General features: G+C 44.9%; 1 protein-coding gene and 1 non-coding gene across 2 annotated transcripts; both read right to left on the minus strand.

Annotated features, from left to right (window-relative positions):
• Positions 1–14,481: 14,481 nt before the first annotated feature.
• Positions 14,482–14,642, minus strand: LOC125094422 (U1 spliceosomal RNA). The gene has a single exon (XR_007125501.1). It is a non-coding gene; the product is annotated as a U1 spliceosomal RNA (small nuclear RNA).
• A 909-nt stretch (positions 14,643–15,551) lies between these two features.
• On the minus strand, positions 15,552–49,055 carry PPEF2 (protein phosphatase with EF-hand domain 2). The gene is made up of 17 exons (XM_047719556.1): positions 48,875–49,055; positions 44,628–44,765; positions 39,780–39,907; positions 39,585–39,642; positions 38,580–38,755; positions 37,163–37,277; positions 36,238–36,284; positions 34,410–34,576; positions 33,931–33,967; positions 33,691–33,840; positions 28,852–29,190; positions 25,916–26,101; positions 24,254–24,396; positions 20,912–21,018; positions 19,631–19,794; positions 18,786–18,873; positions 15,552–16,315 (listed from the first exon to the last, which is right to left on the minus strand). The coding sequence occupies exons 2-17, from the start codon at positions 44,680–44,682 to the stop codon at positions 16,062–16,064; spliced, it is 2,214 nt and encodes a 737-aa protein (XP_047575512.1). The 5' UTR covers positions 44,683–44,765; positions 48,875–49,055; the 3' UTR covers positions 15,552–16,061.
• Between the last annotated feature and the right edge of the window lie 6,887 nt (positions 49,056–55,942).

Below are 55,942 nucleotides of genomic sequence, written 5' to 3' on the forward strand. Positions count from 1 at the left end.
AAGGGGGTGTTGTTCCTCTGGACCAGAGCTGACTCAGGCCCACGGGAGATGACCCCAGCTGGCAGGGACTGCCTCCAGACAGCCCACTCCTAGCTACGCCAAGCAGGCTCTTTCCTGTGCTCTCCGCCTAAGGTTTTCAGTGTTTACCTTGGATAAAAATCTTATAATCATACTTTAAGTTCCCCAAAATGTTACTTCTTCAAAATGTCCATTATTTTCTCCCTATATCATAACTTTCTGGAGATAGCAAACATTCTTAATTTATATTAAAATAAAAAACAATTACCTTCAAGCATAATAAAGGATGATAGGGCCTTGCAGAATGAAGTTCTCGTATCTGTGAAAATTAAGAGGCAGAGTTGGAGACTGAGGACATAGTTACGATACGAGCAGCAACAAGTCAGGCAGTTTGGACCCTGAGTTCCTTGAAGGCGCTCGGGTCTTCTGATTGCTCAATCCCGGCACCTGGCGTGGTCACCTGCTCTCCTGGACGGTCAGGAAAATTTTGTTTCCAGAATGAGTGAATGGACCTTGCACGTGTTCACGTCATGAAACATTTTTAATACCAGGAATATTGTCTTAGAGAACTCTCTCATCCTGCTCCCTTCTTTGTTTGCAGTGATAGGAGCTGTAGTCTTGCTTAACCAGCTCCCGATGGCGTCCTTCTATTGGGGTCTCTCTGGAGCAACCACTGTTGAACCTGCTCTCACGGCCTCTCCCTTGGGTGCTGCTTCCCAGCCTTGCCAGCCCCATGGCATAATCGTCCAAGACGTTTATCATAATCCTCATGCCTGCTTCATGCCCCCTGCCAATGAAGTCAGATGGTTGGGGGGGGGGGCACGTATAAGGACTTTTTAAAGATTCCCGAGCAATTCCAAAGTGCAGCCAAGACTGAGAATCATTGTCCTCCTTCCTCCTTCGGGGTCAGGAGAGCCTGCCCACGGTGCTTGACCCAAGTCTCTCGCTTTTCTAACAGGATCTTTTAAAGTCGGTTGAAAGACCTGATTTCAGCTCCAGAGAGACTTGAAATGGAAATTATAGTTTTGACCCCAATAATAGCTTTTTTGGGGGGTGGGGGGATGAGTATAGCTAAAAGTTTGGAATGCCTAAACCAAGGCTGATTGGCAGAAGAGACATTAAAAAGTTACTTACTGGTGTGCAGTGGGCTGTGACCAAAAGGAAAGTGATCAGAATCACCACCTTCATCTTTCAGCTCTACCTACAAGTAAAACAAGAGTATTATTTCTTAACTTAGAAAATAGGAAGCCCTTTTCTGCTCAGGTTGCATGACCGCAGATCAGGCTTGTTACTAAGGAGCTTGGCTATGGATCGTTCGGTTGGAAAACAAAGGATGTGTAGATGAGAGGTCCTGGAGAACATTAAGCAGTTGGAATATAGATCATGATTTGAATATGCTAAGAATGGCATGTACCCTAATTTAAGATCTACATCATACACACACCCCCCCGACACCCATGCATGCAAGTACATTATAAAACATTTAATGCTTGGTAGGAATATTTTCCTAGTAATTTAAAAATAACACTGTTCTATTCTATTAACTGCTTATAAAAATACAGTTTTTAGGGACGCCTAGCGAGTTAAGTATCTGCCTTTGGCTCAGGTCGGGGATGAAGCCCCACATCCTCTGGCTCCCCACTCAGCAGGAGATCTGCTTCTCCCTCCCTCTGCCTCTCCCTCTGGCTCATGCTCTCTCACTCTCTCTCTCTCAGATAAATAAATAAAATCTTTTTTAAAATGTATTTTAAAATGTTTATCATTTCATTTGATTCTTACAATGAATCTAATAGGTAGATATCATTAGTATAATATCAGTTTAGAAGTGGGTATTTGCCCTGTCTACACCCCTGTATTATAATGTAGATATTTTACTTGATGCATTAGTAAATTTCCATCAATACAAGGTTTTTCTGTTTTCTACTGTATCATGGCAACTTTCATTTCAATCATTTTCATTTTCTATGAAAGCAAGAAAATTTTTAAAGTGTTAATAATATGCCTTTAAAATAATATACAAAATATCTCTTTGTATTGTTTCGAGGGAAGAGAAGAGAGATCAGGCTTTCTGAAGATAAATGTAGTTGCTATATTTCTCATTAAGCAGAATACTCTAATTGTCATCAAGAATATATAAACTGATTCATTTTTGTGAGTAAGAAATGTCATTCTTAGTGTTTATTACAAAAATTCTACATTTGAAATACTTTTCACAAAGAAGGCTATAAATGTAATTTTAAAACAAATCAAGACAGAAAATAACAACATATACCAATCAGTCTTAGATCTGCAAAATACCAGAAGAGAGTACACCCTCAGGAAAACTGCCAACAGCTGATAAAAAATCCATCTTCAAACATTAAACATTTGAAATGGGGAGAGCCTTCAAGAAGATGATATGAAGACCCAAGTTTATGTAGATACTATTGCCTACTAGGAAGGCTTACATCCTTCATGGTCACCTCATTTTCCTTATATACCTTGCTAAAAATATCGAGGAGGGCAAGAAAAATGTGCATTTGAAAAATAACCTTAAAAGTTCACTTATGTAGAATTTTTGTCGTTGTTATTTTTCTATAATTTGTTTTCAGTCATTATTTTAAAGTCCTACTATATCCCAGAACAAACGTCAGAATAACATATTTAAAGTATGTATACATGTGACTATATGGGACCATATTTACAGAATCCAGTAAAAACATATGCCATGACTAAAAAAGTGAATTAAAATGTTATGATCAATAAATTAAATAGAGTTCTTTAATTCTCAGCCTCTCCAGTCATCCATATCTTTTATAAGAAAATATAATTGATAATTAAAATGGTATTACCTTGTTCACCAGGAAAAATGAAATGTCCAATATCACTATGCTTACCCTGAAGCCTCGTTTTTCACATGATCTGGGTAATCAAAAGATATTTATATACGCAGATACTAATGACGTATAATATCCGCACATTAAAGACATGAGTTCTGATGATTTTCATTTACGTAGGGCTGGGATTTCCCTTGTAGGCCCATATCTCCTTCTTTGTGGGGCTAAGACCCTTGTCTGTGCTCACAATACATTTTTGTGGTTATTCTAGAGGCATGAATAATTCTTTCAGGAGACTCTAGGGTTTTGTTAATGAACAAGGAGGAAGAATAATTGCAACAACTAGAAAAGTACCATGATGTATTAGTCTGGTTAGGAGATAAACCTTGAGGATTTCTACTTAATAGATTTAAAATAAATCCATTGAAATTTGCATGAATCATGCATTTGCAGAAGATGTCTTGTTCTGCCATCTCATTCAGTGGGGAGGCAGAGACATCTGACCTGGGTAGATGGAGGGATCACTAGCCTGAGAGTCAGGCGCCTGGTGTCCAGTCCACATTCAGCCCCTATTTTGTCTCTACCCACTCAACATCAGTTCAGTTCCTACAAAGAAAATCAGATTTTCTTTATCTCAGAGTCCAGGCCTAGCTAACTCAATTCCAGAAGAAGAAGAAAATTCTTCCCTCCTTCAAAAAAAATCCATTCATCTCCTGCTGTAGTACGTCTGATAGGATAAAAATCTATTTCCTTTCAGAGAAGTTCTATACTTTCCACATCTGTAGGTTTTCCTTCCGTGTTCCAGACAGAACAATTCAGTGTCTGCGGCATTTTTACCAAAGTCTGGGTTATTCAGTCTGAAGTAACATCCCCTGTGGGACACCAAGAGCTCAGCGAAAGCATCCCTCTGCCAAGCCTTATGTATGTCCTTGTGTGATTCTGTTCTCAGGATCCTCTGAGCCAATCTCCCTCCTCCCCATTTATAAGATAAACTTCCTATTACAACTCACACAGCTATAAAAAAGCATAAAGATTACTTCTATAGAGTACCATGAAGTGATCATCAAAATATAATCTTAAGTGAAAAAAAAAAAGATGGGGAAAAGTACATACAGTGCTTTTTTCCAGTTTTATTGAGATGTAATTGAAATTATAACATTGAGTAAGTTTGAGGTGTACCTCTGTAATAACTTGACTTTCATATATTGTGAAATAATTACACAATAAGTTGAGTTAGTATCCATCATCTCATATAGATACAAAAATTTCTTGTGTTGAGAACTCCTAGGATCCATTCTCTTAACAAATTTCGAACGTAGCACACAATGGTGTTCACTATAGTCATCATGTTGTACATTACATCCCAGTACTAATTTCTCTTGTGGCTAGGAGTTTGTGCCTTTTGACCACCTTAATCCAATTCCTCCACCTCCCAATATTTTATTATGGAAAATTTGAAACATAAGGCCGATTTGGAAAAAATACAGTGGACATCCACATACACACACCTACTGTATTCTATTGTTAATGATGAACTCTATTTGCCCTATCACACGTCTATATGTCAAACGATATTTCTGTCAGTGTATTTGATGCTCATTTTAAGAACTGTGTAACATATATTTTCCTTAACCATTTATGGAAATTTTTATCTGTCACATGTTGCAGTGGTCTTTGCATGTGTCTTTTGATTTTTTTTTTATGGAACCTCATTGCTTCTAAGCCAGTGTGCCAAGAATCATGTTCCAGTAGAACATCGTATAGTTAGGGGGCATTTGAGCAAACAGTGTCCCTTAGCTGATTAGAGGACACCAAGACTTATATAGTTAAGTGGGAAGACAGGTTTGAGCACAAGAGAAAATGTCTGGGGCCAACCCTTAGCAGTATGCAAACAGACTAAAGCAGGGACTGAGAATGGGGGTTCTAACTAATTATCTGGGACAACTCAATCATGAGAAGATTTTCTACCCACTCAGAAAAGCAGGCATGATATATCAGTGTAATTTAGAATGATCTTGGATGATTGAAGTTTTGTTCTGCCACCACTTGAGAAATCCAGTGGGAGGTACAGAACACTTGGGTCACTGATGTGTTTTCTGGTGGTTTTAGACAAGTGTTATAAACCACTGGGTGCTAACTTGCCAAGGCTGGCACAAAGGTAGGTTTTCCTGAGCTTAGTAGGTATGACTAAGTCAGGAAGCCACTTCATAAAAAACTTAATAGAAGAAGAAGGAGGAGGCATTGTAGAAGTAGGAGGGGGAGGTGAAGCTGTTTTAGATTGTTAATCTATGTTCTCAAAATGAAAAGATAAGGGCACACTTAATTTTTCAAACAAAAATTATTTCCTCTCATAAAACCAACATAGGCCCCTCAGAAAATTTGGACTATATAGAAAAGCACACCACTTCAGCAATTTCACTCCTCTGTATATTCAAGAGAATTAAAAATTATGTATCTACATAAAAACTGGTAAACAGATGTTCATAGCAGCATTATTCATGATAACCAAAAAGTGGAAACAACCCAAATGCCTGTCAACTGATGAACAGGTAAAGAATTTGTGGTATAGCCACAATATGAAATATTATTTGGTAATAAAAAGGAATGGTACAATACAGTCAAAGAGCTCAAAGAAAAAAGTTCCAACCAAGAATACTCTACCCAGCAAAGTTCAGAATTGAAGGAGAGGTTGAGAGGTTTCCAGACAAGCAAAAGCTAAAGGAGTTCATTGCCACTAAACTAGCCTTGCAAGAACCATTTATTCCAAAGTGAGAAGAATTTGCTGGGTAATACTCAGGGGACCACATTAGGGTAGAGATCATTCTAATGCTGATATTCTAAGGATGACACTGGATCACGAGATCTCTCTTTTCTCTCCAATTCCAAGGTGAATGATGTCAAACTACTACATTTTCTGCCCTTTGATTCCAGCTCTCTAATTGCTTCATCTGTATCTTTATAAGAAATCTTCCCCCCTCACCAGCTTATGTGAATGGACAAGAGTTAGTTCTTTTCAACCAAAAGATGTCAGGTAAAAAGGATATATATTTTTTTAATTTGAAAATTCAACTTAAATTCTTAAATATATGGACTACTGATAAATTTTCTGACAGAAACTACAAGGACTATTGTATTATATTAACTAATCCCCAACTGAATTCTATCTAAAGAGACATTTATTGATTAGTAAGGGCTCAGAACTAAATTGTTCTCTAAGTAAAATGGGGAAAGTGAATCAGAGATAAGACTATTTGTGAGAGAATAAATTAAAATCACCTGATGGTCTTGCTCTCCACTGAGATGGAGGGTGGAGGCAGGAGTGACAATGCATTTGGGGCAGAACCATGAGAATCTCAGCAAAAGGAGATCGAGGCTGGGACAGAGAGCTGTGGCGTGGAGAGAGTCTGACTCCAGTAGTTGTTCCCAAGTGACAGTCCACAGACGGGCTGCCTCAGATTAATCTGGGGAGCTTTAACCACCTGTGGGAGTGGGGGGAAGAATTATGGCCCTCCACAAAGATGTCCAGACATGAATCCCTTGAACCTGTGAACGTGTTACTTTATGTTGTAAAGGGGAGTTTGCAGGTGTGATTAAGTTAAGGACCCTGAGATGTTGAGCTAACCCTGCATTACCCAGATGGGCTCTACGTAATCACAAAGGCCTTCAAACATGGAGGAGCACAGGAGGGAGGCAAAAGGGATCAGAGCAAAGTGGTAGGGGGAGACCTTGTTCTGCCCTTGCTGGCTGCAGGGGGAAGGGGCCATGAGCCAAGGAATGAGGGTAGCCTCGAGAACTGGAAAAGACAGGGAAACGAGTTCTCCCCCAGAGCCTCCAGAAAGGAAGGAAGCCAGGCCAAGACCTTGAATTTCACTCAGCAATACTCAGATGGGATTTCTGGCCTATGGAACTGGTAGACAATTATTTGTGCTGCTGTAAGCCACTGACTATGGTAATTTGCTACAGTGGCAAGAGGAAGTAAGCACGCTGTCTACAAGTTCTGAGGCCCCATCCTTGGTGATTCTGATTCAGCATATTTTACAAGGCTGATATTTGTCCAGGTTTGGAGAATCCTGCTTCTAAGCTTTAAATATGGTTTTAAATCAATTTAGTAGCTGGTGCCTGGGTGGCTCAGTCGGTTACATGTCTGCTTTGGCCCAGGTTATGATCCCAGGATCCCGGGACTGAGCCCACAGTTGAGCTCCCTGCACAGCAGGGAGTCCGTTTCTGCCCCTCTCTCTGCCCCTCCCCCCTGCTCTTCTCTCTCTCTCTCAAAGTGAAAAAATTTAAAAAAAAAAGATTTTTTAAAATCCACTCAGGAGAATAGATTTAGGGAATGTAAGCCGTGTGGTTTTACCTTTTTCTTTGGGGATCTCATTTTTCTAAAGCATGTCCAAAAAGTCTTCCTGATGGAGGAGAGTGTGAGCGCAGAAAAAGGTACAGAAAATCCAGAAATCAAGTCTTAGGCAAATTCATTTTAAGTGAATTTGGTAAATGCATTATCGCATCACAGAGTTCTGCTATATTGGCCAAATACTTCATTGTACAGTTAATTCCCAACTGATCTCTCAGGAAAAGAGACTTAAGTTTTGAAATCTCTTTTATAGTTAAAATGCTTTTTATTTCAAAATTCAGTGTGTCAGCCAGTATTTGGTAACCACTTCCTTGAGTGAGGCTCACCGGGCCCTCCTTCCCTCCAGGGCCTCCCCTCAGCGACAGGTCAGTAATCCAGGGGTCACCAGGTGGCAGGTGGCCCTTAATTCGAACTCTTACCTGGGAGCAAATCATCCCCTCTCTGGGGGCAAACACACCTGCAACATCACTGCCATGGTTCAAACTGCTGCTTAGCTCAGCACAAGGGCTCCTGTTTTGTCATTAAAAAACCTTGGTGGGGGCACCTGGGTGGCTCAGTGGGTTAAAGCCTCTGCCTTTGGCTCAGGTCATGATCTCAGGGTCCTGGGATCAAGCCCCGCATTGGGCTCTCTGCTCAGTGAGGAGCCTGTTTCCTCCTCTCTCTCTGCCTGCCTTTCTGCCTGCTTGTGATCTCTCTCTGTCACATAAATAAATAAAATCCTTAAAAAAAGAACAAAAACCTTGGCATCTTATGTTTTGATGATCATGGTTCCAGCCTCTTTGTCTTCGACAACCATTTTTGCTCTGAGCAAGGTAAAAATAAGACGAAACAAAGCAGAAATTCTCTGAGGGAGAGGTTTTCAACATGACCACACATTAGACTGGCTTTTTAAAATAATTGATGATGCCCAATTTCCAGACATTCTGGTTCAATTGATCTGGGATGGGGCTCAGGCCTCATATTTTTTTAAAACAATTGCCCTCCCAGACGATTTTAAAGTGAAGAGCCTCTGTTCTAAGGGACCTGAATCCGGAAGTGCCTATCCTGCCTCTTTTCTTTTAAGATTTGAAACCCCTGAGAATTCCTGCTGCTGCTGGTTGCTATGGTACCTACTATGGGCAGGGGGGTGGGCAGCAGCAGGCACTTTAGCCTCCACAATAGTACTGTTCCTTCTAGTACTGGGAGAGCAGACAGGACAACTTACTCTTGAGTCGATTTGAGGATTGCCCAGGGATCACGTACTTATTCCCAGTGGCTCCGGAAATGGTTACATTACTGCAGATTACTCTGAGGAAAGATGTACAATAATGACAGACCCAAATCTAAATTTGCATGAATGTCTGGTACAGAAAACAGCTGTTAGCCAATGCACTAATTAGGGCCCTATTTGTAGCTCTCTGGAGAAGACACTCTAGCCAGCTTAAGTAGGATACGCTTGGAGAACTGATGTTTTGGGGGCGTCATTGATTGTGCGGCTCGCACAGGGTAGTGGGGAGATCCCAGCTCTGTTTTCACTTGCAGATCTGTAGCAGTGACAAACAGAATGTTTAGTTGTCTAGACAACCAGACAAGTTGTCTAGACAACTAGACAAGAATTTCAGCAAATGCTGTCATGCCCAACGCTCAAGAGATATGACACAGCACTTTTCCATGTGTCCTATCAGTAAAAGGGTAAATACAAAGAAAATGTTTGAAATGCTTCCTACCGGACTGGGAGGAAGGCAAGTACCCAAGGGGTGAAGCCAATGTTCTTCCGTCTGTCCGTCCTTCCTTCCTGTCTAGACTTTTATTTATTTATTTGTTAGAGAGAGAGAGCGCACAAGCAGGGGGAGCAGCAGGCAGAGAGAGAAGCAGGCTCCCTGCTGAGCAAGTTGCCTGATGCAGGACTCGATCCCAGGACCCTGCAATCATGACCTGAGCAGAAGGCAGAGGCTTAACCGGCTGAGCCACCCAGGCAACCCAAATATTCCCTATTTGGGCCACAGGGCCCATCTGTAGTCTGAAGCACAAACATAAATGGTGAAGAAAAGCCCTAAATTGATGTAGGAAGCATTTTCATGGGAGACTTGGCCTAAAAAATGCAGCAAAACAGTAAAAAGTGGAGAGTCTCCCAAGATCCTGTCTGTCCATACAAAGAAGCAGCCCTGATTTTATATTAAGCCCTACTACCAAGATCAAGGTGTTGTCTGCAGGTGAGGAAGAATTACATTTGCTGTAGCTACTGTTGCATGTGCTGTTACTGTGGCGGTCACAGAGACCAGAGATATAGAAATGCCTTATGTGAACCGTAAAGTGCGGCGTGAATGGGATGGTAGGGCTTCATTATTTAGAGGACCTTGCTGCCCAAAGTGTGGTCTTCAAACCAGATCGTCAGCCTGGGAGCTCACTAGAAATGCTACTGGATGTGTGGTTTGTTTACTTTTTTAAGTTTTTAATATATTGTAAATGTACATAAAGTTTGCCATCTTACCCATTTTTAAATGTACAGTTCAGGGGCACGAAGTACATTCACATTGTGGTGCAACCTCACACCCCATTCCAGAATTTTTCCATCTTCCCAAACTAGAACTCTGTGCCCCGAATATGCTTCTAACAAGGTCTCCAGGTGACTCATACGCACAAAGAAGTATAAGAAACAATGGCCTAGGGGACTTCCAGCAGTAGATCCTCTGAAAAACTTAATTATAGTTTATTATTCAGTGGACATTGTGCTGAGCATTCATTACGTCATCAAATCGCATTCAAGTTTTATCTTCTTTAATCTTCCAGCAACCTTATTAAGTGGGTCCTATCACGAACCCTACTTTACAGATAGGAAAACATTTGAGCATTTTATTCAAGGCCGCACAGCAGGTAAGGGTCAGAGCTGGGATTTCACTTAGCATCTGTGATTTCACAGCGTGAGCTTTTTTCCCCTTCGGCTTCCTCTGTGCCCAGAAAGATCCTTCTAGGTGCTTGCATTTGAACCTGTGTGTTGAGGGAGAAAGGTGCCTGGACGTGTAAAGAGAAGTCCAGTAAGACGCCACTGCAAGTCAATCTTTATTTCCATGGTTTTCTATAACTCCTACCTCTACTACAGAGATTGGAGAGTTAGGAACTCTGCTCTCCCAACATTATTTTATCTTGTCTCTCCAGAAGTTTTACTTTTTAACCAAGATTTTCTTTCCTTTCTTAGGCATTTCCATTGATCCTGCTTCTCTCCTTTCAGAGCCTTCTGAACAAACAGGAAGACGGAACAGGAAGTTGCTGCCGGGGAATTCTGTGCTGGGTCGGATGGTGCGGCCAGGCTCACTGCTGTCCTACCTCCAGTCCCGTGGTTTCAGTGTTCAGCATGACTCAGGGGTGCAAACTCTGGAAGGTCTGACCTGGCATGTGACTCAGGAATTCTGACCCGTCTCTCTTGCTCACGCCTGAAACTGGGAAGTTTACAAAACCCAAAAGCTTTTATAATCAGAGAAGATAAATTCCCTATAAGGAAGAAAAACCCAACATTAGATCCCATGGAAAATATCCAAAATTATCTTACTCCTGTGTCAAATCAGGAGGTCAGATGTGGCCAGAGGACAGCACAGCTCTAGAGCTGGACAAAGCCTGTCCTTCCAGGAAGTGAACACCTAGAGGATGCCTCCATTCATTAAAAGTCTGAGAACCACATAAACCAACACCCTATCTTCGCAACGACTGCTCATTGCCCTTCCTTGATCAAAGATCAAGCAGACAAAGTGTTCTTAACCTGGATGCACAGTAGAATCAATCACCTGTGAAACTTAAAAAATTTAAAAATCCCTATGCCAGGACCCATACTTAGAGATTCTGATTCAATTGTTCTGGGGTGATGCCCAGCCATTGGGATCCTTAGTGCACATCCAGGGTTGAGAAACACTGAATTAGATAAAGCAGAGCTAGCAACCTGTCATCTTTGTATTTGTGGTGCCTAACACAGCCTCTGGCATCCCATAAACATTTACAGAAAACGGGTGTGAATAAATGAGCTAGGGTTATCACATAAACGACTATTAGTACCTGGGTAGTACTTTACTGAGTTTCAGTTCTTTTTTTTTTTATTTTTTCAGTGTTCCAAGATTCATTGTTTATGCACCACACCCAGTGCTCCATGCAATATGTGCCCTCCTTAATACCCACCACAAGGCTCACCAATCCCTCCACCCCCCTCCCCTCCAAAACCCTCGTTTGTTTCTCAGAGTCTACAGTCTCTCATGGTTCATCTCCCCCTCCAATTTCCCCCAACTCCCTTCTCCTCTCCATCTCCCAAGGTCCTCCGTGTTCAGAATACTCTTTCATATCCTTCTCTCATTTCCTCCCCTGGAAAATACTGTTGTACGATGCCCATCTTATAGATGAGGAAACTGAGGCTGAATGAGATGTGGCGATTCCCCTCCCCCCACTCCCACAAAATGAATAAACGATGTTTATTCAACTCCTGTCCACTCAGAAGCTCCATGACTCTGATGGTTCTCCTCTAGTTCCAGCTGTGCCCTAGAGATCTCGTTTGGTTGTTTGCTTTGGCCAGTGTGGAACCTGCTCCCTCTACCTGAACACTGATGTCTAATTTCAAATTTATTACAGAAAAATTCAAACAAAGAACATAAAGAGGACAGTATAATTAACTTTCATGTAATCATCAACCAGCCTCAATAATGATCAACTCAGGGCCAGTGTGACTTCATCTATAGTCTCATCCACTGCTTCCTATTTGGGAACAAATCCCAGTAAATATTTCAGTACATTTCTCTAAGGACTTGAAAGCAAAATAATCTCAAAATCATTATCATACCTAAAAATGAATAATAATCCCCTCATATCATCACACACCTGGTCAGTATTCACACATCTCTGATTTTTTTTTTTTTTTTTTTTACAATGTCTTTGATCAGGGATCCAAGTAGATCGGATCAGTACAAGTACATTGCAACTGCTTGATATGGCCCTTGATCCCCTTTTAATCTGAGGGCTGCCCTTTCCTCTCTTTTTGTTTTGTCTCCCCGTAATTTATTTTTGAAGAAACCACGTCGTTTGTCCGGTGCGGTCCCCATCTTGGATTTTGCTGGACTACACAGTAACTCCTGCTGTCCTTTGGCACCCTCCTCTGGGCCTCGTAGCTCCTGTAATTTAGTAGGTGCCGGAAATTTGGTCAGATTCTGGTCAGACTCCGCCTGGATTTTCTGCCTCTTCCAAAACTCCTTGCTGGGTGCTGGAAGGTCTTGCCTGAAGGCAGCCATTTTGGAGATAAGACCAGAGGTCACAGCGGCCCACACGCACAGAGATTACGGCCAACGCGACGAGGAGCTGCGGGCGGTGGCCGGCGAGTGAGCACCCCTTTCCCAGCTCCGGCCAGGCCTCCCCGACTTCCTGGCTTCACCAGTCACCCCTGTCTCCCCTTCCGGACGCAGCCGCTGGGCGCCCCGGCGCCGGGAGCTCTACCGGGTCGTTTCCGGAAGTCCGCCTTCCCAGAGACCCGCCTTCCCAGAGACCCGACCCGGCGCGGTTTCCGTCGGAAGGACCAGGAGACACAGCACGTTCTGGCCAGGGCGTTGGAGACTCAGGGCATTTGCTCAGAGTGACGCCTGGTGGCGTGAAAAGTACGACTTACTGAGGCGCAGAGGCCCCTTTTTAGTTTTTAGACGTGTATTTTTATTGTATTTTTTTCAATTCCGAAACTGTCCCATAAGGATTAGAAAACCTCAGAGGACACTGAGTGATAGCGGCCTTGGCGATAAGAGTGATCGCAGGATGTCGCTCACGACGTTCCTGGGCCACTGCACGAGTGAGGTCCCCGGACCCGCCGGGGACCCACCGCCAGAGCGGGACAGGGAACGTTATAGCAGAGTATTCTCTTCAGTGCTGCGCTGGGTTCTGTAGGTGGAGGGGTTGCGCAGAACCTGTCTGTCCCCTCCCTCACTGACAGACTCCGGTGTAGATGGGAGGTTTGCTGTGTGTGTCTGTTACAAGCGATGCTGCCATGTGCCTCTCTCGGGCAGGGTCTATAGGACCGAGTGTTTCTGGAGGTCGTCATCCACAAGTGGGATGACGAGTCCAGAGGAACGAGCATTTCTTCTGGAGGGCACACCTTCCCCAACAATGTTGGAGGGTGCCTGTTAGGGTCCGTAATCAAAGGAGCAAGACTGATACAAAGCGAAGGTCAAGCAAATCTTTATTTCACGCCAAGCATCGAGGATCAAACCAACCGGTGGGGGCCGTCTGTTACAAAGAGACGACCCCTCCCAGCCTCACAGACTAACTTTTATAGAGGTGGTTGAGCCCAGCTATACACAGGTGGCCAATGAGATTGCAATACACAGAGAAAACTGCACAGTCATGGTAGGTTATACTTGGGTAGCCAATTGAATTTCAATTTACCCTAGTAGATAATGCGTGCCCCACTGATTGGATGTCTCCACCTGGCCTGACCCGCCCTTGTATCTGGGCTTTGCAAGTAAGTTCCTCTGGGAGGGGCGGGTCAATCTAAGTTCACTGAATAAACACAAAATGACTCCCTCAGGCTAAGCAGGCCCTTACATTGCCCGTGTCCCTGTGTGCTCACGACACCACCAGATCATCACCTAAGTAAAAATCTTTCTGTAGCTGTTTTTTAATCTTTCTGGTTTGTTTTTTTAAAGGAATTTTTGTTGCCATAACTAGGTTGACTTCAGTATGATTCTTTTCTTTTTTTTCTGACCATGAATCTTACAGAGATACTTCATGCTGAATTTGTAAGCTGGTAGTGGATTCCAGTTCAGAAACAAGGATATTTTTGGCCTTTATTAATGTTCACTAAATGAGATGATATTTATGGAGGGCATAGTGCGTGCCTGGCCAGTTGCCAGCGACGTTCGGCAAATAGGACATGACACCTGCCCTGTGCTCCTAAGGAGGTAGTGGAGGCTGGACGGAAGCCAGTCACTGCTGTGAGGGTGTGATTCCGGCTCCACCGGAAGGAACCCAAGGTGAGCAACTGAGGAGGGGACGGGTCACTAGAAGGCTTCACAGAGGAGAAGGCATTTGAGCGGGGTCTTGAAGAATGAGGCTGGGCCAAAGGGTACAAGGGCCATTTAGGATCCAGGAAACACTGTGAAAGGTAGAGTATAATTGGGGGATCATACGGAGATCCAAGTAGCTAGAAAGGGTTGGGGAAGCTGCTCAGTTTTGAGACTACAGAGGTGGACACAGACTAGATCATAGAGTTTAGACTTCTTCTGCAAGGCCAGTGTTTCCCAAACTCTGTGGATGCTTTATTTTATTTTATTCTTTTTATTTTATTTTATTTTATTTTATTTTTAGGGGACAGTGTGAGTGCAGTCCCCCATTACCACAAATTATGCAACGTTTCCTCCAATTGGGGAAATTGCAGGGGTCAGCACATCCATAGTGCAATGGATAAGTCTCGCCCTGGGAAAACCACCTTTGTGATCATGGTGTTTCCCCTACCAGGTAAGTATGGATACTTTTTAAACATTATTTATTTATTTATTTGAGAGAGAGAGAGAGAGAGAAGGAACATGAGCAAGGAGAGGCAGAGGGAGAGGGAGACTTCCCCCTGAGCAGGGAGCCTCCTGCAGGACTTAATCCCAAGAACCTGGGATCATGACCTGAGCCAAAGGCAGATGCTTAGCCAACTGAGCAGAGGCTTTAACCCACTGAGCCACCGAGGCGCCCCAGGCAGCCTATGTTTTAAAAGCTCCCCAGATGATTTTAATTAGCATTTAAGGCCACATCACTGGATTAGAGGTATGATTTTGCTATTTCTTCCTCACACAATTTAAAATTCCTTTTTTTTTTTAAAGATTTTATTTATTTATTTGACAGAGAGAGATCACAAGTAGGCAGAGAGGCAGGCAGAGAGAGAGGAAGGGAAGCAGGCTTCCTGCTGAGCAGCGAGCCCAATGCGGGACTCGATCCAAGGACCCTGGGATCATGACCTGAGCCGAAGGCAGCAGCTTAACCCACTGAGCCACCCAGGCGCCCCTAAAATTCCTTTTAAATTAAAACTCCCTTGGGGCACCTGTATGGCTCAGTCGTTAAGCCGCTGCCTTTGGCTCAGTTCATGATTCCATGGTCCTGGGATCGAGCCCCACTTTGGGCTCCCTGCTCAGTGGAGAGCCTGCTTCTCTTTCTCCCTCTGCCTGCCGCTCTGCTTACTTGTGCTCTCTCTCTGTCAAACAAATAAAAATCTTAAAAAAAAAAAAACTTGAGCTATATGCACAAAGTTATTAACCACGGTGTTATGGATAATAATGAAAAGCTAAAAACAATGCACACGTCTCACAACTGGAGAATGGCTGAACAGATCACAGTGCGTCAGTTTGAAAGAAAATCATGTAGCCATTAAACTAATAATCATGAGCACTATGTAGCAACACAGGAAAGTATTTACAAGTAGATGTGAGTTTATTTTTTTAAAAAAGAACATTAAATTATATAAAAACTATAGTATAACAAGAAAAAGTAAGTAATGAAAAGAATCCATGTTTGGGTCACAGGATTGCAAAATTTCTCATAACTTTACGAATAAGATATTTTCAAAACAATAATTAAAAGGTATAAAATGAAAACAATGAGGGGATTGAATTATCAGTGGTTCTTAACTGGGGTAGACTTGAGAATTTAAAATATTTATACCTGGGTCTTGCCCTGTGAAACTTTTGAGCTAGGGATAGGGTAGCTACATATTTAAATACACACACACACACACACACACACACACACACACAACACATGCAGAGAGCTGATTCTGATGCACACTGGTAGGCAATTTCTCAGAGTAAAATTCCACAAATCTCTGGAGAATAAAGGAGCTATTGCAGGGACAAGCTCAGTCTTGGTTATGAGGCACCACGAGAGATGGACACAGGCTGCTCTTACTGTGTGCTTGGCTTGCTGCCGTCCCCGTCCTCAGTGTCTGTGGTCTGGGGGCAGTCTGAGGCATCGCTCTCTGGGCAGGATTGCTCCACAAGGCGGAAGGCCTCCAGGAACTCATTGATGTCGATGTGGCCATCCTTGTTGAAGTCAATGCTCCGGGCAAGGTCACAGATGCAGTCATCTGTGATGTCAATGTTCATATGAGAGCTGAACAGCTTCCAAGTCTGCCTGAACTCGTCCAGTGAGATGAACCCTTACCAGAGAGAGGAATTCAGGTCAGTGAGTCAGTCTAGTTTTCATGTCCATTTGCTCTGACATTCTTGCAGGGACACCTGCTCTCTACCGTTGAACAGACAAAGATGGCCAAGGCCTTGCATCTAGTTTAACCAAGAGGGTGGCACAAAACCAATGGTTCACCAGGGATTCTCAACTGGGAGCATTTTTGCTTCCCTTCCTCTGGGGACATTTGCCAAGGTTTGTAAACGTTTTTTATTGTCATGACCGTGGTGGGTGTTACTGGAATCTAGTGGGTAAATGCCAGAAATGCAGCTACATACCCTACAGTACACAGGATGGACCCCCAAAAAACAACTGTTCAGGCCAACATGTCAATATTGCCCCTGCTGGGAAACTAGGCACTAAGCCATCCCAAACAAATATTTTATTTTGCTTATAAAAAGCCTCTGAACCCATACATCTATGGTCAATTGATTTTTTTTACAAGAGTTCCAAGACTATTCAAAGGGGAAACAATTGTTTTTTCAACAGATGGTAGTGGAAAACTGGATATCCTCATGTAAAAGAATGAAGCTATCCCCCTACCTTGCACTACAAACAAAAATTGACACAAAATGAATCAAAGGCCTGATTGGAAGAGCTAAAAGTATAAAACTCTTAGGAAAAAAACATAGATGTAAATCTTTGCCACCTTGGATTATGTCATGGTTTCTTAGATATGACACCAAAAGCACAAACAAGAAAAAAAGATAAATTGGACTTTAATTAAAAAATTTTGTGCATCAAAGGAAACCACCAAGAAAGTGAAAAGACAATCTATAAAGTTGGAGAAAATACTTGCAAATCATATATCTGATCATGGCATATTATCAAGAATATATAAAGAACTCTCATAAATCAACAACAGAAAGATGGATAACTCAATTAAAAGATAGGCAAAGGATTCGAATTGACATTTCTCCAGAGAATATATAAACATTTACAATAAGCACATGAAAAGATGCTCAATATCATTGGTTATTAAGGGAACGCAAATCAAAGCCTTGAGATACTGTACACCCAGCACACCCAGCAGGATGACTTTCGTGGGGGCGGGTAGGGTAGCAATTATTGGTGAGGACAGGAGGATAAGGAGAAACTGGAACCGTCAGACCTTGTTAATAGGATTATAAATGAGTATAGCCACCGTATAAAACAGTCTGGCAGTTCCTCAAAAAGTAAAACAGAGTTTTGTGATATGATTCAGCAATTGCACTCCTAGGAATACATCCAAGAGAATAAAAAAACATATGTTCACATAAAAAGTTGTACACAAATAGTCACAGAGTCATCATAACAGCCAAAAAGTGGAGACCATCTAAATATCTACCAACCGAGGAGTGGATAAGCAAAATATGGTGCAGATATTTTATATCCATAGGATGGAATTATTAGCCAGCTCTAAAGAGGAATAAAGAACTCATACATGCTGCAACATGGAAGAACTGTGAAAACGTTACGCAAAGTAGAAGTCAGACACTAAAGGCCATAATATTGTAGGATTCCATTTATATGAAATGTCCATAGTAGGCAAATCTTTAGAGACAGAAAGCAGATTAATGGCTTCCAGGGGCTGATGGAGAAGGGACAGGGATGGAGAGCGACCGCTAACGGGTCTGGGTTTCTTTTTAGGGTGATGAAATGTTCTATAATTAGATAGTGGTGATGTTTACACAACCTTGTGAATATCCTAAGAACCAGTGAACTGAACATTTTAAGTGGATAAATTATATGGTATGTGACTTATACCTAAAAGTAGGTGGGGAGAGTGTAGTAACATTGAAAATGTCTTTGGACCAGTAGGGGAACAGGAGGAGGGGATACAAGACCTCCCTGTATATATTTTTTCAAGATTTTATTTATTTATTTGACAGAGAGAGATCACAAGTAGGCAGAGAGGCAGGCAGAGAGAGAGAGAGGGAAGCAGGCTCCCCACTGAGCAGGGAGCTCGATGTGGGACTCGATCCTAGGACTCTGAGATCATGACCTGAGCCGAAGGCAGAGGCTTAACCCACTGAGCCACCCGGGGCCCCTCCCAGTACATTTTTTGCTAACATCCTGTGAATCTGTAGTTATTCCAAATAAGAAGTTTAAAAAGAATACTTCGGGATGAGATTGTAAAAGTTTCTACTCTAGGCACTCCTCAGTACTTTATGGCTATCTTTGATAGGACGATAAGGGACAGCATACCTTCTAATCACGGTTTTTCCTATGAGAAGTTCTCATCCCTTTTGTCTTCACTCTTCTCTGCCCGACCCCTCTTCTACATGGAGGCTCCTAGTGCCAAAATACTTTTCTAGTTTCTGCCATTTATTTATAAGCATAAGTGTTATTTACTTTGCTCCCAAAATGCTTGAGTAGAGAGCTAAATGACCAGGAAGGAGACTGAAAGGTGGGAGGTCAAGTACATACTACACCAGAACTGATAGGCTAACAAGTGTCTTTACCTGAATGGTCACTGTCTATGATCCTAAAGATGGTCTCCAGGTTGGATCGGTTCCGATATAGTGTTTCCAGCAAACTTGACTGGATGTTCTACAAAAGAAAATATACGTTCTTTCTATATCTTATGTTCAGGCTTGTCCTCATATATAATTAATCAACAATCAACCCTGATAATAAGATAGGGTTGAAACAGCCTGAAGAGATTTTATCCCTAAGCCCTTCAGCCTACCAAATAACCTAAGGGTTTAAGAAGTACATATAGCCCATGATGGAAAGGTTCTAAAATTGACTCTGGTAATGGTTGCAAATATCTGTGAATATATGAAAAACCACTGAATTGTACAGTTTGAATGGATGAACTGTATGGTATGTGAATTATATTGAAATAAAGCCATTTTAAAAAGTACCTAGCCCAAGGCCTTACATTCATTATACATTCAATAAGTATTTATTTTTCTTTTTCTGTTTTCTTTTTCTGTTTTTTTCTTTTTCTGTTTCTTTCTTTCTTTCTTTTTTTAAGTGAGGGAAGCAGGATGGTGCCCGGGAAGTCAGACAGACCTGGGTTTGAGTCCCAGTTCTACAACCTAGAAGCTCGGTGAGCAGTGTCCTTGTGGGTATAATGGTGCTGATAATACCATCCTTGTGAGGTAGGTATTTTGAGGATAAATTGAGGCAACATATGTAAGTCACTTAACACAAAACCTGACATACAGAAGCTCAACAAGTAGTTCCCTTTTCTCATCCATCTTCTTTTCTGGGTTCTCCATACTTGCTGCAGATTCAAAGTTCCCCACAGGGAGCTTCATGGCCCACAAAATGGCGTCACGCAGCCTCTTCCCACCATTACCTCACGGCTCAGTTGTTCCTTGGCCAAGTCCTTCAGCCAGGACTTGTACTCCAATGTGGAATCCGTGGAGCTGCTCACCAGCTGTGGCCTTAGCATCCGCCATGGCAGTCCCAGCCGCAGCACCGACTCCACGGCTTCTGCCCAGTCACTCAGGGAGATGAAACCTGCAGCAACAAGACGATGAGCTGACTTGTCACTTACAAGTCCAGTGTCCTGCCCCACAGTGCAGATCTTTTTATCCTGACATACCCCCTGCTCTCTGCAGGGAACAGAATTAATGGACACTGTCACTCTTTTTGTGGGTTAGGTAGAGTTTGCTGGAAACGGGTTGCAAGATAAAATATACGATGCCCAATTAAATAAGCATTTATGGCCCAGATAGTGCATGGGACATAATTATATTTTAAAATTATTTGTGGTCTATCTATAATTCAAATTTAATTAGGCATCCTGTTTTTGTTTGCTAAATCTGGCAACAGTATTGAAAAGTCACACAACACTCCTGTAAATAATATCCTAAAACCATATACATATATATGTGCATATATAGCATTAGTTGTTGATACATATATGAGCAGATATTGCTGTGAATTTATGATTATTACCATTATTTTCTAATAGGGATATATATATGTGGTCAATGTATATTAGACAAATATTCTATTTAGTTGAGCAAAGACAAAATTCCTAGCTTTGATAATAGAACACAGAACAAATATGTACACACTAAGCAAGAATAAGAAGCCAAATCATTGCTCTTTTGCTAATTTTTTGATATATTCTTGTAACTTCCTGCACCCATTGGTTTTTGCTTAGTTCTGGCCTTGTTACCTTCCCCTTGACTCCATTTCTTTGTAACATCCCCTCTATAGTTAGCTAAATTCACATTCTGTTAAAAGTTTGGAATTTTAGGGGCACCTGGGTGGCTCAGTCAGTTAAGCATCTGCCTTTGGCTCAGGTCAGGATCCCTGAGTCCCAGGATCGAGTCCTGCATCAGGCTCCTTGCTCAGCGGGGAGTCTGCTTCTCCCTTCACCCTGATTGTGCTCTCTCTCACATAAATAAACACAATCTTCAAAAAAATAAATAAAAGTTTGGCATTTTAAACTTTAGAAAAAATAACTAGAACATTAAGTTAAATAAAATGAAAAAAGTAGTCAAAGATGTCCTTTGGTCCTTAGTTCAACAAATATTGATGTGATAACTTCTGCTGCACAGTTTGTTTGTTTGTTTGTTTTTTTGGCCTGCTTCCTTTTAGGAATATTTTACTTGTTTGGTCTCACCAGTTTTATCTGCGTCATGCTTCTTAAATTCACCAAGAAGATCTGAGGAATGAGCAAATAACTTTTCCCGCAGAGATCTTAGAGCGGACTCCTCTACTCTGCTAATCCTGGGACAGGGGATGAAAACAAACATTTTAAAAAGTTCACATCAAGGAAACAGTCACAGGTTTGTTTTTCTTACCACACTTCTCTCTCTCTCTTAACACCTCAACCTCCCTAGAGCTCAGTTTGGGGGAAGAGAGCTCGGTTTTTGAAGGAAGAGCTCCATCTCTGATTTCTTCCCACTACTTCTCCCTGCTGGGCTCAAACAGGACCTGCCACCGTCCTTCCCAGTGCAGGACAGTAGTTACGGCAAAAGTTCTGGAAAAAGACCACCTTTGTGGTAATGTTATCCTATTGTACTGCACCTCAATTTCCCCATCTTCAAAAGAGGAAGGAAGGAAGGAAGGAAGGAAGGAAGGAAGGAAGGAAGGAAGGAAGGAAGGAAACTTGTACCTACCTCTTAGGACTGTGAAGATTAAAAAAGTCAATTCATATAAAGCACTTAGAAGAAAGCCCAGCACACTGAAAGTGCTTAGTAAATGGTACCTGTTATCATGCTAATATGCTTTCCTTATAATTTGTTATTATGTTATATAGACACAAGGCAAGATTTATGAATAATGAAATGACATTAATTAAGTTTTCTCATTCTTACTGGATCAAAAGAGTAATCCTGGGCACAACACGAGGCCCAAAGTAAGTATTCAGTAAAGATGTGTAGTTGAATGAATAAAAAGATAAGAAGAGATAAAGGGAAAGAAAAAAAGAGATAAAGGTAAATATATACTTTGTCCTTCCTCATTGAGGAACCAGCCATTCTATAAATGATGACCAGATAACCTATCTTTTTGGGGCTAACAGTGACAGACACACATGTGCGCATGAGCACGCGCGCGCACACACACACACACACACACACAGAGTTTCAATCATGTTTGATGAAAATCATCCTCGAAGTTTAAGGTGTTTAGCAGAATAATCCTTAAGCAGCCGCCATAACCCCTAGGAGAGTGTGAACTTCCTAAAACTCATCCCTAAATGTGTGGGTATGTGAGTGTATTTGCTTTTTCTGGAGGGAGTTCATTGTTTTATCAAAGGGTCAAAGAAGTATGGGACTCCCTGGGGCACCTGGGTGGCTCAGTCGCTTAACCATTGGACCCTTGGTTTCGGCTGAGGTCATGATCTCAGGGTCGTGAGACCAAGTCCCACATGGGGCTCCACACTCTGTGGGGAGTCTGCTAGAGATTCTCTTCCTCTTCCTCTGCCCCTCCCATTTGCACGCACTCTCTCTCCAATTAAAAAAATAAATAAATCTTAACCAAAAAAAGAAGTACGGGACTCCTTCTCCTCCCAAAAGTTTTAAACAACCAGTTTGACAAAGCATTTAAACCATCTCCTGTTACGTTATCATCATCCATTATGAGCACTCAGGGATGTAGTGTGGTGATGCTCTCAGGCCGTGTCTAGACGGACAAGGTTCTCTGTTTCTACATCAAGCAGCCAACAGTGGCCGCTAACTAAATGCAGAGCTCTGCGTGGATTGCCTCAGTCCTCCAACACCCACTGAGGAAGGTCCTATTATTACACCCCTTACAAAGTAACTAATGCACGGTCACGTAGCTAATAAGGGGTGGGACCAGCAACCAGTCTTGACAGGTGAACTCAAGGCAGGTCAGACTATTATTGTGAGGTGTGGGTGTGAAGCCAGAGGAGATGGACAACGAATGAGTCCTCTTGTAAGAAAAACACACGATCCTGAGTTTACGGACCCCGAGCCATCAACTCTGGGTGGTCAGAGACATTTCCCCCTCACTCCCGCTCCAGGGAGTTGACATTGTTGGACAAGTGATCGCTGAGTAAATTAGCTGATGTTTACTTGCTTTCATAAAGCCAATGAATATTTCCAAGAGCTCTTTAATCATGTTATTAAAACACATTCCCTATAGGCTTCCCTACAGTGACTTCTTTTGTAGCGACGACACCTAAATCCCCTGGAATCGGGCATTGCAGTTGCGCGGGGCCCACGCCCGGAGATCCTGCTTGGTGGGACTGTGGGGGGTCCAGGTGCCTGAGTTTTGGTAAAACTCCCCTTTGGTGATGGATGCCTCCGCACAGTAGGTCTGACTATCACTTAATGAGTTTAAATTCTCATATAAAACATCTTCTTGAGTGATGCTGGCCTTGATTTTCTAACAACTTGAGTGTTTCATAACTCCGGATATTTAGTAACTCGAGAGTGGTTTAAAATAAGGCCTTTTATAGCACTCACACTAGCAGATGTTAAATATTAATGCAGTCTCTTTCCACTGGGTTTGTTAAGTTTGGTTTGATTTCTAATTAGTTCATCTGATAATTAAAGAAGCTTGTTCCGTGGCACTAAAACTGCATCTGTTAGCAGCTTATGGACACTGGGACCTTCTTCTTGGTGGGAGGCAGTGCTGCATGTCCATTACATGTCTGATTTCTGAACTAAGATGGCCTGGGCCAGGCTTGCCTTCCCTGTGTATTAGCTGTGGGACCATGGACTGGCAGATTTAACTTGTGTTCCTTAATGATCTCCTCCATAAAACTGAAATTTGTCTGTATTTCCTAAGTTCATTGTGAGACAATACGTATAAATTCTTTACAATAGCACTTCGTGGGTGGGAAGCTCTCATCGAAGATGAGAACTCAGAATCATCTCAACGGAAGCCATGCAAGTAATATTATACACGTCCGTCCCCAGGAAGAAAAAGGCACTGTCAACAAATGTGTGGACTGAATCCCATCTGTCAAATCCCTAGAAAACAAAAAACCATAGGCTGTGGCTTACGGGGTAAAACAAACCCTTTAAGGACGAGAGAAAACATAAGAGTGACCCTGGAAAGACTCGGTGGCCTGGTATATGGTTACCCAAGATGCCCCCATTGAGAATAACTTCTGCAGGAAGCAAATCTGTTGCTTCCATTAATGATGGGTAGGTGCAGATCTTAAAGCGTATGCAGAAGAAGAAAGAGGCCCCTGCTATGTCTGTTGTAGACCTCACTGCTGACATAGCTGAATTTCGTCGTTTCGTTGTTGTTCTAAGTAGGCTCCATGCCCAGCGTAGAGCCCCATGTGGGGCTTGAACCCACAACTCTGAGACGGAGACCTGAGCTGAGATCAAGAGTCAGACGCTTAACCCACTGAGCCACCTAGGTGCTCCGTAAATTCTGAACGGTCACTTAGAATTTGGATGAATGTAAGGACGCTTGACACTTCAAAGTTTCTACAAACACCGTAATTCTGTTTTTCTGTAAATTGTTCATTAAAAATTCTTACCTTTGCCTCATAGTCAGCATGTGGGTTGCCTTGTTCGCTTGATACTGCACGATGTGCGGGCTCAGGGCCGGCCCCAGCTTGACGTAGGCCCCCCTGTTGCTGCCAACTTCATAGTAGTTGGAGGCGGAAAAGATGGTTAAGACCTGGACCAAAACAGAGAGAGAAAGGCCTTCGGGTTCACTGAAGAACGCTTAACCCCCAATCTGATAGGGCCCAGCCCAGTCTCAGGGGCTCCCCTCAGCCTTGACCTCACCTATGGCTCTTTTTACTTTTTTTAAAGTCATAAATGCTAGTAAAGCAGGAGTTGTGATTCAAGCAATAATTTGAATTCTGATAGGACACCCACAACATGATATCTTTTTTTAAAGTTTTATTTATTTAGAGAGAGAGTGAGCACGAGAAGGGGAGCACCAGCTGCGGGAGAGGCAGAGGCAGAGGGAGAAGCAGACTCCCTGCTGAGCAGGGAGCCCGCCCCATGAGCCCCCAACTCCAGGTTCATGACCTGAGCCTAAGGTGACACTCAACCAACTGAGCCACCCAGGTGCCCCAAATAATGGGATTTCTTCCCATTTTTGTCTCCAGTACAGCAGCCAGGGTCAGACACAACACTCCATTTAGGTCAACCAGAGGCAAGCTGGATCTTACAGTTGGTTGTGAAAGCTGGTGTGAGGCCTCGTCGCAGAGCTTCCCACCGAGTCCTGTGTCCCCTAAGATGCCCTGTGAGACAAGCTTCCACACTGTCCGGACATTGGGAAACGGTAGATATTGCATCTCTTCTTGGAGAGTTACAAGACAGAGAGGAAAATGAAGGTTCTCGAAGTCCTGCAGTAGACAAACGTGGACTAACCAGACGTTTCTGAGATTAGTGGATCGCCCTCTTTACCCCCCGCACGGAAGCCTGTTCTCCTGCAGAGTTAGCTCTCCGGGCCATGCTCTCATCCCAGCGGCACTGGGCTGGGCAGACGCTGGAGGATGAAGGTGCGAGAAGGTGAGGCAGGACATTGAATGTGCTCCCGAGAAGACAAGCCATCCGGCATCCCCACCAGGGCGCAGTGCAGAAACCCCGTCACCCTGTCGTCTTGGTTGAAATGCATGTCAGTGAGCGATGTGACTTCAGGAACAGAGACGCAGCTGGGAAAACCCCAGGTCGTATTTCTGTCCCAGAGATGGGATCATCTCTGCCCCTCTGTTCTCTCAGGGGACGACTGAGTGGCAGCAGTAACCGGACTCTGAGGCTCGAAGAGGCTGCGAGGGGCTCCTGGGCGGCTCAGTCATTGCTCGTCTGCCTTCCACTGGGTCACGATCCCAGGGTCCTGGGATCCAGCCCAGCCTTGGCGGGGCGGGGCGGTCCCTGCTCAGCAGGGAGCCTGGTTCTCCTTCTCCCCTTCCCCCGCTCTCTCTCTCTCTCTCAAATAAATAAAAATAAAATATTTAAAAATAAAACAACACATTTTGAAAACATTTGCCATTAAAAATATATAAGATAAAATAAATAAATAAATAAATAAAGAGGCTGTGAAAGTCAAGGGTAAGTGACTGTAAAGGACCTGGTTGCCCTGAGCAGGGGGGCGGGGCTGATTGTGAGCAGCAAGCACCTGAGCTCACCCAGGCTGGGAGGAGCAGGAGGGAGCACTCCTGAGCCACTGCCGACCGGGCACCTACCTTGCGGCTGTGGCAGAACTCGTAGCCCTCAGGTTTGCATTCGTGGGAGCGGATCAGAAACAGCAGGTTGTATTTCTGCAGCAACTGTTCTGTCACATTAGGTCCAAAATAACAGCCTCCTCCTCGAACGGTGTTCGCCTTGCAGCCGTCCTGGGCCATGGGATCGCTCCACAGGATATCGACCACCTGCAGAACCAAGAGATGTTGCTTCCCTAAAATCTAGACAGAGATTCAGAGTCATTCCATGAAGACGGGAAGAGAAGGAGGAGGAGTGAAAGGTGGATGAGGAGAGGAAGAAGAGGATAGAAATATTTGCATAAAAGTGAGTAATTGTCCATGGGATCAATATTTGATATGTGCTTATATATATATATATATATATATTCTTTTAAAGATCTCATTTATTTATTTGACAGACAGAGATCACGAGTAGGCAGGTGGCAGGAGGGGTGGGGGGAAGCAGGCTCCCCGCTGAGCAGAGAGCCCGATGCGGGGCTCCATCCCAGGACCCTGAGATCATGATCTGAGCTGAGGCAGAGGCTTAATCCACTGAGGCACCCTGACGCCCCTAAAAGATTTTATTTATCTATTTGTCAGAGAAAGAGAGTGAGCACAGGCTGGGGGAGAGGCAGAGGGAGAGGGAGAAGTAGGCTCCCCACTGGGCAGGGAGCCCAACTCAGGACTCGATCCCAGGACCCTGAGATCATGACCTGAGCCGAAGACACTTAACTGACTGATGCTTATATTTTGAACCCCTGAGGTTCCAGAATTTTTTATTACTCAGAGGAGGGTGTATATGTGCATACTGTTTGACAAGCATGTTACCCACTTTTTTGGAGATAAATCTTAAATGAAAGCTCAGCATGTAAACCACATAACAAGCCAGTGGCTCTGGGAGAAATCTTTCAGTTAGCTGAAGAGTGCTCAGGTCTCCTGGATGGTTGTCCTAAAGAGAAGGCAGAAGTCGTGGGCCTGGCAACATGATCTCTCATGCAGCCTTCAGAAGGCCCCAGCTGTGGTCCTGGGAAAGTACGATCAAATGCTTCAGTTCTTCAAGTCATCGCAGAAGAGAATTCTCTCAAAAGAATTTGCAGAAGAGCTGAACAACATGTCTAGCAATTCAGGTTCTGCCCTTTTGTTACTATTCAGGAAAACACTGATGGCCAATCTTCTATAACTTACATGAAATAATGGGTGTATTTTGGTTGTTGACACCCAATACTTTCTAAATGTACTTTTGAGGGAAAAAATGCATTTGATTCATAAATATGGGAACATTATTATTGAGTCACATTTTGCAAAAGGAGAGATTTGCATTTATTTTAAAAGTTTGTTCTACGTTGATGTTGAAACCCAGGATGGATAGCTCAGGGAGTGCGCCATCTTTCTCCCTGAGGTTTCCCGCCTCGGAGTCAGCTGCAACTCCTTTTTCTCACCACCGACCTTCCAACCAATCTGCAATCTGCTAATTTTAGCTCTTACCTAATTCTGAATTCTCTCCTTTTTTTTAATGGATGAACCATAAAAAAAAACAGCCAGGATTACAGGTCAGAAATGGTTGAACACTAGCAAGTTCCCATAGTGCTACAAACACAAGATTACCATGTGATCTCCCACATGGATTATAAGCCCCCACCCCCAGCCTTGGCCCCCGCCGAAACGTGCCCTCCATGCAGCTGCTGGGGTCCTGGTTGGGCGAACACTGCGAGTGCCTACTCTGTACTCATCTTCCTCTTCCTTCCTGCTAACAGAACTCCGATGAAGGGCCTCACTGAACCCTTGCTTTCCCAGTCTCCCCTGCAGTGGGGGACGGCTCTGTGACACACGTCTGGAGATTCTGGAAAAGCCTTTCATTGCCTGGTAACAGAGGTCCACAGGAGCTGCTCACCTAACCCGTCTGGCCGGGAGCTACAGTAGCCATCTTTCGGACACATTAAAAACAAAACAAAGCAGCAATGTCCACAATGACAGCCGAGATGCCCTTCAACGGACGAATGGATAAGGAAGATGTGGTCCATATACACTATGGAGTATGATGCCTCCATCAGGAAGGATGAATCCCCAACTTTTGTAGCAACATGGACGGGACTGGAAAAGATGATGCTGAGTGAAGTAAGTCAAGCAGAGAGAGTCACTTATGGTTTCACTTACTTGTAGAGCATAAGGAATGGCATGGAGGACATTAGGAGAAGGAAGGGGAAAATGAAGGGGGGGGGGAATCGGAGGGGGAGACGAAACATGAGAGACTGTGGACTCCGGGAAACAAACTGAGGGTTTCAGAGGGGAGGGGTGTGGGGATGGGTGAGTCTGGTGATGGGTATTAAGGAGGGCACAGAGTGCAGGGACCACTGGGAGTTATAGGCAAACTGCATCGTGGGACACTGCATCAAATACTAATGCTGTACTGTACGGTGACGAACATAACAAAAAAACAAAAAACAAAAAACAAAAATAAACAGGGCGCCTGGGTGGCTCAGTGGGTTAAGCCTCTGCCTTCGGCTCAGGTCATGATCTCAGGGTCCTGGGATCAGGCCCCGCATCGGGCTCTCTGCTCAGCGGGGAGCCTGCTCCCCACCCCCCCGCCTCTCTGCCTACTTGTGGTCTCTGTCTGTCAAATTAAAAGCAAAACAAAACATCACAACAGCCTCCAGTTAGGTCCTGGTTACCCGCCCCCCGCACCCCCGGCCCCAGGGAGGCGGTCACTAAACCAGGTTTACTCGGGCAACAGAGCCCACCCGCGCAGCGCCCCCTCCTCTGTGAAACTGAAACCTGGGAGCTGTGAGGCGAATACGAACCTCCGGGGGTCCTCACCCCAGGGGGAGGGCAGGAGGTGGGGAAATGCCCTCATTTACATGGAGGGAAGAGACCCGCTCGGGTTTCGGAAAGCCCCGCCCGCCTCCCCACACCGGCCCGGAGCGGCCCCCGCCCCCACCCACCTGCTTCCACTCCTCCGGGGTGGGCTCCGGCGGCTCGCGGGCTTCCGAGTCGGCCTCCGGCGCGGCTCGCTCCGGCTCCCCCTGCGCCCCGCTCGGCGCGCTGCCCCCCTGCTGCGGGCACCCGGGCAGCGCCAGGTCCACGGAGCGCCGCGCCCGCCGCACCGGCTCCGGAGCCGCGGGGCCGCCGCAGGGGAGGCTGGAGGAGCGGCCGGCTCGGGGCGCCCCGCCGGAGCCCGCGCGCAGGGGCAGGAACCACGGGGTGGGCCGCGCCGCGCCCGCCTTCTTCGGCGCCGCTTTCCCCTTCTCCTTTCTCGTTTTGCGCCTCAGGGTGGAGACGATCTGAAAACGTCCAGAGAAGATGCAGACGCTGGGACGACCCCGGAGGAGGCTGCTTGGGTCCCCCCCCCCCGCCCCGGCCTCCAGGTCAGCGCCCCTCGCGGGGGCCACACTCCCGCGCCGGTCCCGACCCCCCAGCGGCGGGCGCTCAGGGCTCGGGGAAGCCTCTCGAAAGGCCGGGGCAGGCGGACACCGCTGCGATGGTCCGGCGCCATCCGCGGGCCTGCATTTTCTGTGTGTTTGTATTTCCTCTTTCTAGCATTTCATAGAGACTGAATTTTACAAAAGTTCTGATCTGTGACCAGCTGGAAATGTATAAAACCTGGTCTTCACCACAGGTAATTCGAGAAATCCCAAGCGCGGCCCCTGTTTCCTGTAGGAGCCCAGAGAATTTTAGTCCGGGATGGGAAAGGGCGCGTCGGTGCAGGTGAGCCTGCGTGGAGCTCCCTGTTGTTCAACCAAAGGAGAGGACATGCAGCCCGTGAGAAATGTTGGAACAGGAAACGCTTGGTGCGTTGCTGGGGGAGACGCAGCGCCTCTCGGCCTCTCACAGGAATGCTCTTCCCTGTTGAGGAAGGGGTGGGTAGGCGCACCCCTTTTCAGCCTGGGCCTAACTGGAAAGAGATTCTTTTGGCCAGAGAGACAAGAGTGTGGTCCCTGTCACTGACTCAGAGGCATCACGGCACTGGGGCCAGGTTGACTATGGAATCACGAGCTGAAAGAATTCTGATCACGGGCAACAGAGGGGTCAGGCCACAGAGCAGAGCTGTGGCATCTGGCAACCATTCCTGGCGTGCCTGAGTGCCACAGTGGAAACCAGGGGACACAACATTGCAAGGATATCAACGACAGAGGTCTGGGCCACAACGGGAGCTCTCTGCACGCGCATGATCAAAGAACGAGAACTTTCTGTACATCGATGTAAGGACTGTGATCCAAGGAAGCCATGTCTTGGTGTAGACTGGCCTAGGGCAAGGACAAAGGACACTCAGAGAAGGTCAGCCGAAACTGCATGATGTTTCAAGAGGAATCCAGATGGAAGAGAACAGAACAGAGGTGTTCTCTAACTCTGGACAAGCCCTAATGACTTCCTAGGCGGCTGAGCCCCAGGCGTGGAGAATGAAAGGCCACCAAGCGTGAATGGACTGGTAACCCCCTCCTCCTCTCCTTGTTGCAACTCTGACTGAGGGCCAGACAAGCAGTCCCACCCCTGTCCAGCCTTGGGTGACTTTATTTTAAGGATGTTATTATCTGCCGTCAAGAGGCATCGATAAATGATATCTAAGGAGAATAACAGTGTTTATATGTATTGGGCCCTTTTTAATTAGGCGCTATGCTGGGCACTTACCATGAATTCACTGGCTCATGCCACTGCTATGAGACTGCATCTTCATTCATGGTTTTACGGGAATTCACTGATTAGTGTCCCCCTCCGCCCCCCGTGAGATCCTCATTTATAGCCCAGATGAGAAATGGGAGGCGCAGGGTCACTGAAACATTATCAGGCCTGAATCCAGATAGCTGACTCCGGGGCTCCTACTTTTGTGCTTGTCCCTGCACTCAATACAGATGGTGACAGCCCCCTCCCCAGAACTTTGCAAACCAACTACTAGGAAGGTAGCTTTTTGCTAAGCTACAGAAAAGAAACCATTCTTCAGCAAAACTTGCCAAAGTCCCTACGTCTCCTGTATGCATTAAATGTGATTCCTCCCATGAAATCATCTGCTTTATCGTGACTTGCTGTCTCTCCCTCCGACATAGATACAGAACAGAATGTTTGAATTTTAAAAAAAAGTGAGGTACCAGACATCATGCAGAATTGACAAAGGAAGTACAAAGAGCTAGTTTTAGGTCTCTTGGGCCCCTCTCCTCCACGAAGAACATGAAACAGTTGAGATTATGGAGAAGCAGAGACGGGATTTATAATGAGGATTTTTGGAGGAAGCTGTTGAAAATGCTGCAGGCACCCCCTCCTCCGCCTCTGCCAAGGAGTTATCCTTTCCCCTTCCAATACTGAGTCTGTGGGTGCAGGGACATGCATCTCACCTTACAGTAACCAGACCACAAGGAGCCATAGCCAGACCTTGACAGATAGGACTCGAATCCAGAAACCCTGGACTGGATGCAATTATTGGATGAGACTGAGTGTGGACTCCATTGGGGAGGGGATGAACATGGCTCTACATGTGGAAAGCAGGGTGTGCATGGAAATTTGTGGAGCAACAGGGACAGACCAAGGCAGAGTATGGCTACCTAACACCTGTCCACTCTTCTGCCTTAGAAATAGAAACCCAGATTCTTACAGATGCTACCTGGAATGAAAAATACACCTTCCAACCTGCCTTTCAGCTAAATGTTAACATATGACAAAATTCTGAACAGAAATAGGAACAAAAATTTTGTGTACAGCTGGATGTCCTTAAAGGGAAGAAACATGCCTTTCTTCTACTCTCTAATTTATGGTGCTGGAACATGGTCACAATGGCTGGAGCTCAGGTAGCCATAGTGGGCCATAATGCCACACAGGGGAGCAACAAGAAGGCAGGAAACAGGGCTTGTGACTTTGTGGTGTTACTCTACCAGCCCTGGACTGCTTGCTTCCAGTGTTTATTTACAGAAGGAAGAGATAATCATTAAGCCATTGTCATTTGAAGTTTTCTGTCACTTCAGCCAAAGGCAGTTAAGACCATTTCCACTTAAGTTCAAATTTTGCAAAGCACATGCACACACATTTTCATTAATCCTCCAAACATCTAGGATATAGTCATTCATATTCCTATAGGATACCTTCAGAAACTGAAGTTATAATAAATAACTTTTTCAAGGTAATATTCTATAAGTAGGAGAAATAGAATTTTTTTCCATATCTATCCAACTGCATGGGCCGTGGCGTTACCACTTGCCACGTCTACTCAAGGAAAAAAGAACATATTTCCCTACTTCAGTATCTGTGTGGCAGAATACCACTCCCCCAAATCTATTTTCCCCTTCTTTGCCATAGGAATGGAAACCCCAACTTTTGTGTTAGGCATGTGGCCAACCAGAAAGAAGATTGCATTTCCAGCCTCCCTTCCGACAAGGTGTAGTCATGGAACCATTTTCTCAACAATGGCATGAGAGCAGAAGAGATGTATGCAACTTCTTTCCTGTGTCTTTAAAGGGCAGGAAAATTTTTACCCCCTTCCTTCCTCTACTCTATTGCTTGGAACACAGATGTGGTGCCAAGCTATCTTGGCCTGCAAAGATGAGGGCATGGGAAAAGACGCCCTAAGGATAGCAGAGTAACAAGACATAAGAAGGCTTGGTTCTTGGATAATCTAGTAAAATGAAGCTGCCTTACCAGCTACAATGTGCATGCTCCAAGGCTCAAACCCAGGTTTGTCTAATTCCAAAGCCATGCTCTTTCGTTTATGTCTCATATAATACAGACTTAGATTAATTAGAGTTGCCCAAAGCACACTGGCCTGGTGGTAAAGAGTTCTCTGTCTTTGAAACTGCTTGGATGAATGTTGTCAAGGGTATTGCAATAGGGATTCCTGCGTGTGGAAAGGGGCAGTTGGAGTACCAGAAACCATAAGATGCCATTCAAGTACAAGAGCCTGTGATTAAATGAAAATGGAATCTTTGTTTTCTAAATTTTTACTTCCAAAGTGGAACAGAAAATAGAGATGTGCATATTGGAGTTTAGTGGATTTCTTCTCTCATTCCCTCCTCCTGCTGGTGCTTGTGAACTCCCTCGGGAGGCAGCATCTGGTTATCTCTGCATCTTTCCTACCTCGTTCCCTGCCCAAAGTAAGCACTTTAAACACAGCTGTTGGGGCACCTGGCTGGCTCAGTGGGTTAAGCCTCTGCCTTAGACTCAGGTCATGATCTCCGAGTCCTGGGATCGAGCCCCGAATCGGTCCCCGCATTGGGCTTTCTGCTCAGCAGGAAGCCTGCTTCCCTCCCTCTCTCTGCCTGCCTCTCTGCCTGCTTGTGATCTCTCTCTCTCTCTTTCTCTGTTAAATACATAAACAAATTCTTTAAAAAAAAAAATAGCTGTTGAGTTTAATTTGGAATTGATCTTCATCTACCTGCCAATAGTATCCTCCCTGCATGAAGTAGGCACTCACACACACATTGGTTGAGTTTAACTGAGTTATTTGAGAAATGGAAGCTCTCCACGTGCAGTGCTGGAGGGGTATTAGAACTGTCTAGATCAGGGATGGCAAATAGAAGGCTCTCATTGCCACTCCCCACTCTCGCGTCCATAGCAAACATCATAATGGATCACAGCATACTTGCTCCTTGCCCCCAGATGTGGATTTTTAATTTTTCTCCTTTGAATGGTTTAATGGCTTCTCTTGACAGCCCTTATTAGTCACCCGGAGTCAGCATGCAAGACAACATTTGTTTTATGCGCCCTTGTGAGACTGGATTAAATTATTACCAACTGGGTTGTTATTATTATTAACTGGGTTAAATTATGGTGAAATACGCACTACTTCATTACTCAGTCAGTACCTTGTGCCTGTCTAGTTTAGCCAAAAGCTCCAGGTCAGTCATGTCTGACACTCCGCCATGAAGAATCAGGACTTTCTCATCAACCAGAGTGGCCAGAGGAAGCCAACAGAAAACATCCTGCAGTGTTTTTAGTATTTTCTTGCCATGTGTCTGGAAAATGATATTAGGAAGATACTAAGTTTCGAATGATACACTCCACATATCTGAACTAAGAGATTTTTGCTTTCAAAGGTCGCCCACCTTATATTTATGCATCACTTCCTTGGTAAAGCCATATCTAGATTAAAAGGAAAAAACAGATATTATATCAGTGACAACTGTCATGCTATAGTTTAATGTTTATAAAAATTCATATTCTATATACATATACTTAAATACATAGAAAAGAGACTGAGGAATAATTGCCAAAATGCTTACAATTGTAGCATTATCTCAGTTCAGGAAATTATGGGATATTTTTATTTTCATCCTTTTGCTTATCTGTATTTCTTATCTTTTCTAAAGAGTATGGATATGTGAAAAACATTTAATGGTTTTATTAGGAGTAGGATAACGTGTAAGTTTTAAAGAAATACTTTAAATGTCAGACATTTTGTATTCCTTTATAAAATTGGGAAACTGCTTTTAAAAGGCACCTAACACCTCAGAAGCTCTAAGAAAATAACTTTTTATGTAACCACAAGTAAACGTCAAATACCCAAGCATGTTTGGTTTGTTACCGTAAGTTCACCATATAGTCCTCATGGTTTCCTCGGTTGAGATGGAACTCTTTCGGGTAGACCAACATGAAGGCGAAAAGAACCATCAGGATCTCTACTGAATCCTTGCCTCGGTCCACAAAGTCACCATTGAAGACATAGGCCCTCTCTGGTGACGGGAGGCCATTCTTCCCGATGAGAAGACAAGTCCGAGAGCCAGCAACAAAGGAAGGGAATAGGAAATCAGGATGAGCTGGTGTGTATTTGACAGCTAACGTCAAATTGAACACCAATTCTGTGTTTTCTGGCTCTCCTGCAAATGTGAATTGTCAATTAAAGCTGGAATTACTTTTTTACTGGTTTTACAGTTGCTTTCTAGCAGGGCTGAGGTTTTGACATCCTCATCAAAATAAGTGCTTTTTACAAAGCCAGAGTCTTTCCATGTGGTATGGGCAAAGGACGCTAAACTTGTGACTGAAAGGCCAGTTTTAAGTTTTGGCCACAGCATCTTTTTTTTTTTTTTAAGATGTTTTCATTTATTTGAGAGAGAGAGAGCACATACACCCATGAGCAGGGGAAGGGACAGGAGAGGCAGAGAGAGAATCTTAAGCAGACTCCCCACTGAGTGCAGAACCCAACTCGGGGCTCAATCCCATAACCCAGAAACCATGACATGAGCCAAATCAAGAGTCAGACACTCAACCTACTGAGTCACCCAGGGACTCCTGGCCACGATATCTTTAGTAATAACAACAATAGCAGTCAGATTCCTCAGGATTAAACAAAACATTAAGTGGGAAGATGCCTTGGGAAGCACAGTATATATAAAGCGACATTACATTAGTAGAACATTCATCTATGTTGTTACATGTTCTACATTTTATAACTAAAAATGGATAAGAAAATAGCTTTCAGGTGCTTTGATAATCACCTTTTTTTTTTTTAAAGATTTTGTTTATATTTTGAGAGAGAGTAAGCAAGAGAGAGAGAGCACAAGCTGGGGGAGGGAGGGCGGAGAGGCAGAGGAAGAAGCAGCTGAGCAGGGAGCAGGGAGTCCGATGTGGGACTCGATCTCAGGACCCTGAGATCATGACCTGAGCTGAAGGCAGACACTTAACTGACGGAGCCACCCAGGCGCCCCAATTTTCTTTATTTGGGGAAAAGGAAATCAATCACTAAATAATGATTTGTTCTCTTTTTTAACCTCAGATCTTTTTTAAAAAAAGATTTTATTTATTTATTTGACAGAGAGAGATATAGCAAGAAAGGGAATACAAGCAGGGAGAGTAGGAGAGGGAGAAGCAGGCTTCCCACGGAGCAGGGAGCCTGATGCGGGGCTCGATCCCAGAACCTCTGGATCAGGACCTGAGCTGAAGGCAGACGCTTAAGTACTGAGCCACCCAGGCGCCCCTATTAACCCTAGATTTTTAAAACAGTTTACAAAAGCATACTAAAATATAATACAGTGCTATCTTTTATATTATGTATTTGCTACCATGTATTCTTTTTTAATAATTTAAAATAATATTTTAAAAATCCAAGCAATACTTAAGCATTTGTTTCATAGATACTGTATTTGAACTTCCAGAGTAAGCCTCAGGTTAAGACAGGATCTTAAGGGGCGCCTGGGTGGCTCAGTGGGTTAAGCCGCTGCCTTCAGCTCAGGTCATGATCTCAGGGTACTGGGATCGAGTCCCGCATCGAGTCCCGCATCGGGCTCTCTGCTCAGCGGGTAGCCTGCTTCCCTCTCTCTCTGCCTGCCTCTCCGTCTACTTGTGATCTCTCTCTGTCAAATAAATAAATAAAATCTTTAAAAAAAAAAAAAAGACAGGATCTTAAACATTCCTACCTTATAAAATATAAATATTAAGTCATCCAGCTGGCCATGTAAGTCTCCTAACAAAGACAGAAAGAGAACATCAGTTTCTATGGGTCCTTACCACTGGGTCTCATTTTTACTACAAAAAGGAAAATACCCAGAAAAATCTGACAAAGCGATAGTCACTCATTTTTCCGTATGTAAGAGAGGGATAAATATTAATTTCCCCTGCTGCGGGAACAGTTAATACTGAAATCAGAAAACACAGTGCTGGCTTTCTACGTGATTATCATAAAGGGTGAAGGAAGCAAAGCTAGGACAGAACAGGGCGGGGCTGCCCACTCCAGTGAGACCTGGAGAGAGTCCTGCCCGACCCAAGGTAGGAAACCGTCACTCACTTATGGGCCCGGGTTAGGAGAGTTTTCAACAGGTGTTGGAAATCTGTATTTTAACATGAAATCCTCCAATTTTCAAACGTTGGAAATTAAATTTAAAAAATTTAAGGACATTCCAGGGCAAGCAAGATCCAAGCGCAGGTTGCGTGTGGGCCTCGGAGAGCCAGGTGACAATCGGGTGTCCTATAGTCCGCACCCCGCACGACGGGGGACATCGGTCCCCACCAGGTGTGTCAACATGAATGAAAACCTCAGGACGTGGAAAGAATCACGACAGACGGGATTTCTGTCCGGCAGGAGACCCTCTGTGGGTGGAAGGGGCTGCATCGCCTGGGAAAGCAGAGCCCACGCCCTCTGGCCCCGCAGCCCTTCGCTGCACCTGCACCGCATGTTTCCGCACACTGGGGCGCATGCGCGAGCGCTGTCCACGCAGCCCCCCTCCAGCCTCCACCCCTCCAGCCTCCACCCCTCCAGCCTCCACCCCTCCCGCCCCACCCGTCCCGGTCCCGGGCTCTCCCGCTGGCGTCCAGCTCGTGCAGCCAGCTCCGGCCCGCGCTTACCGCACACGGTGACCTCCTCGCTGTACCGGGTGGAGACCCGGTTGATGTTCGGCAGCTGCACCAGGTGCTTCCTGGTCTCGTGCAGAAGGTTCAAGACGTAGCGAGCGTGCAGCTGCTACCGGGGGGTGGGGGGGGGCAGAGCGGCGCTGACACCCCTGCCGCCACCTGCGCCTCGCTTCCCCCGCCTGCTGACTCCAGTCACCCGAGACCCCAAGAGGGACCCTGGGGCCCCATGCCTGGGTCCTCTCTTCTTCACCCATCTTCTGCTCTGCTTCCTGCCTTCCGTCGTCTCCAAACACTGAGCTGGTTTCCTCTCTCCTGCCAGCTCCACCAAAGCCCTCTCTGCCTTCCACTGGGGAGGGAGGCCTTGTCTCCGTGAGGTGTGAGCAGCTGCACGCATGTCGACGGTACCGAGTAATCCTGACCTCACAGGGAAAACCATCCCAGCTCCTCCCGCAATGAGCTCCCTTCACATGGAAGAAAGGGCTGGAATCGGGCGTAGAATCAGAATCTGACCACTTCTCACCACCTCCGCCTCTACCACTGGGGTTTCAAGCCACTGTCACCTTTTGCCTGGAGCATGGCAGGACCTTGACTGGTCTCCCTACCTCTACCCCTTGCTCCCTACCTACCCTCTATTCAGAAAACAGAAGGATTATCTTAAAAAGCAAGCCAGATTATGTCATTCCGATGCCCAGTGTCTTCCTATCTCTTTGAGAAGAGCCCACACCCTCCTCTCTTCCTCCATTCCCTGTCCTCCCTGACCCCTCCTCACCAGCCACAGCGGCCTTCCTGAGGTCCCCAAGCCATCCAGGCAAGGTCCTATCTCGTGGCCTTTCCATCTGTTCTGTCTAGAACATTTTTCTGGAGACATCCCCACAGTGCATTTCCTCACCACCTTTGACCTTGACTTGGAAATCACCTTTTCCATGGCGCCTTCCAAGATGACTCTATAAATTGACATCTCTCCTACCTAGAACTTAGTTTATTCATTTATACAGCTCTAATTGCCTTCTAATATACTACAGAACCTACTTATTTGTTGTTATTTTGTTATCAGTTGTCTGTCTCCCCCCTGGAACTTGAGCCCTGTGAGGGCGGGAATTTCTGTCTGTCTTGATCATTGCTGTGGTGCCCCGTGCCCAGATCAGGGCCCGCACACAGCAGTGCTCAGGAATTGTCTGTGGGATGTACGACAAAGAAAGATTACATGATTCCGAGGTGAGGTTTTCAGTGCATAAAAACTGGCTTCTTGACTTTACAAGGTCCTGGCCAAGCAAAGGGAGCACGGACTCTCTCTAGTGGCGCCATGACACCAACACCCTAAACCCGGGGCTACTCCTCTTGCATTGGGTCTGGCCTCCCTCTACATCCCACACGGAGTTGGTGGAGAGCAGGTGCCCCAGAGTGAGCTTACTTGTCTCAGTCTGAAAGCTTCCACCAGGGCAGTCGCGTGGTCGGGAAGGAGCGGGAAGGCGAGGTGTGGCCCTGTGTAATTGTCTGGGACCTCTATGGATTCATAGTCGCTGGGCTTCTGTATCTCAGTGTCCTGGGGGAATCTCTCCTCAGTGAACATGCGGTTCAGGAAGTCTCCTGGTCAGGACAGAGAGGGGAGGCCCGCTTGCGATCAGATGGGCCGTCCATGGGCAACACAGTCGTTCCCTGGACAATGCTGGACGTGGAGAGCGCCAGTCTGGCATCAGCTCCAATGCCAGAGAGGAGAAAGGGACGGGAAAGTGACAACAGATTCAGGTGGGCGGAAGGTAGAGGTTATGCTTTTATGTCAATTCCCTTTGACTTTTATTTTAAAAGATGGCGATTTGCCAGACTTAGAACAGAAATTTAGGAGCTGAGGCTTGTTAAAAAAAAAGCAAAAGGAAAAGCCTTGGGGCAGGTTGGGGGGGGAGCTCACAGGCATTTCTGGTGCACACAGTGAGTGTGGCAGAAGCCCTTAGAACTTCCAGGGCCCTCCCAGCAAGGGTCCACCTCCAGCCTCTGCCATCTCTGGCCTGGGAGCTCAGCAGGCCAGAAACGCTGCGGAATTAACAACCTTTCCGATCCCTCCTGCCCAGCAGCCTTCAACCAGGGAGCCTCGGGAGTTGACATATGGAGACTCTAGTTGCCGCCTTCCATGGGGTCATTCCAAGGCATGCATTTTGCACTGTTTCCCAGGCACACTGAGTTGCTGGCTTAGTAGCACCCCTCCCTGCCACATGCACTTTATTGCCGGCTTTCCCTTCCCTGAATTCCTATTCTTGCATCCGGGTGTGCTCCTGGGAGAACCCAGAAGCTGCCACTGATTCGTCAACCTCCCTGCTCACTCCCTGGCTGTCACCGGGTCTGTGCACCCTCTGCCACCCCCTCCCGTCTGATATCTACAAGCCCGAGACAAGAGGTTGTGCTGCATGGCAGCTCTACTCACGCTCGTGGTTGCTGCTGGGGGTAAAGTGATCCACAAGGTAGCTGAAGAAGTCATGGAGCTGCAGGAGAAGCAGAGACTCGGCTTCAGAGATGAGCGCAAAGAGAAGTTGGGGGGGGGTTCCCGATCAGCTGCACCCCTGGGGCCCCTGGGCTGGAAGACAGAGTGCCGGTGACTCCACACCCCCATCCCGCACACCTTGACCTGGTCCTGCTGTCCTGCGTACTCTATGGACTGGAAGATGCGCCAGGTGCAGTGCCGCCTCATCTCCAGGCGCGCCATGTAGCGCCGGTACCATCTCTGGATGAGGGCTGCTGCCCTGAAGGCTGTGACAGGGAAGGAGGAGTGAGCCTGTGAGCCGGGACTCCCCCGGCCAGTGGGGAGGCGAAGGGCCCCTCTCCTACTGTAATGTGGGGGCAAGACGATGGGAAAGAGCCAACCATTGCTGCCGGTAGGGAGGATTTGCCTGACCACTGGCTGGGAGGTTCCTTTCCCCATTCCCACCCCCGACCCCGCCTTCATCCTTACCTCATGATCATACTGTCATTGGAGGTTTAGTGGTATTCCTACTTTTTGCCGAAAAGGCTAAGTGTAGAGGTGGAAGGTTGGATTGCCAGGATTCTCAAGAAATGCAACCTGGGGAGGTTTCAAGCTCGAGGCATCCTTGAAGAGTGAGATAATGCGGGGGTGGAAGGTGGGGGGACACTGTGACATTATAATAACAGACTGGATATCAGGTGTCCTGGGTTCTAGGCCTGGAAATGCCCTCATTGGCTATGTGGCTTCCCAGGAATTTTACCTTCTTGGGACTCAGTGTCCCCATCTGGAAAGCGGGATGGACTAGGGGACTGGGGAAAACAAACAACGAACACACAGATGACCGCCTAGAATGCTGGGTGGCAGCAAGTGCTTGCTGGGCTGTGTGCTTGCTATCTCCAGACTTGTGACAGCCCCGCGGGCTGCCAGTGTCCCCGTCAGTCGTGCTACTTGGGGGACGGCACTGACTGTCAGATCTGCCTTTGGGCTTCTTCTGCCCCGACCTGTGCTGGGTGACCGCGTCCACAGGGTGGCGCGAGGAGGCTTCCTTCTTCCTGTGAGCTTCAGGCCCCGGGGTCAGGAGAAGAGAGCAGCTGTTCACATAAATAATGAGGTTCTTCTTAAGCTCCTGGGCCTGAATGTGCCAGCGGTGATGAATGGAGTATTTGTGGATAAAGCGGGATTAAAAAGGAAACCCTGCAGGTTAATTCAGGTCAACCTCGTGAGCAGTAGACAGATTGATTTAATATATTTAGCTTGCATTAGGGAGCTAATAGAATTGGGGCTGATTTCTCTAGGAGGAACGTCGCTGGGGGAGTGGGAAAGGAGAACCAGGGAGGAACGTAAGCAGAACTGAACGTGACTTCCTATGACCCAAAATGTCAAACCGTAGCTACTTCTGAAAGGCACTTACCAAACCCTAAGAGATGAGGCTGACGCTCTACAGACTGACCTCTGTGAATCCGTGTTCGAAGCAGTGAGGGCAACGTCCTGAGTGAGTGCTACAGACCTTCTAGAAACCAAAGGGAAGCACGGCCACCTGGACCTCGCCGAGACCTACGGCACTAGACTCTCCACAGGGCACCCAGGGATCTCCAGGTTTCACGAGCTCCGCACAGGATTCTCATATGCAGCGAAGGGGAAGCGATACCGGAGAGTATCGGGGCCACCCCAGCTCTGTGACAACGTTCTTGGCTAACACCTTGCTTCAACGTCTGCAGGGATGGACTGCCAACCAGATGCATTTCGATCCTCCGTCTTGCTCCACTGCTCAGGGCTGAGAGAGCAGGCGATGCCTCCTTCTTACCTTTCTCTCCCGCCCAGGCCTGTCAGAGGGCTGGGCTCCCTTTAACTGAGAGATGGGGGCCGTGGTCCAAGACCCTCCCCCCCCTCCTTCCCAATAGAACAATCTGACACACGGGGGCTCCTCTTGCTCCAGTTTTGTGTGCTAGACCCGAGGGTACAAGTTACAGATGGGCCTGGCTGTTCAAACCCCGTGTTAAGGACGAGGCAACCACGTGGAGAGAGGCAGGACCCACAGGGCACTGGACAGCAAATAAACAGCTGTCGTAGAAGTAAGCCTCTAGGGGTGCCTGGCTGGCGTAGTCAGGAGAGCATGTGACTCTTTTTTTTGTCTTTTCTTTCCTTCATTTTTTTTTTTTAAAGTAGGCTCCATGCCCAGTGTGGGGCTTGAACTCACAACCCTGAGATCAAAAGTCACATGTTCCACCAACTGAGCCAGCCAGGCACCCCGAGAGCATGCAACTCTTGATCTCAGGGCTGGGAGTTTGAGCTCCAGGCTGGGTGCTGAGATTACTTTACAATTAAAATCTCTAGGGGCATCTGGGTGGCTCAGTCAGTTAAGCATCTGCCTTTGGTTCAGGTCATGATCTCAGGGTCCTGGGATGGAGCCCCATGTCAGGGTCCCTGCTCAGGGAGAGTCTGCTTCTACCTCTCCCTCTGTCTCTCCCACCTGCTCATGTGTTCTCTTTCTCTAATAAATAAATAAAATCTTAAAAACAAAAACAAGAGCTTCCAGGCCCAGCTACCCAGAGAATCATGGACAAACCACCCAACTGGGCCCTTTGCAAATTCTAGACCCACAAAATCACGGGCAGAGAAAATGGTCATCCTAAGCCACTAAGTTTTGGGATAGTTTGTTATATAGCAACAGATAATTGGGACAGGAGTTATATAAATGCTTTACAAAAAAAAAAAAAAAATAAATGCTTTACAAAGTTATAAAACAAATTCAAAGCAAAGTGAAAAGTAAATCAATCCCCAAAGATTAAAAGCAAAAGTTTAGGGGGTGCCTGGGTGGTTCAGTCAGTTAAGCATTCAAGTCTTGATTTGGGCTCAGGTAATAATCTCAGAGTGGTGAGATTGAGCCGGTGTCTGTCTCCAAGCTGAGCACTGAGCCTACTTAAGATTCTCTCTCCCTCCACCTTTTCTCCTCCCCCACAATGCACACATGCGCTCTCCTTCTCTCGCTCTCTCTCAAAAAAAGCGAATGTTAAACAAGTGAATCTAACCTTACATAAGTTAGAAACACAGACAGGAGTTATTTCAAACGACTTGAGAATTCAATAATTTGTACATCCCTAGTACAATAATTTGTACATTCCCTAGAATGTATCCAAAGGACAAAAAGAACTTCACAGAAATCTAAAAGAATTTTCAGGGATCACATTGTTTATAATAGCATTGTTAGTATTCTGAAACTATTATTTATACATGGTAGGATAGAGTAAATAACACTATTTTAATGTCACTAGGAAAAAAGATTTTTAATAAAATGATAGATATAATATCGAGGCTGTTAAGTAAAAATATTGTGTTCCTGAGTATAAATTGCTCATGGTGGGTTTTTTCTTCCAAATAATACATGTTTTCTGGATTTGTTCACTGAGAAGGTATAGAAAGTATAGGCCAACCAGGAAGCAATGATCACCCCACACCCTAAGAAAGGAGCAGCTACTCCTGGGGCCAAGAAGGTGCAAAATGACCCTGGGACACATTGCAAAGCGAGACCGCAAGGAAGCCACGAGCTTACAGAGATGCTGAAGCCAAGACGAACAAGTGTTGTCACTATTCCCCTTGCTTTCCTCCTACAGCTTTGGCTGCCTCTCCGCGGCCTCCTTCACTGACTCACGCTCTTGGACCTGGTGCTCAAGCCCTGGAGCCCTTCATGGCTCTGTCCTAAGCTCTGATTTCTGATCTGTCTTTACTCTCCCTCCAGGGTGCTTCGGGGTCCCATGGTCTCAGCGACCACATAACATTCTGATGCCTTCAGGCCGTATCTTTCCAGCCCACCTGCCTCCAAAATGCCGATGTGACTAGGCACCACCTTCTCGGTACTTCTACCTGCATGTCTGGTGGACGCCTCAACCCTAACATGGATGAAAGCCTCATCTTCCCTCTAGTCAGACTTGGTTCTCCTCCACTGTCTTGATGTCAGTCACTGGCATTAATTCCTGCCCTGTCTTGCTAGCCAGGAAACCAGAAGTCATTCTTTTTTTTTTTTTTTTAATTTTTAAAGATTTTTTTAAAAAATTTATTTATTTGACAGAGAGAGACACAGCAAGAGAGGGAACTCAAGCAGGGGGAGTGGGAGAGGGAGAAGCAGGCCTCCCGCTGAGCAGGGAGCCCGATGCGGGGCTCGGTCCAGGACCCTGGGGTCATGACCTGAGCCGAAGGCAGATGCTTAACGACTAAGCCTTCCAGGCGCCCCAGCGGAAGTCATTCTTGGTCCATCCTTCTCCTTCACCCCACACACCCACAGCTGGATCCCGTCACTTCGACCTCCTGGACGTTGTTGGGTTTCACCCTCTTCCCTCCATCCCTGCTGCCCAGACTCTGGTACAAGGTATCATCATCTTCCGCTTGACGACTTTAGTGGCCTGTGGACTGTTCCTCCTTCTACTCTTACTCCCTCTGATCCCTCCTTCACAGAAGCCGGAGGCCTTTAAATCTTTAAATGTGTGTATGTTACTCTAAACTCCCTATTTTGAATTCTTCAATGGTTCTTCACACCTTTAGGATAAAGTTAAATTCCTACAGATCCCGAGTGATCTGGTCTCTGCCTACCTCGACAGACTCCTCATGTCATGCCATCCTCCCTCTCGTTCGCATCAGACCATTCAGTTCCTCGAACATGACTGTCCTTTTCTACCTCATGACCCTTGTACATACCGAAGCCTCCCCCTGAAATGCTCCTTCATCTGCTAATTGCCCAATGGTATTTCATTGACTGGTGCATGTATAATTTGGGATAACCCCTCGAGGACAACACTGACTCCTCAGTACAATTTAACTCCGTCAAATATAGTTCATCAGCTCCTATGATATTCAGCTGACATTCTGGTGGTCTCGTCATAAGGAGGAGAAGCTGATTTTCAAGAGTTGCCCGAGGAGAAATATAATGGTTCCTTCTTCCATCCTGAGAAGCCCCTCTATCCAGTGTAGGCTTTGGGATACTTACAGCTGGTTTGGGGAATGGGAAACACATACCTTTCTCTGTGTTCTGGAAAGCAAAGTGATGTTGGGTTGAGGTACCACTTCCCATAGTGTAGGTTCAAGTCTTCTGTGGGACACAGATAGCAGGTCAGAGGGAGAACGAGTTGTTTGCTGACAAAAGGAAGAGGGACTCTGAAAGAAGGGAATTCAGACAGAACTAGTTCAGATAGACCAAGTTATCTATGGACCTTGTCTCCCACATCGTAAAAACCATGAGACTATCATCTGAGAGTACTTTCCCCGCCTCTGCAGTGTCCGTGCATGAGTGTTCCTCCCCCTGAAAATTCCACTGGTCCTCTCACCTCTCTCCCATGTTTCCAGCCTTTCTGCTAGCTTTTCCTTTTCAGTCTAGAAACATCCTGAAGTCTCTTCTCTTCCTATCTCAGAACTCTTCAGGCTCATCATCCTTTGATTCTTGTATCTCTCCAGCTGCCAGCCGGTCCCCCTTGTCTTCTCATTCAGACTTCTCTCGCGAGTAGACTACATATTTTCTCCTTAAATCCTCTCCAGACCATTTTTTCATCTTACCTATTGATCAAAACCTTTCATGCTGTTGTCTCCAATGCCTTCATCTTCATCTCAGTCCTTACCTTGCCCAAACAGCAAAATCATCTGTTTCCACAAGCCCCACCTTGATCAAAACTCTATTCCTTGGGTTTCCACAATGCCGGACACCCTTGCCTTTGCTCTACCTCTCTATCTCTCTCCTTCTTGAGCTCACTTTTCTCTGTCTTTTAAATATCCATTTTTATTTGTCTTCTAGCCTCAAATGTCAGGTCTCCTCACTTGGAACATGGTCCCTGGATGAGTGAATTAATATGCAACTACCACTTCCCACCTCTCAAATCTGTAACTCTAACCCAGATTATCCATATACGTCAGCCCCACATACTCACCTTCCTGTTAAACTTTCACCAGGCTGCCTCAGAATCCATGTACCACAAACAGAACTCATCTCCCTAAAAGCTTACCCTGCCAGCCTCATCTCTCTTCTCCCTTTTCTTCAAACTCTGCTCTTTGACCACCATGACCGATGGTTTTTGTTCTGACTTGGAATATTCCTCCTATCCCACCCTTCTTGGTTAACTTGTCTAACTTTACTGATTCCTTTTTTTTTTTTAATTTTATTTATTTATTTTACAGAGAGAGAGAGATCACAAGTAGGCAGAGAGGCAGGCAGAGGGAAAGGGCGAAGCAGGCTCCCTGCTGAGCAGAGAGCCTGATGTAGGGCTCGATCCCAGTACCCTGAGACTATGACCTGAGCCAAAGGCAGAGGCTTTAACCCACTGAGCCACCCAGGCGCCCCAACTTTACTGATTTCCTTAAGGCTCACTTTGGGCATCACCTTAGGGAAGCCACTTTGACAGGCGCCTCCTGTGAGCTCCTGAATATCCTATTCACGTCCCCATCTCGGCAATAACATAGTTTCCTATTTTGCATCTCTCTACCATTAGACTATCATTTCCTTGAGAGCAAAAACTATGTGTGAGCAAATTCATCATTATACCTCTAGAAATCAGCATGGGTCTGACATGTGGCAGGAATTTAATAAATATTAATTGAATAAACTTTTTTTTTATTTTTACCATATTTATTTATCACCACATTTATTTTTACACAACAAAGACCAATCCTTCTCTAGCTCCTTTTCAGGAAGCAACGTGAGACCTACTGAGTTAATGTCGAAAGCAGATTCCACTTCTCTATTCCCCCCTCCCTCACATCTACCCCACTCTACTTCCTCTATTTTTAAAGGTTAATGTAATGGGGATTGTCAAAGAGTTATTATGTTTTCCCTTGAAAATCAAGGAAAAGTCTCACCTTGCTTATGTTGGTTAACTTATTTGACTAAATAAAGAGAAAAAGACTATGATCTCTTTTGTATGGATAAGCAAAATGTTTCCCAGATATAAGAGAAATCATGAAACCAGAATCTGAGTAATGGGTCAAAATGAGTATCCATCATGACCAAATCAACCCAACTTTCTCCAGATACCTGAACAATTTGAGAGCTGAAAGGAGCATCAGCAATGATTGAGCTCACTAACGCACTTACAACTTGTTTTGATAATCAGTGACTTGCCTGTGGAGACACGTTTTGTGCTAAAGTGGTGGGGTTTGGGAGTGCACGGATGCAGGTGAGAAATCCAGCTCAGCTTTCCACTAGGCCTTGGTCCCTTAAGCTCCCATAAACTCTCTCTCTCTATATATATATATTTGAGAATAATAAATAAGATATTTAAAGTGTTCTTAGTATATGGTAGAATCAATATGTTGTTAGATTGTATCTGATGTATTTATTTTAAAATATCAGTAGCCAGGGGCGCCTGTGTGGCTCATTTGGTAAAGTGTCTGCCTTCGGCTCAGGTCATGATCTCACGGTCCTGGGATCGAGCCCTGCATCGGGCTCTCTGCTCACCGGGAAGCCTGTTTCCCTCGCTTTCTCTGCCCGCTCTATGCCTACTTGTGATCTCTCTCTCTCTCTGTCAAATAAATAAATAAGATCTTAAAAAAAATCATAGCCAAAAACATATTCCTGGCTCAAATTTAGGAGGCAGTAGAAGACACACCATCTAAACACATCACTGCTGCGAACTGAATGTGTCCCCCATAAATTTACAAATTAAAGTCGTAACTCTCAATGTGATGGTATTTGGAAGTGGGGCTTTTGGAAGGTCATTAGGTTTAGGTGAAGTCATGAGAGTGGTGATCAAAGGATGGGATAGGGGCGCCTGGGTGGCTCAGTGGGTTAAAGCCACTGCCTTCGGCTCGGGTCATGATCCCAGGTCCTGGGTTCGAGCCCCGCATCGGGCTTTCTGCTCAGCGGGGAGCCTGCTTCCTCCTCTCTCTCTGCCTGCCTCTCTGCTTACTTGTGATTTCTGTCTGTCAAATAAATAAATAAAATCTTTAAAAAAAAATATTAAAAGGATGGGATAAGTGTCCTTATAAGGTCCTGAACTCAGGGTCGTGAGATCGAGCCCCACATGAGGCCCTGAGTGGGGGCTCTGTGCCCAGTGGGGAGTGTGCTCAGGATTCTCCCTCTCCCTCTGCTCCTCCCCTGCTTCCTGCTCATGCTCTCTCTTCCCAAAATAATAACCAGCTTAAGTATTTTATCAGTACAGAATTAAGAAAATGCATCATGGCAGATTAGAAGTTGAATGGAAGAGTATTCAGCCATGACAAAGAACAAGGCAAATCTCTACGTAATGGTATGAAAATATCCCCAAGATAAATCATTACATGAAGAAAAGCAAATTGCAGATCACTGTGCTTACTATGATCTCATCTATATAAAAATATGTTAGTAAATGTAAAATCAAATAGCACATACCAAACTGTTTGGTATGGGCTGATGTGACAAACTTTCATTTTTAACTTACATAGTTTTATTTTAACTTTGATAATTAAAAATCAGTAAGTCATATTTTCTAAAAATGTTTCCATATAAGAAAGGAATTGGGAAGAGGTTCTGACTAAACAGGTGTCACATATGGTTGCCTTAACAGAAGAAATTGGTACATCGACAGATCTGTAAAGAACATTCTAGAAGTCACTAGGAAAAATGAATGGAAAGGAGAACTAAAATGCTTCTCAAGGGCAGAAGTGAAAGGTTCATAAAACCAAACGTGGAAAAGGGGGCTGCTGTAGTCTCAGGTAGTTGAATCGACACCTTCCCATAATGAGTAACCGCTTTTCCTGCTAGTGATTCCCCAGCCAGCCATCTTTTCAGGTAAATAGCACATCTTCACCACCTAAGTGAGACCTCTGCCCTTCTAGGATTTGACTTAGCATCATCCATATCTGACATTTTCATAAAAAAAAAAAAAAAATGTCGGCGGGTGCCTGGGTGGCTCAGACGGCTGAGCGCCAGACTCTTGGCTCCTGCTCAGGTTACGACCTCCAGGTCTTGAGATGCAGCCCTGCGTGGCTCTGCACTGAGCACCGAGTCTGCTTTGCATTCTCTCCCTCCACCCGCCACCCCATTCCTGGGCTTGCTGTGTGCCCGTGTGCCCCTGTGCTCTTTCTAAAATAAAGAAAATCTTCAAAAAGAAAAAAATGGCATTATTTACCTTCCCACTAAATGAACCTCAAAACACACACAGCAAAGACCTCCCTGGGTGAGTCGGTACCGGGGGCTTCCTCTGCCCTCCGCCCGCAAACCAAACCTGCACTTACTTCCCGAGTAAGAACTCTGTCTGTTGCCCTCTTTTCTGTATTGAGGCTAGAAAGCAAGCTCTTACCTTCTTTGTAGTCTTTACTAGGACACAAAGGAGGCAGAAGCCTCTTTAACACACAGGTGTGACCTCCATCCTGGCTTCCGAGCTGGCTGAGGGCTCCCCGGCTGGTGCAGTGTCTTCCGGACCTACACGGCAGGTGCAGAAGGCACCGGCCCAGGCGGGCATACCTTCCCCCAGAGGCAGCCAGGACATCCACAGCCGCGGCCAGGCGCTCAGGGCTCCCGACCACACGGCAGTAGGCCCCCCTTGACCGTGATCAGATCAGGCCTGTGAGGGGGATTCGCAAGGGGAGACTGCATAGTCAGGGTGTCTCCCTCCCCCCTGAGCCCGACTCCTGAAGATAGGGTCTCCCGGGCTCTCTCCCACCCTAGCCAGGGGTCTAAGCCTTCTTACTCCCCCGGATTAGGAGACTGGTTCCCAAGCCACGTCGGCAGAGCCTGAGCTCCTTAACCCAGAAATAAAAGAGGGATGAGCGCACAGGGCGTGGGGCTCAGAGCCGTCTGGCCTCGTCTGGCCTCGGGCTCCTCCCTGCAGCCACCAGGACCCCAAGCTCTCCTCCCCCCCCCCCCCCCGTTGGCTTTTCTCTGTTCGCAGAACGTGATGGAAACATCTTGCCTTTTCTTGCCGACTTCTCCTACAGTTCTTGTTTACTTTTCTTTGGACATCACCTAAATGATTAATACGTTAAAATATTAATCACTATTCCCAGATAACTTACTTTGTCAATTCATCTAAGATGCGCTTGCCTGGACTGGTAGGTACCCAATGTGCCCTGTGAATCTGCAAAGAAATTTACACTTTATTTGCATCTGTTTAGTAGGTCAAGCTTGGTTTTTTTTTTTATTACTTTAAATTTTATTTTTTATAAACATATATTTTTATCCCCAGGGGTACAGGTCTGTGAATCGCCAGGTTTACACACTTCACAGCACTCACCATAGCACATACCCTCCCCAGTGTCCATAATCCCACCCCCCCCTCCCAACCCCCTCCCCCCATCAACCCTCAAGTTTGTTTTGTGAGATTAAGAGTCACTTATGGTTTGTCTCCCTCCCATTTCCATCTTGTTTCATTTACTCTTCTCCTACCCCCTTAACCCCACATGTTGCAACTCCTCTCCCTCATATCAGGGAGATCATATGATAGTTGTCTTTCTCCGATTGACTTATTTCGCTAAGCATGATACCCTCTAGTTCCATCCACGTCGTCGCAAATGGCAAGATTTCATTTCTTTTGATGGCTGCATAGTATTCCATTGTGTATATATACCACATCTTCTTTATCCACTTGTCTGTTGATGGACATCTAGGTTCTTTCCATAGTTTGGCTATTGTGGACATTGCTGCTATAAACATTCGGGTGCACGTGCCCCTTCGGATGGCTACGTTTGTATCTTTAGGGTAAATACCCAGTAGTGCAATTGCTGGGTCATAGGTAGGTCAAGCTTGTTATTCAAATCCTCTGGATCCTTATGTATTTTTCCTTGTCTGTTTGTCTCAGAAAAAAATGTTTGGAAGATTTCTCTAAATATGGATTTAGCCATTTACCCTTGGATTCCTGAATCTTTGCATTATGTTTTGTAGCTCTGTATTAAATATATATTGAATCATATAAAATTGCCATTATATGATTATATATGTGTAATACATGAAGGCTTATGGGTGCTTTTCTTGGTAGAGGGTGATTTATCAAAATAAAATATCACTCTGCCAAAATCCATTTTGGCTTGAATTCTCTTTTGTCTGATACTGATATTTTCACATTGACTCACTTTTGTTAGTGGTTGACTACTAACATTTTCCCCCCTAATTCACTAAAAGTTAAAAGACGAATAAAGTCCTGTGTTATTGAGAGTATGAGAAAAGGAGCCTCTCCATACACTGCTGATGGGAATGTAAATTGTTTCACTTTGTTGGAATTAAACTAGATTAACTTTTAATTGTGATTTATTAAATTATGTACTTATTTTTAGCTGAGAAACATTACATTCTTTTTAAAATATTTTTTATTTTAATAGAGCTGATACACAATGTTACATTAGTTTCATGTTTACAACATAGTGATTCAACAGCTCTATATGTTACGCTGTGCTCACAAGTGTAGCTCCCATGTGTAGCTCCCATGTGTCACTGTACAACGCTATTACAATATCATTGACTGTGTTTTGCCTTTTCTTCTCATGACTTATTCATTCTATAACTGGAAACCTGTATCTCCCACTCCCCTTTACCTATTTTGTCCATCCTCCCACCCCTTTCCTCTCTGGTGACCATCAGTTTGTTCTCTATATTTATGGGTCTGAATCTGCTGTTTATTCATTCTGTTTTTACATATGAATGAAATCATATGGAATTTGTTTTCCTCAATATGACTTGTTTCACTTAGTATAATACCCTCTAGGTCCATCTATGTTGTCTTCTAAGGCACAATCTTATCGTTTTTTATGGCTGTGTGATATTCCATCAAATATACACGCCATATCTTCCTTCCCCATTCATCTGTCCATAGGCACTTAGGTTGCTCCCTCCCATTTCTCAACTATAGTTAATAATGCTGCAATAAACACAGGAGTGAATATATCTTTTCAAATTAGTGTTTTCATTTTGCCCTGGGGGTTAAGTGGAATTATTGGATTACTGGATCGTATGGTATTTCTATTTTTAATCTTTTGAGGTAACTCCATACTGTTTTCCACAGTCGCTGTACCAATTTACATTCCCACCAATGGGGTACATGAGTTCCTTTTTCTCACATTCTCGCCAACACTTGTTATTTCTTGTCTTTTTGGTTTTAGACATTATGATAGATAGATATGAGGTAACACCTCATTGCGTTTTGACTGGGCATTTTCCTGATGATTAGTGATCTCGAGCATCTTTTCGTGTGTGTGTTGCCCATCTCTGTCTTTTTTGGAAAAATGTCTGTCCAGGTCTTCTGCCCATTTTTTAATTGGATTGTAATTTTGGTGTTGCACTGTATTTTTTATATAATACAATGTTCTTTATATAGTTTGGATATGAATCCCTTATTGGATATATCACATGTAAATATCTTCTTCCATTCAGTGGTTGCTTTTGTTGTTTTATTGATAGTTTCCTTTGCTGTGCAGGTGTCTATTTTGATGTGGTCCCAACAATTTATTTTTGCTTTTGTATGTCTTGCTTCAAGAGACAGATCTCGAAAAAAGTTGCTATGGCTGATGTCAAAGAAGTTCCTGCCTATGGTCTCTTACAGGATCTTTAGGGTCTCAGGTCTCATATTTAGTTCTTTAACCCATTTTTAATTTATTTTTGTGTATGGTTCAAGTAAGTAGGTCAGTTTCATTCTTTTGCATGTAGCTGCCCAGTGTTCCCAGTACCATTTATTGAAGAGAATGTCTTTTCCCCTTTGTATATTCCTGCCTATTGTCAAAGATTAATTGACCAAATAAGTATGGATTCATTTCTGGGCTCTCTATTCTGTTCCATTGATCTATGTGTCTGTTTTTGTGCCAGTACCATTCTGCTTTTGATTACTACAGCTTTGTAATGTAACTTGAGGTCTGGAGTTGTGATTACCTCCAGCTTTGTTCTTCTCTTTCAAGATTGCTTTGGCTGCTTGGGGCCTTCTGTGGTTTCATAAAAATTTTAGTATTGTGAATTCTAGTTTTGTGAAAAATGCTGCTTTCAATTCAGTTACAAATTTGTAATATGTAAACCTTTTGATCTAGAAATTTGACTTTTAAATATTTTCTAGAACTATACAACCCCCCCACAAAAATATAAAAGAATTTTCATTACTGTGTTGTTCATGATCATGAAAAACTAGAAACAACTTAAAAATTCATAAATTGCAGAACAGTTAACCAAGTTATTGTACCTACAGAAGAGTCCTATGAGGTCATTAAAAAAATATAGCTCAAGATCCTCTGTCATGGAAAGATGGTTCCTATTTTTTTGTTATGTGAACAAGACAACTCGCTGAATTATATAATCTAACCTCATTTTGAAGAAATATTCTATTTTACCAATCATGTCTTCTAGTTTCTGTATGGATGCTTTGACGTCTTGGGGCCTTGCTGTCCCCCAGCAAGGCAATGCCCTTCCCAAGGTTAGCTGATTCCTACCTATGGCAAAGGACTGCAAATACCCTTTCTTATGCAGGTCCCCTAACACAGAGTCTACATCCCCCAACCCGGGCCTGTAGGAGCTTTTACACCCAAGGACACTGTTTCCCTGCCCTCATTACCCAGGGCCACTATCCAACAACTTAGGGCAGTTCCTATACCCTGGAGCTGATGAAATTATTCAAACCAGCCGATCGCAGACCTGTCTAGCCTGCTCACCTGTGTCAGCACATTCCTTCCCTCAAAAACCACAAAAATTCTCTAACTTACACACAGTTCTCTGCTCTGTCTGCCTGTGACCAATCTTGGTATTCTTTCCTGTGGTATGGCAGGCACCTGCTCTGTCCCCTTCCTCTAATGGCAACTGGCCCCTGATCTGTTAGCCTCACAGAGCTGAGTAAAATCTACATTTTAAAACACATAAGCACTAAAAAAACCTCTTCATGAACACAGATGGCAGTTATCTCTAGGGAATGCAACTGGGGAGAGAGCAGTCTGTGAGCAGGGAAGACAGGCAAAGGATTTCCAGTATGTACTGTTTGATTGATTGATTGATTGATTTTATTTATTTTTAATTTTAGAGAGAGAAAGAGAGAGAATGAGTGCAGGGAGGGGCAGAGGGGGACAGAATCTCAAGCAGACTCTGCGCTGAATGTGGAGCCCTTCACGGGGCTTGATCTCACGACCCTGAGATCAGAACCTGAGCCAAAACCAAGAGGAGGATGCATAACTAGCTGAGTCACCCAGGTGCCCCGATTTATTTACTTATCATTTAAGGATTTTATCTATTTGAGAGTGTGTGAGTGGGTGGGAGGGACAGAGGGCATGGGAGAACGGAAGTAGTCTCCCCACAGAGCATGAGGCCTGATGAGGCAGGGCTCCATCCCACCCTTGAGACCATGACCTGAGTTGAGACCACAAGGGGGAGGCTCAACTAACCTAGTCACTGAGGCAGCCCTGATTTATTTTTATAAAAGGCATATGTTCCTCATGTACTTAAAAAAAAAAAAACTTTAAAAATCAACTCTATCCATCTCCTATACAACCACTGTAGGCCAAGCCATGTCCATTTCCAAGGAACATTTTTTATTAAACGTATTTTTGGCTTTTAAAAATGTTTTATTGTGATAAGAACACTTAACATGAGCTCAGCCCTCTTACTGAATTTTTAGGTGTAAGATACAGGATTGTTAAGTAGACTATAGTAGATAGGTACAATGTTGTACATCTGGTCTCTAGAACTCATTCATCTTGCCTAACCTGCCGGAGTTCTTCCTAGCACCTAGCTTCTGAGTCTGTTTTAGATATTTTGTAGAGGAGGAAAAAGCTTTTTTCCTACCCTTTCGGGATCCCTAGCTGGGTCTGAGAATTAAACTGACAAAGGCAGATTAATAGGAGAAAAACATACAAAATTATTCAATAGAAGTTTCACATGACGCGAGGGCCTTCATAAGGAAACAAAGACCCAAAGAGATGGGTCTGTGCATCTTTATGGGACGTTGGATGACAAGGAGGCAGACATGGAGGCTTGTGGTAGGCTAAGGAGTATGAGGTAATTTTAGTAACTCAGTGAGGACTGCTCGTTAGGATTCTTTTGGGTCCCACTGTCTTCAGAGACAAGAAGGCTCTATTCCTCTGGGTACACGGAGGACACCTCCGCAGGAGGGTTCTAGGACCTGTTTGCAGGATGAAGGGCTGGGGGAGGAGGTCAGAGTGGCCCTCCTGCTTCTGCTATTCTCCCAGATTTCTTCACTTAAAATATTCAATGTGCCAATGTGCCATATCCGGGGGTCGTGTGTCCTGAGCCCCATAGACCCCAAGTAAGTGGAATGTGCAGTCTTCATCCTTCTGTGACTCACCCGTTTCACTCAGGATCATGTCCTCAAGTTCATGCGTGCTGTCACCTACTTCGTAAAGGCTGGATGACATTTCATCATGTGCACATACCCACGTTGTCTTCATCCATCCGTCTGTCCATGAACATTAAGGTTGTTTGCACATCTTGCAATCCATCTTAATTTTTAGCTGGTCTACTAACATGTCACACTAGCTGATTTTCACTTTTCCATTAGCCGCTCCCAACAAGGTACTCTCCATAATTACACAGAATGAATTAAAAAAAAAATCGCTCATCAGTGCTTTGATTTCTGGGTATCGTGGAGGGATAAATATGCTGAAAAAACATTCCCACTACAAAACTAAAGATGATAAACATGCATCTTTCCTAAAAGCCGAATACTTAGCTGGCAAATACTTTTGTTTGAGCTAGCAAGCAATCAGAGGGGATGAAGGGAATATAGGGAGGATGGGAATAAAGAGAAGCTTGGGAGGGGAGCTGGCATGGGAGGCATGGTGGCCCGAAGGACGTTTGCTGGTCCCAGGAACTTAGACCCCTGGGTTCTTCGACATTTGCATCGGGAAGTGTGGGATAAAGGGACATGGCCTTAGATGCACAGAAGATAGAGTTAGAACATAAGCCTGCACAGCGCCTGGCTCTCCTCTGTGAAGGTGGACCCACAGGCTTGCCCTCACATAATGTAAACCGAGGCTTCAGTTTATACTGAATGTTCTAAGAAATCACACGCTGAGAAATGAACAGACCCGCGTCCTTTCTGGGCAGCGTACTGTCCATCCTGGCCTTCAGGATTTCCAAGGGACCACAATCCAGAAGTATGGAACACCACAGAAACTTCCATGAGGGATAGTGAGTGAAAACAAATAAATAGCCAAGTTAGACACCTGAAGGTTTGATGATTATATTTAGAAGCAGAGTATAAAATAAGTAGGGGTTAAGAAGTTTAACAACAACAACAAAACCAAAGCAAGAAACAGATGCTATCCAATAAAGATCCTAGCAGTTTGAAAAAGTAGCAAATAGCCCATCGAAAGTAAAATATTATCCTTAAGGGGCAGTCGGCTGGCTCAGTCAGTAGAGCATGCAACTCTTGATCTGGGGTTCGAAGGTT

Source organism: Lutra lutra, chromosome 2 (assembly GCF_902655055.1).
Source record: "Lutra lutra chromosome 2, mLutLut1.2, whole genome shotgun sequence".
Classification (NCBI taxonomy): domain Eukaryota; kingdom Metazoa; phylum Chordata; class Mammalia; order Carnivora; family Mustelidae; genus Lutra; species Lutra lutra.

Coding starts and splice junctions, on each gene's coding strand:
- PPEF2 (XM_047719556.1), bottom strand. CDS start 44,682: ATGGGAAGTGGTACCTCAACCCAACATCACTTTGCTTTCCAGAACACA. Junction 37,278..38,579: donor AAGCTTTCAGACTGAGACAA/GTAAGCTCACTC, acceptor ACCCCCCGGTAG/CAGCTGCACGCTCGCTACGT. Junction 24,397..25,915: donor AGTTCTGCCACAGCCGCAAG/GTAGGTGCCCGG, acceptor GTTTTGGTCCAG/GTCTTAACCATCTTTTCCGC.